Source organism: Talpa europaea, assembly GCF_964194135.1.
Source record: "Talpa europaea genome assembly, chromosome: 10".
Classification (NCBI taxonomy): Eukaryota; Metazoa; Chordata; class Mammalia; order Eulipotyphla; family Talpidae; genus Talpa; species Talpa europaea.
In genome coordinates, this window is record NC_140077.1 from 117,379,226 (window position 1) to 117,441,123 (window position 61,898).

General features: G+C 60.4%; 3 protein-coding genes across 6 annotated transcripts; 1 reads left to right on the plus strand and 2 right to left on the minus strand.

Annotated features, from left to right (window-relative positions):
* Nucleotides 1-2,738: 2,738 nt before the first annotated feature.
* MFSD8 (major facilitator superfamily domain containing 8) lies at nucleotides 2,739-13,194 on the plus strand (the record flags this gene model as incomplete). Of its 4 annotated transcripts, none has more annotated exons than XM_084246005.1 (11): nucleotides 2,739-2,772; nucleotides 4,318-4,361; nucleotides 4,755-4,995; nucleotides 5,635-5,752; nucleotides 6,688-6,894; nucleotides 7,492-7,547; nucleotides 10,339-10,441; nucleotides 11,014-11,148; nucleotides 11,762-11,865; nucleotides 11,939-12,186; nucleotides 12,715-13,194. In XM_084246005.1, the coding sequence occupies 11 exons, from the start codon at nucleotides 2,754-2,756 to the stop codon at nucleotides 12,928-12,930; spliced, it is 1,491 nt and encodes a 496-aa protein (XP_084102131.1). In that variant the 3' UTR covers nucleotides 12,931-13,194. The 4 variants fall into 4 exon arrangements, with proteins under 4 accessions (XP_084102131.1, XP_084102132.1, XP_084102129.1 ...); XM_084246003.1 differs by having other exon boundaries at nucleotides 2,754-2,772; nucleotides 5,635-5,748; nucleotides 6,750-6,894; XM_084246004.1 differs by lacking the exon at nucleotides 6,688-6,894 and having other exon boundaries at nucleotides 2,754-2,772; nucleotides 5,635-5,748; nucleotides 7,494-7,547.
* Nucleotides 13,195-18,122: 4,928 nt separating this feature from the next.
* Nucleotides 18,123-32,580, minus strand: PLK4 (polo like kinase 4; the record flags this gene model as incomplete). Its single annotated transcript, XM_084245610.1, has 17 exons — nucleotides 18,123-18,225; nucleotides 19,288-19,394; nucleotides 20,017-20,157; nucleotides 20,346-20,594; nucleotides 20,786-20,933; nucleotides 21,073-21,164; nucleotides 21,255-21,388; nucleotides 22,089-22,238; nucleotides 22,557-22,659; nucleotides 23,298-23,402; nucleotides 24,106-24,260; nucleotides 26,211-26,311; nucleotides 27,219-28,245; nucleotides 30,321-30,435; nucleotides 30,517-30,612; nucleotides 31,828-31,923; nucleotides 32,551-32,580. 17 exons carry the CDS (start codon nucleotides 32,578-32,580, stop codon nucleotides 18,123-18,125), a joined length of 2,952 nt encoding a protein of 983 aa, XP_084101736.1.
* A 4,765-nt stretch (nucleotides 32,581-37,345) lies between these two features.
* HSPA4L (heat shock protein family A (Hsp70) member 4 like) lies at nucleotides 37,346-56,916 on the minus strand (the record flags this gene model as incomplete). The annotated part of the gene is made up of 20 exons (XM_084245611.1): nucleotides 37,346-37,534; nucleotides 38,791-38,952; nucleotides 39,315-39,434; nucleotides 39,748-39,855; nucleotides 40,088-40,213; nucleotides 40,679-40,816; nucleotides 41,241-41,336; nucleotides 41,835-41,909; nucleotides 42,925-43,124; nucleotides 44,123-44,256; nucleotides 45,946-46,052; nucleotides 46,477-46,628; nucleotides 47,071-47,147; nucleotides 47,244-47,488; nucleotides 49,279-49,412; nucleotides 49,684-49,783; nucleotides 50,513-50,635; nucleotides 51,770-51,910; nucleotides 53,139-53,196; nucleotides 56,810-56,916. 20 exons carry the CDS (start codon nucleotides 56,914-56,916, stop codon nucleotides 37,346-37,348), a joined length of 2,592 nt encoding a protein of 863 aa, XP_084101737.1.
* Nucleotides 56,917-61,898: the final 4,982 nt, after the last annotated feature.

The window sequence follows — 61,898 nt, forward strand, 5'->3', positions numbered from 1 at the left end:
GCGCGGGGCGCGGGGCGCGGGCCCGGGAGTCGCCTGGCGCCCTGGGCGGAGCCCGGGACCCTCGGGCGCCCAGGCTCGTCCCCGCGGGGGGTCCCGGGCGCGCGGCGGCTGTGCCCGGCGGCGGCCCGCGCGGCCCGAGGCCGTCAGGAGCGGGGCGCGGGCGCGAGGCCGGCGGTCCGCGCGCTCCGAGCCGCGCGCAGGCGGGGGCGAGCAGAGGGGCGGCTCCCGCCTCGGGGCGCAGGCGGGGCTCCAGGAACCGAGTCCCGCGGGCGTCGCGCGTCGGTCGCGGCGGCACCGATCACCGTGACACGCGGGCGTGTCCGAGCAACGGCGGGCGCGGTTGCTGCCTGGCCGGCCGGACCCGTTGTCCGGCCCTGCCGGGCGAGTCAGGCAGTACCCGGGGAGGACGCAGGGGCCAGGGGGGCCGGGCGCGCGAGGAGTGGAGACAAGGCGGCGCGGTTGCTCGTCTCATTCCTTCAGGATGTGCGCGGGGCTGTGTAGGCTCAGAAGACAGGGTCCCTCGTCATCCCGAGCAAGGCGAGGCCCCCAGTACAAACCGCCACACGAGCAGGCAGGGCCAGGGTTTGATCCTCGCAACAGGACACTTGAAACTGAGCTGGGGCTGCCATTCAGTAGCTGCTTCAGGCAAGAGCCCGGACGTTCAGGTCGGGGCCCCTGCACCCCATGAGTGGCCTGCATTGCTCGGTTCTATTTTATGGGCAGTTAGACCCATTACTGGGCTCCGCTGTGGCTGGCCGTCTGCGATCAGACCAGAGTGGGGTGGGGGTCCTAAGCCCTCTTTGGAATGCAGGCTGTTTGGTCTTGAGTAAGCAAAACTGCAAATACTGCGATGGCGGTGACACACAAGATGGAGGAAGAGTGGCTGAGTCTCACAGCCGTCTGATGGGACGTGTCCCCGGAACATTCCCAGCTCGGTCTTGCTTCCCAGCGCCCTGGCGCCGGCACCTTTGCTCCCTTTGCCCTCCCTGAATGTGGCGTCTTAGCTGGCGCCCACCCTCCATGCCGAGAGCTTGACTGCGGCTTTCTCTCCTCTTGGGTTTTGCCTGACGTGGGTGATCCAGTTCAGCCCAGAGGGTTCTGTGTTCCGCATAGTTTGAAAGCCACGCGTTGGTCAGGCGCGCTGCCTTGGAGGCCGTGTATTTGCAATGAAAGGTTGAGGCATAAAACCCTTGGCTTGACAGCGGCACTGAGGAGAATGTCGAGCAGAGAACAAATACCAGAACCAAGCGGCCGTCGTGGGCCCTAAAGCCCAGCGTGGTGGTGGAAGGCGCGCCCCTTCTCGAGCTCCGCCGACTCGGGACAGCAGCCTCTGGAAGCCAAGTCTCAGCCGCCACTCGGCTCAGCCGCGCGGTAAACAAACGTGATGGGCGCAGTGGCTTGAAGCGCCTGCTCGCCAGCAAGTGGAGAGATACATTTTTTTTTTACCAAAGTTGCAGTTTCTGAAGGAAAAGGTATTTTTTTTAAAAAGTCAAATCCATAGAAACGTTTAAAGACACCACACAGTGAATACCATGTGCCCTGACACCGTCCCAGCGCCCACAGCCCCTACCCCGAAACAAAGCCACCCTGGAGCCGACCGCATGGCTGTCCTCCCAGCAACTGGTGCAGTCCTCATTCCAAGCGGCACGTGCGTCTGTTCTTAAGTTTTCCCAGTGGTTCCGGAGACGTGCTCGATGACTCAGCACAGAATTTTAAAGTCCTCCAGCAAAAGCCCTTCCCTGGCGTCTCCCTCTCCCGCCCAGCTTGCATGTTCTGCTCAGCGTCTAGCCCCTGGATTCGTGGGCTGAGACCTTCTGAGTAGGTGGTGGCCACCCCCCAGCCACAAGGGCTGTGGACGCTGCGGGGACACCCGCTCCAGTGCAGAGGCCCAAGGAGCAGGTGCGGGCTAAGGAGGGCGCTGCGGCTCCTTTCCCGCGGGGGCGCAGGCGCTGGGCCCTCCCTCTGGGCCTTGTCATGGAGGCTCTGCGCTCATCAGCCTTTCGGCCCGTCCCCGAGGAGAGATTTTTGACCAAGTTCCAAATGAAGCTGAAGCCACTCAAACATCTTTTCAGACTCCAGCTACTTCTTTTCTTGCTCCCTAACTTGGATAAGTTCGAGCAGCATAGTTATTCACAAATTTTCAGACTTAGGTAATTAAATGTTTTTGAAAAAATACATATTTTTCAAATGTGTAGCGTCTTATGCATACGATCCTAACCCAGTGCCGACACTGATTCCAGCATCCAGAGCCGTGGCCCGAATGGGGCATAATTATCCGTATTCTGTATTTCAAGTTTCAGCGCAGGGACGCAAAGTGCAGACTCTGGGCTCGGCTGCTCCGGGGCGCGCTGCAGGCGGGAAGGGCTGGCTCTGCGAGGGGCGGGCTCGGCCAGGACCGAGCGCGCCTGTCACATCATCCAGTAAAGGGTCTTTCTCTTCTTCCTTCCCTGCCTATCCCTCCCGGTCACCTCACACTTGGAAAAAGATGTCCCCCAGGCCCCGGGTCTGCACCCAGGATCCATGCAAGTTCCCAGAACTGACGCTCAGTCGTGGGTGACCTCGGAAAGGCCAGTGTGTGTGAGGCCTCTCTGGGCCATCGTCTGGGTGGCTTCAGGACGGGAAGCTGTGGCTCAGGGTCATGGGCACGTGAAGTGAACCCCGCTGTTTTCCTTCTGCCTAGAGAGTGGGGCATGGTCGAGACCCCGGAGCACTTCAGGAGCCGGTGGCGGTCCATCAGGGTCTTGTACCTGACCATGTTCCTCAGCAGTGTAGGTAAGTGCTGGAAATCGTGCAGGATTTTGAACCTTCGGATCACATGTATTTTGAAGTCATTTATTTTTTTTAATTATTTTTTGGTCAGTGTTGAGTTTACCTGCCTGGTTGTGTCATCAGTCTCCAGAACTTTTTAATGTTGCAAAACTGAAGCTCTGTCCCCAGGAAACAAGAGCTCCTGCTTCCTGCTCCCCGGTGCCCGCAGCCACCCTCTCGCTTTCCGTTTCTGCAGATTTGACTCTTGTAGAGGCTCCGTTTAAATCGTCACACGATCCTTTCCTTTCTGTGACGGTTTATTCCCTGGGCACGATGTCCTCCAGGTTCGCCACATGGTCGCGTGTCAGACTTCCATTCTGAAGGCCGAGTGATGTTCTCTTGTGCATGTTGTAGGAAAGAAAACCTTTCCCTGCCTTTTTAGTTTCATAGCTAGGGCTGCAAAATTCACACAAGACAACGAACAGGAGAAAAACACGTTTATTTGATGTGAACGTGTTTATGTGGCACACAGCTGCGGAAGAACACGGTGGCTCCCCCAGGGTGGGGTCCCCCTTGCGGGGGCTCCCCACAGTGGAGTCTGGGGGACTGTGGCTGCAGGATGCCGGAGGCCCGGCGGCCGTGGCGTCGGCGAGGCCTAGTGAAATTCTGTTTCGAGTCGGCCTGCCGGAAGGAGGGGAGGCTTGAAGCAGGTGTCGTCGTGGCTGGACCGCGAAAGCGCTGCGCTAAGCAGGAAGCCAGACACAGAAGACCCCGCGTAATTCGGTTCTGTCCATGTCGTCCAGAACAGGAGCATCTGTGGGGACAGGGAGTAGGTTCGGGGCTGTTTAGGGCCGGCTTGGAGGCGCGCGGAGTCCAGGCTGGGACTGCAACGCTCTGGAGGCGCCGACGGTGCCGCCTGTGCCTGATCACGCCGAAGGCCATGAACTGTGCACTTCAGGTGGATCCCAGTTATAGCTTAGGGTTGTGTTTTGTTTTTTTTTTTAAATAAGTGACAGAATCCGGGTAGGCTGTGCCGCAGTCAGCGCTGACGAGTGGCTTGGCGCGCACTTGGCAGTGGGCAAGAGGCCAGCCGGCCAGCAGGGAGCAGACACTGCCTCGTGCGGTCCAGCCGCCCCAGAGGCCCTGCATCTGGTCAGCTGCTGCCCCCCGGGGGTCCTCTCCTCCCGAGTCTTCCCCGTGGTCCGTTTCCTTTCCCGACCAATGGGTGAGAAGCCTCTGCCACCACAGGGCCCCTTCCCGTTCGTTCTGCACGCAGAGCTTAACGAAACTGCCAGTCAGTTCCGTCGCGTGTGGGCCTGTGAGTGCGAAGTTGCTCCCTGCTTTTTGTATTCATTGATGTCAGGGACAATAGCTACACGTTCTTTCCTAGCCTTTAGTATTTATTGTCTTTTTGTTAAAGAAAACCTGTTGCTTAATAAGTTAGGCGCTTGTGAACATCAAGCTGTAGGCGCAGGTGGTTACTTTCAAGCCAGGCTGTGGGTGAATACGTGTGTCTGTGCTTACCCCGAAGTGGTGGCGAGTGTGAGTAACCAGTCTGCCTTTTCGCAGGGTTTTCCATCGTGATCATGTCCATATGGCCGTATCTCCAGAAGGTTTGTGCCCCCGTGCGTCCTTCCGAGGTAGCTGTAACCGTGACCCTTGTGTGCCGAGTGTCCCGGGGAGCCTCTCGGCCGTGCTGTGACTGCAGCTTTACTGGAGTAACTTGAGATGCTTCCTGAAAAGAGTCTTATAAGCAAAGCACTTCACTTTGCAGAGCAGAACAGTATGCTAGAGAAACGCCTGCCATGGCAGCAAATAGGGCCACACCCCCCAGTCCTGCACAGTGGATGCAGGGCTGCTGCCCGGGACCGGGGCCTGGCAGGAAGGAAGCAGCCCTGTAGCCCGAGTCCCCAGCTACCTTTCTCAAGGGAGCTTGTGCCCGGCTGCCAGCCCCTCAAGCTGGCCCTTCCCTTCCCCGCCCCCCAAGCCGGCCCCTCTCTCTGCAGATTGACCGGACAGCCGACGCGGGCTTCCTGGGCTGGGTGATTGCTTCCTTCAGTCTTGGCCAGATGGTGGCTTCGCCTCTATTTGGTCTGTGGTCGAATCACAGGCCGAGGAGAGAGCCTCTCACGGTCTCCATCATCATCGCGGTGGCGGCCAACTGCCTCTACGCCTACGTGCACCTGCCCACGTCGCACAACAAGTACTACATGCTGGCGGCCCGCGCGCTGGTGGGCTTCGGCGCAGGTAAGGGGGCTGTGCCCGCCCGAAGGCCCCTGGCCCTCAGCCTCACGCCCACAGCTCCATGCATGGCTCACGCCTGCTACCAAACCCACGCCGTCGCCCGGCCTCTCCCGTGAGGCTCGCCCCCTGCGGCCCTCCTGTCCCCCGTCCCCCCTTCAGGGTCAGGCCAAGCACTGCCTCTCCATGTGAACTCAGGCTCCCACGGCCCTCCGCGCGCCCAGCGTGTCTCTGGCGCTTGGTACAGGTTTTCATCCTTTACACCCCCTGCAGCAAACCTTTTGTAGTTAGAGACGGTTTATGTCTTTTTAAAACGTTCTGTGACTCCTGGAAGAGTCTCTTGGGAGAACTCGGGACACGTTTTGAATGATGAGCGGGCTTCTGTCTACTCTGCAGAGCAAGCACGCACACCGGTTAAAAACAGCCCTGGCAGTCGAGGCGCTGGCCTCTCAGTGCCTTCTCAGGCCCAACGCGCGGGTCCTTCACTGTCCACGTCGGGGAAGTCCCTCTCGACGCCGCACATGCTAATGAGCCGTGCATGTCGTGGAGGAAGTGGTGACGCTGCTCCGACTCTCCCGTTGTAAGCCCAGGTTCACGTTCTCCACCCGAGGGCGCCTCCTTTCACTCTGGGCTACTGTCTCTTAGGCAACGTCGCCGTGGTCCGCTCCTACATTGCCGGCGCCACTTCCCTGCAGGAACGGACCAGCTCCATGGCCAACACCAGCGCGTGCCAGGCGCTGGGCTTCATCCTGGGCCCAGGTGGGTGCTCCTGCCATCGCCCGACTGGGGGACGTGTGAGGCTCAGGTGCTGAGTGAAGTCCGAGCATGAAGCGTCAGAGCTGAAGGGAAAGGGAGAGGAGGCCAGGCTTTGCCCTGGCCGGAGCCACCGGTCTGAGGCAGCTCTGCGTCCTCAGCGGGTGTGCGCCGGGCGGGGCTGACTGACTGCACTCGCCTGCCCAGCAGCGGCCTCCGGCCTCCTCCCCCACGGCCAACAGCTCTGGACACCCAGACAGCGCGGTCTAGGCCAAGGTGCTCAGGAAGCACCCGGGCTGCGAGCAGCACTGGGAAGACAGATTCACTTAGACGTTCTGTACGGATGAGTGAGCAAGGGTCTGAGGCGATTAGGCCCCATGTCCCAGGGCAACCATTGACCAGCGCAGAGGCCTGTGGGTGCCCGGTGCTGCTCTTCCGGGCAGCGCGGCGGCAGCTGGGCCCTCCCCAGGACATGTGCGGCACTGGCAGGGCCAGGCGGCGGGGGGCGGGGACCAGGAGAGCAGAGCAGCGGCTCCCGGCCTGACCCGTGCGCAGACCCTGTGACTGTCCTGCGTCGCCGGCGCGGGCTGTGGCTCTTCCTTTCTTACATCGAAATTGATGAAAGTTTTAAAATTTATTTCTGGAAGAAGTCGCATGATTTAAATTTCCTGGGAGATGTTTTGTCGAAAAGCAGGCCCTGCCAGGGCCTGAGCCTGCCTGTGGGCCGTGCGCGCCGGTGCTCTGAGACCGTTCTTCCGTCGCCGTCTCCCTCAGATGCTAATTCCTCGCTGGGTGCTGGTCACGCCATCGCAGGAAGCCTCAGTACCGTGGCTGTGGGTGCAGGATGCATGGCCATGCTTTGAACAGAACCAGTGAATTTTCTTGGTTTTCCCAAACCAGTTTTCTTGATGTGGGGTGTGGACGGTGACTCCAGTTACTGCTCAGTGTCTGCCCCAGTTGTCTGCGCCTCCCGAGCGGCTCACCCTTGTACCTTTCGTCTTGTCCAGTTTTTCAGACTTGCTTCGCGCTCATCGGAGAGAGAGGCGTGACCTGGGATGCCATCAAGCTGCAGATAAACATGTATACAGCCCCGGTTTTGCTCAGTGCCTTCCTGGGAGTTATAAATATTATTCTGATCCTTACTGTATTAAGGTAACCAGATTGAGATGAAAAAGCCACGTTTTAGGTTGTGAAATTAACTAAGCATTATTATCTCCTTATTGGGGGATAGTGTTTTTCAAAGCCTTTATTTGGTTTTCACGCCTGTACATGTTCACGTAGTACCGGGCCGAGCAGTGGCCATCTGAGAATTGAGAGCAGGTACAAGGTCTTTGAAGACTGAGGTTAGTCCGGATGCACTGGCTGGCGTGTAGCAGAGGGTGGCAGCGGGCAACACCGAGCAGATGCATCAGTGCCAACCGGACACGCATAGGTTACTGGCGGTGAACGTCTCTCGCTGCCTGCGTGCTAGAAGGACTTGATAAAGCCATGGGAGTTTTGTTGCTTTGTCCTTCTCTGGGGCGCTTCATCGGCGGGCGGAGCGCGTAGTCGCTGGAACGTCAAGTGCTGAATAAGGTGCATCATGTGCTTTTTACTGAACTGAGGGTTTTTTTGTTTCATCTTATTACTTAGAAACCAGTAAAAGAAACTATGTCAGAATGTGAAAGGATGGAAGATGAGGGATAAATTTAAGTCATTTATTTATTACAGTAAACCTTTTGTGGCTACGTTTGTGTTTTTCTTTTCAAGAGAGCACCGAGTGGATGAATCAGGACGACAGTATAAGAGCATTAACTCTGAAGAAGGTACCGCTGGCCTGTTTGGCTACATCACTCTCTCTTACCCCGTGTTCCCAATGTCCGTGGTGTCCGCCACGAGGACAGTGCAGTGGGCGGAGGGAAGATCTTCAGAGCTGAAAGTTCTCCGGGTTGATTCTTTCTGGAAGGCGTGTCAGCAGGTCGGAGCGCAGGGCCCAGAGGTTCAAGCCGCCGCTAGAAACCGCTTCATGGGGTTTCTAAAGAGCCGGCATCCTGAGCCCTGCAGCTCCTGGGGCTGATCTCGCTGGCTTTGCTGCCAGATGTGCCTTTGTGTTTCAAGAAGTTCTTTGTTCCCTTAATCATGGGAATCGGGGTGGTTTCTCTGCTCAGTTTCCGTTCCTTTGGCAAATGTGCATTTCCCCCCTGTGACCTTCCTCCGACTCAGCAGCTGCCTGGTGGGGGGGGCCCCCCCGCTCACCAAGCGGGTGACCAGGTTCTAGCCCACGTCCCCCCGCCCCCTGCCCCAGCGCCCCCCCAGCCGAAGGACACCTCAGTCCTCTCACCCCCCCACCCCCCCACCCCGGTCTGTAAAGCCGTGGGACACGCTCGGTGTTATTCACCAAGTACTTCCCTAGCTGTTGTATTTCATTTTCACAAGAGAAGTGGACGGTCAAGTTGGGGGGGGGGATGGCGGGGGCGTGAGGGCAGAGCCACAACGGGACCCAGGTGTGCTGTCCAGGCCTGACCAGCAGCAGCCGCAGCTGAGCGGGTGGGCAGGTGTTCTGAGGGGAGGAGGAAGATTCTTGACAGAATGGGCAGGGAGCAGGGAGTAGTGGCGGGAGCTGCTGGTGTCTGCAGCTGTTGCTTCCAGAGGGTGAGAGAGAGGAGAATTTAGGAGGGACATTGGCGAGGAGGTGCTTTGTTTCCCGCCTGGACGGAGCTGGTGAAACTGCTGCACGGAACAGCCGGAACGTCCCAGAGGCCCTGGTGACGCTGGTGCTGGAGCCACAGACGTGGGCGTCGCGGGGGGAAACAGAGGGACGGGGCGGGCTGGGTGGACCGCAGGGCAGGGTGGGATGGCTCTTCAAAACGCAAGACCGAGCAGCGAGGACGTGCGGGCGGCGGGTGGAGGATACCATCCTGGGGGGTAGAGGGGGGTGCTGACCGAAAGGGCCTGTGTGAAGGGGGTGAGAAGGGCAAGGTGGGGGTTGGGGGGAGAAGGAGGGGGGATGACCCCACACCAGCGCTCAGGGCGGCTGTGCTGGGAGCCTGGAGCCCTAGGTGCAGGCCCTGACTCTGACCCGGCCAGGAAGGCTGCCAGGACGCACGCACGATGCCGGGTGCGGTTGAATCCTTCAATAGAAATACGTCCCACCCAGTTAAATTGGATTTTAGATAAACAAAAAATTGTTCTTTAATGTAAATATGACCTAAACAGTTCATGAAATACACGTGAATTTAGTGCTGCGTGTCGTATACATAGAGTTACTGTTCATCTCAAATTCGAATTTAACTGGGTTTCTGGCATTTCGTTCACTAAATCTTGCAAAGTCTGGTGAGACCCCGGACTCCCCACTGTGACAAGCTGCGCCGAGCGGGGCTGCTGGCCTGGGCGCCGCCCTCGGAGGGCACACAGACCCCGTGCCCCACGGCCAGGGGTGTGGTGCATGGTCGAGGGCTGGGGGGCAGGCGGGCGGCTGTGCCAGGCACACGGTGGGGCACCTCTGTGTCGTCAGGCTCTGGCGCAGGTGCTGATTTAGAAAGGACAGGTCTGTGTTTTCCTGAAGATTTCTGGGTGCTTCAAAGAAATTTCTATGAAATTTAAGTTTCAGCAAAGAGATGAAACGTGTCAGGACTTTTCCTGTTAAAGATGTTACCGGGGACGGGATCCTAATTTTGGTCACAGATAGGGGAACGGGGTGTTCCGGAGGGTTAGGGTCCGGGTCCTCAGGCCCTGATGACTGGGCGCGTTTCTGGCCCGTCCGGTTCAGGTCGGCCTCTCTCAGCCGGCCCTGGGCGGAGGCGGAGCAGTGAGCCCTGGCTTCCAGGCGTGGAGGGTTGAGTGTGTCTGCGTGGACAGGCCCTGAGCCCACCCTGCAAGAGCAGCTGGGACTAGAAAGGGCCCAGCCCGGTGCTGCCTGTCCAGGTGCGGAGCCGCGGCCCTTCCCGCTGGAGGGAGGGCGCAACGTGGGGCCCAGAGCGCCTGCAGGCCTCAGCACCCCAGGGAAGTAGGGCTCGGACCCCAAGACCCCCCCAGGGCACAGTGAGCGTGCTGGGCCCCAGCTGGCCAACCTGCGCGTGTGTGGCTGCGCGCTCTTCAGTGGGGTCCCGGCTCACTGCGCGAGTGTGGCTCCGGGCCTGCGCTCAGCGTCCGTCAGGCGCTCGCGCCTCCGCTCTGGAAGGCCAGCAGCGCCCGCCGGGCCTCTGTAACGTGTTTCCTTGCCAGGTGGAAATGATAGTGTAGACTTTTAAAAGGGGTTTAAAAATTGGTAATAACAAGGATATTTAATCCTAACTTGAAATTCAAATTATGTATCACTGAAGTGAATCGTAGGGCTGGGAACAGATGCATAAACAGCTGCGAATGTAATATTTGGGTAGAAAAACCTGCGACTGAGGTTTAAAGCAAATGTCTCCGGTTGTGTCACCAGGCAGAGTCTGGCCCATCCACGCTCCTCTGTCCGGGCGGGAGAACGTCCCGCGGTCACGGAACCGGGGCCGAGTTTACTCTGAGAGGCCGTTGGGAGTTGCCAAGGGCCGAGCGGTCAGTGTCTCCGTGACGCCGCGTCTCAGGGGCGGCGGGGCGTGTGGGTGACGTGCCTGTCCTGCTCCCGCGCAGGTGCCGACGTGGCCAGTGCCCGCGGGGGCCCTGACCATCTCGCCGTCGTGGCCACCAACGTCCTGTTCTTCGTGGTTCTCTTCATATTCGCCCTCTTCGAGACGTGAGTCTCCTCCTCCGCCTCTCGGAACTCCCAGAGCCCTTTTCCTAGAAGGGGCGGCAGGTGGGTGTTCTCGCAGCTTCCTGGGAAGCCTGTTTCCTTGTCGGCGTGGAGCCTGTGAACCTGATGCCTTCCGGCTCGAGGGTGGTCACGCCGCTGTCGTCCGTGGCCTTCCTCACTCCCGTGTGCAGGAGTCGCCGCGCGGCCTCCCCCTTCCTCGGAGCCTGCTGGCAAATGCAGCCGTAAAGCCTTTGGGCCGCGGCTCCCTGCTGTGCCCGCGGGGCTCGGTGTGCACACGGCCCCAGCAGGGGCTCTGCGGAGGCCGGAGAGGGCACGGGGGCAGCGGCTGCCGGAGCCGCTGGTGTGTGGGTGACCGTGTCCCCTCCCACCTGTGTCCTGCCCGTCTCCCGTCTAAAGCCCAAAGGGACGTGCGGAAGAAATCAGTCCAGCAGAGCTTGTGACGTGACGCGCAGGCCGTCGCGGCTGTCACTGCTGGGTCACACAGCTCCTGCTTCACCCTAAGTCAGGACGGCGCGACTCGCACAGGGATAATAAAAGAGGACCCCCCTCCCCAGCATCCTCACCCCGCTGACGATGGACATGTTCGCCTGGACGCGGGAGCAGGCCGTGCTGTATGACGGGATCACGCTGGCCGCCCTGGGCGTCGAGGCAGTGATCGTGTTCCTGGGGGTCAGATTTCTTTCCAAAAAGTGAGTGATGCGTCTTGGGCTTCAGTTCAAGCCTGTTTTTTAACGTGAACGCTCAAGCCCGTTTAAAGCGAAACTTGAAAGAACTAACGTTGGGAATGAACCGGGCCGGTGAAATCTTTAAAGCTCTTCTCAGGTGCGTTCGGCTGAGCCCAGGCCCTGGTCTGCTCTGCCTCGCCGTCGGCCCCCGAGCCCGCTCCAGGCGCGCCTGTGTGCTCGCGCCGTGCGCTCCCCACCGATGCCCGCGCGGTTTTCAGGGGTCCGGGTTCCACTTAGTGGGAGACTGTGGTCAGCGTCCGTATCGGCTGACACGTCACTGCAGGGTCAAGACAGTTTCTTTTTTTTTGTTTGTTTGTTTTTTTGTTTTTTTTTTTATTTTTTTTATTTATTTATTTTTTAAATGTCTGAGGCCTCAGAGACACATTCATCACAGGTCTCAGACTGCGTCCCCATCACCTATTTTTCTATGCATGGAAATGCCCTTCCTGTTTACAGTCTTCCCAGATTTCTCAGTCAGCCTCTCAAGACAGTTTCTTTATGGTCGGTCTTCCGGCCCGTAGCTGACCCGCGGCTTTGCCGTGTGAGGCTCCCCATGGGACCCCTGCTTCTGTTCCAGGGTGGGCGAGCGCGCGATCCTGCTGGGCGGACTGGCCACCGTCTGGGCCGGCTTCTTCGTCTTGTTGCCCTGGGGGCATCGGCTCCCCCGGATCCAGTGGCAAGGTACCAGCCCCGTTCTGTGAGCTGGCGCCGCATGCGCCCGGCGGCAGGTGACACCGCACTCCGTGTCTCACAGATTTGCATAACAACACTGTCCCCAACACCACGTTCGGGGAGGTTGTCCTCCCTCTCTGGAAGGCTCCCAGGGAAGACCACAGCGAGGAGCCCACGGGGTGCCCGATCCAGCAGGCCTGGTGCCTCTACACCCCCGCGGTCCACCTGGCCCAGTTCCTGGCCTCGGTGCTGCTCGTGGGGATGGGCTACCCGGCCTGCAATGTGATGTCCTACTCGCTGTACTCCAAGATCCTGGGACCAGAGCCGCAGGTGAGTGGTCACCCGGCCGCGGCCCCAGGGAGTGCCCCTGACGCGCACTTCTTTGCTGCCCCCACCCCCCCCATGTTACAAAGGCTGTTGGTTTTCTGGGCGAGGCGGCCAGTCGGCCATGCTGGGCTCCGGCCTTCTCGGCCACTGAACGTGCTGAGTGTCAGTCTCATGCTGGCTAACTGGGGTGCACCTGGCTAGCGAGGGGACATGCTGGCTAGTGGGGGGTCACGCTGGCTAGCTGGGGCAGAGCCACACGGGGACGCCCGGAACCTGCATGGCCTGCTGTGAGCGCCAGGCGTCTGCCCGAGGCCACTGCTGCTTTACGCTGCGCTCAGGGTCCGCAGACGCTAGGTCTGTCCCATGCCCCCCTTGATTACTAACGCCGACACGCATGTTTATTCTGCATCGTTTGCTGTATTTATAGGGGGGCATTTCCGTCTCATTTTTTTAAAAGACCGGAGCATGGCCCGTGAGCCTGCCCTCAGTGGCCTGGCCCAAGCGGCCCGCTGACCCATCTGTTGCCCGCAGGGCGTGTACATGGGCTGGCTGACGGCCGCCGGCAGCGGGGCGCGGATCCTGGGGCCCGTGTTCATCAGCCAGGCCTACACCGCCTGGGGCCCGCGCTGGGCCTTCAGCCTCGTGTGTGCCGTGGTGGCGCTGGCCCTCGCGCTGCTGGCCGCCGTCTACCGCAGGCTCGTGGCCTTCTCCGCCAGGCGGGGGGCGCCGCAGGAGCCGCCCAGCTGAGGTGCCCCCGCACACACGCAGCTGTCAGGCCTGGCCGCACCTGAGCACCAGCGCGGGCCCGCCAAGGACCAGCAGGACGAACAGAGAGCACCCCAGGACTTCCTCCCTGAGGAGAGTGACCCCACTCCTGTAACGGGGTGCGGGAGGGTCAGGGGTGAGGGGGCCCCGAGCCCAGCAGCCCCTCCTCGCAGGCGGACACGGGTGGGCGGTACGGCCTTTCTAGGGGTCTGCACCGTGCTCGCCTGGCTGGAGGCTGCTTTTGTTTAAAGACACCCCCTTGCCTTTTATTTTAATTTGCAATTTATGATCATGTTTCCTCATGAAATGGAAAGTTCCCATCAGCCCCCTCGGCCCAGCGCCAGCCCTGACTCCAGCCCGGTGCCCCCAAGACCCGGGGCCCCAGGCAGTGCGAGTACCAGGACCGGGGCCGAGATGACTACGCGGGTTTGCTGCTCTCGGCCCCTCTCCTGGGGGGTCGCCGACCTCGCTTGCAGGTGCCAGGAAGGGTCCACCCCGACACCCGCGGCCGCTGCTCGTTACCGCGGTCCGCGGTTTTTGGTCCTTCGACGCGGGAGGCAAACCAGCGCGAGGAGCCGCCGCCCAGGAGGGAGGCCCGCCCGGGCTGTGCCCGCTTGGCCGTCGGGACCGCTCCGCCAGGCCAGGCCGGGCCTCGCTCCCGGGGCTGTGCGCCCCACCCACCCGCCGCGGTCCCGGGGCGCCCCGGCCTTGCGGGGCCAGCGGGCTGCCCTGTGCGACGCTCCGAGCCTCCCGGGCGTTTCCCACTGGAAGTTGTGAACACTAATCCGAGTAAACGGCCTCCCCGCGCTGCACGCGTTTCTCGGGCTTGTTTGGCGGAGGAAACGGAAGCCGGCGTGGGGCCAGGGTGTCCGAGGCCCCTCTCCCGGCGCCGTCTCCCCGGCTTTGCTGACCCACAACCACCAGGACCCTGAGGGCGGGCCGGGCCAGTCCCCCCGGCTCGGGAGGGCACCCCAGGAGCCTGTCCTCCGCGGGGACCGGCCCTTGCTGTCAACACAGCTCGTGAGCCCAGCCTTTGCCCATCCGCCCCGCTCGCCCCCCAGGCCTCAAGGACGGGCAGAGCCCTCCCGTCCGCTCCCCTCAGTGCACTCGCCTTGTCTTGGGGTGCGAGGGCCTCCCTGGAGCTGCGATGCCAGCCCCTCCTGCTCGTCCTCGACACGCCCTCTCCGGGGCCACAGGGAGCCCGTGCGGCCCCCTCAGACCCCGGCGTCCGCGTGGATAAACACCCCAAGGTGGGGGGTCCCGTTCTGAGGGGCCGCAGTGTCGCCCAGTGGCGCGGCCACAGCCCCACTGCAGGCCCCCGGGGCCGTCCCCTCCCCGGCTCTCCCACAGCGGCTGCAGCAGCAGGTGTGCAGGGCCCCTGAGGGCCAGGGCGCCCCCACCCCAAGCCTGCTGGCAGAGCCCCCCAGCCTCAGCCCCTCCCTGTGCTTCCGGCCTGACCCGGGCAATATCCAGGGGCCACCCCAGGTCCAGGGAGCTTTCTGGGGTGGTGCCGACTTAGGAGACGAGCCACCCCCGGAGCAACAGGGCCGAGGGCCGCAGGGACGGGGAGCGTAGGGCAGGGCAGGGGTTGGCCACGGCCCCCCCCCCGGCAGCGGAGGAAGCTCCCGGCCTCCCACCCACGCGGTGACCAGCGCCCCGGCCTCCCCTTACCTTCACGAGCGCAGCAGGGGTCCCGGGAGCATCGCTGGTCAGAGGAGCCCCTCGCCAGCCAGCGCAGGGCCAGATCCGGCCTGCGAGCCCTGGGCGCAGCCACACGAGGGCCTGCGAGTCGCCTCATCGCCCCGGTCCCGGGGAGGATCCTGGGCTCCCTGGAGACGTGGCCGGGGCCAGGCGTGGGCAGGGTCGGCCGGACGTCGGGGCAGAGCCAGGCGTGTTCAGCCCGCTGACCGCAGCCTTGCGCAGAGGACGCGGCCCAGGCCGGCTCCGGGTGGGAGGGCGCAGGGGGACGCCGGGCACAGCAGCGTCTGCTCCTGAGGGTCCGGTGGACGCGGTGGTCGCCTCTGGAGGTGGCTCTGCCCTGGAGCCGGGAGGGCACGGTCCCGCAGCCTTTCACCCCTGCAGCCTCGGGTGCCGCGGAAGCTGCTCTCTGGGTCCCGCCGTGAAGTCGGCGGGGATGAGACTCGCTCGCTCCAGGGAGCCACGGGCCAGGTGGCCGATCCCCCGAGCAGGACACGCTGTCGGCAGCTGCGGGGGGGCCCTGGAGGGCCCTGGGGGGGCCGTTACGTCTGAACGCAAATGACCCAGGTCCTTTAAGTAAACGGCGTGTGAAGGGAGGCGGCCCAGGAGCTTGTGAGGACAGAACGGGGGGCGCCAAGTCTCCCCTGGGTGCTCCTGAGGCAGCGGAGAAGCGGGAGGCCGACTCGGTCTGTGGATGGACGTGGCCGCTGAGGCAGCAGAGCCGGGCTCTGCGGGGTGTCCCCTGGCCGTGGGCCGTGGGCGGGGCTGCGCTGCAGGAGGCCGGAGGGGAAGGAGGACCCGAGGACCAGCCCCTCCCTGCAGGCTCCCACCCCCAGGCCTCCCGGGAGGGGCAGAGCTGGCGGGCGCAGGGGGCACAGTGCCCCTGGATTCCTGGTGAGCCGCGGGGCAGCCCCGACCCGGGACTCGGTGGATCCTCCAGCGCAGCCCCTACCTCCAGACCCGCTGAGGCCCGGTGAGCTCAGGCCCTGACCTGCCGGCTCTGCGTGAGCTGATCGGGCTCTGGTGTTTGCCACTAAAACCCCTGATGAGGCGGGGGGCGGGGGGGGGCTGCTGAGTGGGAGGCGGAGCTGGCGCGGGAGCGGCAGCGGGAAGGAACGAAGATGTTGGCAGGGCCAGGCAGGGCCAGGGCCAGGCAGGGCCAGGGCCAGGCCGGCAGCGTCACCGTCTGTCCTCGCGGAAGAGCAGCTCATTTTGGGGCCTTGGGTAGCTCCTTGCGGCCTTGAACGCTGGAGCGGGGGACAGACCAGCCTCCTCCCCGCGCACGCGGCTGTCGGGCCAGGTGTCCCCGCGCTCAGGCAGGCGCTGGCCATGGACGCTAATGGCCAGGGGCAGGAAAAGCCTGGCTTGCGCCTCATTCCCCTACCGGCACCGACTCGGAGCTCTTGAAAAGCGCCAGAGGACCAGAGAAGACAGGCCCCCGCCAAGAGGCGCTTCCCGGGAACAAATACCCGCGGACGCGGGGCGCTGGGGGCAGCTGGGGCCAATGAGGCAAACTGGCCCGAGGGCCGGCAGCACGGCCGGCAGCCGGGACGCAGGTGGGGGCCGGCAGCGCCGTCTCCCCGCTGCGGGAGCAGACGCCGGGCGCGGCGTGTGGGAAGCACGTCCCGAGAGAGGCCGGGTCCACAGCCCAGGGCGGGGCGCCCGGATGCGGCAGGGGGTCCCCGCAGCCAGCCGTGGCGCGGGATCTCTGGGAGGGGGCGGCGCGGTGGAGGGGAGCAGCCCCTGCTGTCTTGGAGGTTTTCCCCTAAGGCAGCGAGAGGAAAACGTGCAACATAAATTGCAGCGTTAATAAGCAGTGACAACCTACTAGGAAAATGGACGAAAGATATGCGTGGACAACGCGCAAAATCCCTAGCGTGAAGCCGGGGACGTGTGCTCAACATTCTAACGGGGTGCGCTGCTCACGGGCGCCCCAGGCCGGCGGCAGCAACACGCAGCGCCGCGGAGGCCCAGGAGCCGCCGGCTCGGCGCAGACAGCCCTGGGACGTTGAGGCAGCGAAGGGCGTCAGCCTTGGAAGCGTGGCCAGGAACGCCTTGATTGCGTTTTAATTTTCTGACTGTATTGTTGTTCTCGGAGGAGTCACATCAACTTTATCCTGGGTGATGACCCACGCGCTGAACGTGTCCCTTCCAGCAGATGCCAGTCACTCTCCTACCCAGACTGTCCTGCGCGGGGAAACTTAGCAGTTTTATTTTTTGTTTTACTAATCTCTCCGTGAAGGGAAAGCATTTTCATGTCTTTCTACAAGTTTTTTTTTTTTAAGATTTTATTTTTACGTAAATGAACTGGGGTGCAGGCCATTTATGCGGGGGTTAAAGGACTCCCCAGAGACAGTGGGGAGCAGAACAGGCGGATCCACTGAAACCCACTGCTGAGGGGAGCGGCGGGGACAGCGAGGTCTGCTGCGCCGTGTGGGTAGCTCCCTGGCTGGGGATTGTACTCAGGGCTCAGCATGACAGCCTGAGACTCGGCCCCTAGGCCACCGGGAGGTCTTTAAAAAATCTTTTCAATGTACTTTTTTCTTACTTCATTGCATTTTCATGTCTTAGTTGTGCGTTTCTCCCGTTAGAATGTTGAACGCACGTCCCTGGCTTCACTCTAGGGACTTTGCGCGTTGTCCACTCCTATCTTTTGTCCATTTTCCTATTAGGTTGTCATTGCTTATTAACGCTGCAATTTATGTTGCAAGTTATTTTTCGTCTCCCTGCCTTAGGGGAAAACCTCCAAGACAATGTAAAACCATCTCGAGACCAGCTGCCCCTACCTGCTCACTGGAAGGCGCCAGAATGTCCCCGGAGTGGCCCTTCTGCTCCACCGCCCCGGGCTCTCCAGTTCACCTCAGCGCCGTCTGGTTCTCGTGTCAAAATGCTTGCTACTAAAATACAGTTATTTTCAAATAAGGGTAGAAAAACATGTATTTATTATTTGCGAAATTGATTTTAAAAACTGAACTGACTCCACCTAAACAGGCAACAGAATTTGAAAACAACTTTGCGGGCAGCTTGTCTTAAATAAGTCACAGAGATGAACTGGCTTATCATTGTATTTATTATTTTTTATAAAATGCATTCGCAGAGGTGTTTCATTAGAAATTGGTGCTACAAAAATAAATATAAAACAAATGTACACGTTTACATTGATACTTGGAACACAAATACACACTATTTACACGTGCGCAGATTCCAGCAGGTCGTGCCCATGATTCTGCCCCTGGCCGTCTGGCACGGGTGGGCAGCAGCCGCAGGGTCCAGCGCGCCGGCCCGGGGCCACGCCATCTGCGTGGCTCACATGTCAGTCTCCTTGTTCTCACATCAGAAAACATTCATTATGGGACAGACTAACAGTCTCTTACAGAAAGGCTTTCTGAGGAAGTTACACTGAATAAAGAGAGTCACTTTACTTGAAAGCCAACAGAAAAGCTATTTATTCAACTTATGTCTAAAAAGAGCTTTAATTAATGAAAAGTAGCCGCTGGATTAGAAAACATCACAAGGATGGAAGACAGGCACTGTAATTTCTGTCTGATGTATTCTGGCAATTTTTCATTCTCTCCATACCTAAGAGAAGCAAAGGAAAAAGAGACAGACCAGTCACCAGGGCTCCCGCTCCGTGACCCCCAAAGGCAGGAAGCGCCTCGGAGCACAAATGTCTGCGGAGCAGACGCGCAGGCCACGTGCGCACACCCCGGCTGCGTCACCCCGGAAGGCCAGGTTCTAAGTGTATTTAAATTTAAAAAAAAAAGAAAAAAAAAAAAAGAGCAATAAGCCCCAACTGGCTTTAGAATTTCTACAGCAAACTGGAACCGCAAAGGCTGCCGTGGAAGGTCCCGATCTAGGAAAACACTAAGCTAAACAGGGGAACGTGTTTCTATTTCAGCGTCAACAATGTGCACGCGGCCCTGGCCAGGTGTGCCCGGACGCCGGGCTTCAGAACGGCAGCTGTGCCCGCCACCACCCGGGCCCTTCTCCCGAGCCTCTGACCCAGGAGCGCTGGGACGGACCTGCACGCGCCGCAGGAGGGCAGCAGGTCCAGCCGAGCGCCTGCACAGGGCACAGGAATGCCCGCCGGCCCCAGCCCAGCTCACCCCCCCGCCCCCCACCCAGCTCAGCTCAGTGCTAGTCCAGCCCCAGCCCGGCCCCAGCGAGCTTCGTGAGTCAGGATCTGAAGTGCGCAAACCAACGCGGACGTCCCGGCACGCGCTCTCACACGGGCCGGGCGCACACGCAGCAAGTCAGCCCAACACCAACCTCTCAGAGATGAGGGCGTGGAAGTGGCTTTTGAGGGAAAATAACTCGGTTAAGAGACTGTTTCCGTGTTGGTCCTGCAAACCGAACAGGTCATGACTCCAAAGCAGCAGCCCTACTTCTGAAAGGCCCCACCCGGCTGGGCCACGGGTGCAGGGGGCTACAAGGAGCCTCAGCGCCTCGCGAGCCCAGGCGGGCGCCTGCACTGTCCGGTCACGTGACGTGCACGGACAGGACTCAGCGCGTTAACAGGGGCCGTGACGGCGTTTACTGTCACCAGCGATGAAAACAGAAACTTGATTATTTACCTCAACAAACAGCAAAAGCAAAGCGAGCGCAGAGGGCTGAGCGCGAGCCAGCACCGTGAGGACGCACCTGGTCGTCTGGCCGCCGGGGGACGTGTAGCTGATGGAGGACACGCCCGCCTGCACCACCAGCTGGGACCCGTCGTTAAACTGGACCCACACGGCTCCGCTGGTCAGCTGGGGAGTGAGCACCACCGAGGTCAGCCGCAGGGAGAGAGGGCCGGGCCCGCCAGGCTTTCCTGTGCTTAGACGTTCCCCACCCGCCCCCCCCCCCCCCCCGAGGGCCAGCCCCGGGCTGTGTGGACAGGCAGGCGCTGTGCTGTCGGGCTCGCTCTGCACGCGCCCTGTCCCCATTCCCCCCCGCTGGTACATCCGGCGCGGTCCCCGTTGCGGCTGCGTTCACAGCGTTTCTGGCCACGAAGAACTTAAGGAGCCAGAGCCAGCTCTCCCCTCACTGCGCTTCCCTCTCCCGCCCAGGCCTCAGTCTCCCTCCCCCCGGGCTTGGCATCTGAGCACAGCGACAAGGGCCCAGGAGTCTGCTCCAGGTACCCCCTACCCCACCCCCACCTTCGAGGGCAGGCCTGTGACCGGCGAACACAGGCCTCGGGCCCAGCGGCGGGCGTCACTGGCAACGCTGAATTCCCCAACTGGACACAAGCCAACCCTGGATGGCTCCAGCGCCACACTGCGCGTGAAAAGGCACAGGGACGCTGCGGACAGGCTCTTTCAGGGCTAGTTTTCGGCAGGATCGCCGTGGAAGCGAATTCTGAGGAAATCCACTTCCTTAACGAACGCTCACCTGCGTAGCCCAACCGACGTTTTTCACAAAAACAGACTTCAGGGGCTGCGCCGACGGAGGGAGACTCTCCTGCAGGCTGCCAGGGGAGACGTCTGCTGCGGGCGCGGCGGCCGCCAAGCCAGGGCCCTCCCGTGGGCCCACCTGCACACGGCGGGAGCGGACGTTATCCACAGCGTTTGTAAACATCCATCCTTGGCTCGGGTTACACAAGTGACGGGATTTCCACTAACTTAATTTTATGGTAACGAAACTGAACATTTGAAACACAACCACATTATGGAATGAGAACGGCAGAGGCCAGGGAGAAAACACGCGGTGGCTCTTCTCACCTGGTGAGGTCGCCCCGAGCCCTCCCTCCCAGGCGCACTTTCCAAGCTGCCTTTCTGGGGCGTGTGCGTGAGCGTGAGCGCGGGCACCCACGCCTCCTTTCCTCCGACCCTGCAGCCTTTGCTGCTGCTGCCTCCCTGGGGCCGAGGGGCCCCCGACCCCCGGGTCTGCCGGGCCCGGGCCGCCGGCGAGGTGTGCGTGACTCGAGACAGTGACGGTGGCCGCTCCGCTCTGCGCGTGTCGGGCCGACCCTGCCAAGAGGAGGACGAGGGGGCCCAGCCGCAGAGGGGCGGGAAGGCGTCGTCAGGTGACCAGGTGTGGAGCCAGAGCCGCGTCCAGGCCTCGGAGGCTTCGGGGCTGAGGCCGGGGGCGGGCAGGGTCCCGCCACAGGAGGCCAGTCAGGCAGCCCCCCGGGGCTGGGCGCTGAGGCCACTTTACTCACAGGAGGGCTGAGGGCCCTCTGCGGAGGGGCAGCGCTGGGCCCCCCGCTCCCCGCCAGTCCACTCCACGGCGGCCTGTCCCTCGCGGTGGGGTTTGGGTCTCCCGGGGCAGGAGGTGAGGCCTTGGGTGAAGCGGTGCCACCCGGCTTTCTGAAGGAGAAAGAAAGGTCCAAAAATAGTCCCTCTTAAAGGTTTTAACGTACAGACAACTAAAGGGCGGTCGTGCCCTCGACGGCGGCGGGTGCCTGTCACCCCTCCTCCGCGGGCGGGCCGAGCCCCAGCCACTGACCTGCCTATGATGATGGGGAAGAAGGGCGAGCTCCCGCTTCTGCGCTCCTCCTCTGCGATCACGGACTCCAGGCCCACACAGACCCGATGGCTCTGTGCCACAAGGAGACGGCCCACGTCACTGCGCCCGCCCGAGCACGCCCGCCCCCCACGGCCGCACCACGCCCGCCGGCAGGGACGCACCTCGAGAGCGTGGTGCAGGTACACCTTCACCTCCTCCTGCAGGCGCTGGGCCTCGCTGTCACCTTTTAAGGTGTAGGATTTCCCGGTCCTTTCAATTACCTGAATTAAATCTTGGCTTTTGTGTATCTTTGCGCCTTAAAAATAAGCAAAAGATAGTTTATCATTCCTGTAACATTCTGAGATTTACTCATTATCACGCCCGCTCACTCCGCTCCCAAGACCCAGGGATCCCTGGCCTCGACTACGGCCCATTCAGGAACGACAGGCTGTTTCTTCCTTTTTTTTTTTTCTGTAGAAGCGGGGCCCAAGTCTGAGATGTCTGAGGTACTTTAAAGATCACTGCTCGCACCACGGGCGTGACGGGAAGGGGCAGTGGCCACACCGTGCTAGGCGCGTGTGTGGAGCCTGGACAGGAGGCGCCGCTGAGGCCAGCGGCCAAACACCCATTCTAAGAAGAGATTTAGAAAGTAAAGGTCTCTGGTTCGGTCATCTCCTTTGCACCTTTCTACCTCCCGTAATTTGGTATACGCCCCTTTGAGGGTGGGATAAACACTGGGTGCCATTTATTTCCTGTGATGTTCGCACGCCCGGCAGGAGTTCCGGAAGGGGCGCTAGGCCGGGCGAGGGAATCAGTACATGTATCAGAGGGCAAACCGCTAACTAGAAAGTTCAGTAAGTTTAGGTTAACAAGATGAGGTAGATGACATGAGTGCTGTATGATTCACACCTGTATGTCTATACAAACACATCTTAAAAGCTTGTGGCACTGAGCTATATGCAACCACTAAATTTCAGACAAAAGGAAGAAGATTCACATCTCGGAGCTGTACACACCGTCATAAAACCAGACCTCAAAGTCGGCACCCGGGGAATTCTCCATCAAAACGCATTTAGCGTATCTTGTGAAATAGGTTATTTTGGGAGACTTAGATCTCACAAGCTGTACAAATCTAGAAGCATACTGATATTTTCGCCAGTACTTTTCTAGGAGAGGAAAAGAAAAAAAAATCCTTAATATCAGGGAACAAAATATTGAGATAGATATATTTTTAATATTTGCATGTTACACACACACACACACACGAGAGAGAGAGTGAGAGAGAGAATGTTCCAGAGTCACTTCTTAGGCAAACAGAATGTGGAGAGACGGCAGACACCGCATCAGCGAGGCAGCGCCTCGCCAGGTGCAAGTACAACACGGCGGGGCCCCCACGGAGCCCGGGGCCCCCACCCGTGCCGTCTGCCGGGCAGCCCGCTCAGCAAGACCCGCCGCCCCAGGGAGCCGCGGCGGAGCCTACGCACCTGGCAAGCGGTCGAAGCTGTACCTGCTGACGCTGGCGGCGGGCGGGGGCGGTCTGTCTGTGAGCGGGGCGCCTCTCCCGTCGTCCGGGTAATACACGGCGATCTGGGGAGAGATCATGGGCTCTGACCACGCGCCATGGCTCGTCACCGACACGGTGAAAGCGCTCATGTGGACTAGCAAATGTGTTTCATTGAAAATGCTAAATATGCCGGGCGTGGTGGCGCGCGCCTGTAGTCCCAGCTACTCGGGAGGCAGAGGCAGGAGGATCGCTTGAGTCCAGGAGTTCTGGGCTGCAGTGCGCTATGCCGATCGGGTGTCCGCACTAAGTTCGGCATCAATATGGTGACCTCCCGGGAGCGGGGGACCACCAGGTTGCCTAAGGAGGGGTGAACCGGCCCAGGTCGGAAACGGAGCAGGTCAAAACTCCCGTGCTGATCAGTAAAAAATTTTTTTTTTTAAAAAAAAAAAAAAAAAATGAAAATGCTAAATATTTTCTAAAAGCAGTTTTTTGTTTCTTAAACTTTCAAGTGAACATTTTGTTGCCAGTTACATAATTATTTCTTAACCCACACGCAATTACGCAAAGATACATAGCATGCTATTTTGGTTTTTGAAATCCAGAGCCACGATCATGAGAAAAATGGATTTGAAAAACGTCAGGCTGTCACCAGAGAAGGCGCAGGAGCGCCACATGCTTAAGAGAAGGGCGAAGTTCAGGGTCAGGAAGCCAGGCCGCTCACCGTGTTTCCATCCCGAGATATCTGCAGAACTTCTTTCACGTACTCCTGAGACGCGTGCTCCCTGAGAAGCTCCACGCACACCTCCTCCGAGTCAAGGATGCTCACCTGGAAAGACACAACAGCCGCCGTCAACACCGCGCCTTGGCCGGCGCGGCCCCGAGCAGCACACGGCGCAGACAGAACCTAACCATGGCAGAGACGACACTGAGGGCACAGCCGGGCCCTGCTGCAGCCCAGGGCACAGCCGGGCGGCTCAGGCCGAGCAGGCGGGGCCGGCAGGGCGGGGCGTGAGGCGGCCACACAAAGGCCAGGCTGGGTGACGCGGGAACAAGACAAACAGGATGAAGGCTGAAAAAAAAAACCAAAAACCACTCCCATTCGTGTGATGTTCTAAAACTCTAAACTTCCTTTGTCAATAGTCCTTTTTTAAATAGTTTCAGATGTTAAAAAAAAGTTCTATTTTCTGATTTACCTTTTGGGAACTGGATTAAACGGCAGACAATAAAACAGAAGCAAATGGTATTAAACACGATTAACTTAGTGACTTGCGTGAATGAAAAAACACCTACCATAGTACATACTGGATTATTTTTACATGTTTTTATTGTCAACAACATTGAAAACTCAGAGTATCATGCCACTATTCTTATCCCCCCCCCCATAAACATCCAGTCTCTTTTCTCTTAAATAAGTTTCTCACGTAACACCTCTAAGTATAGGGGCACTTTAGAGAACTAACAAACGTCCGGGCAGTAAGTAGCACAAACCCCAGCTGCAGGGCCAGTCCCCAGGCGGGCATCGCACGTACCACAGCCTTCCGGGTCTTTTGTCTGATGGGCTTTAACCGGCACGCGGTCAGTGGCGGCGTGAGGCTCCGTAAGCTGCGGGGCTGGCGACCCGGCGGGGGCTCCGCGCCTCTGGGCTGTCTTTGTTCAGAAAGAGGATCGAAGGCAAAAGCAGGCTCTGGCTGCGCGACCTCAGGTCTCCTGTGAAGCGCGGCGACCGGCTGCTCGGTGGGACACCTGACGTCAGACACGTCAGGGCTCTTCTTGGCCCTGGCCTCCGTCCAGGCGTTTCCTGCCGGGCCCTGCCAAGGCGCACAGCCCCGGAGAGGCCCGTGCGGGCCTGCGCTGCTGTGCTCAGCAGTCTCTCCCGCAGTTGCTGGAACACCGCAGAGCAGAGCGAGGCAGCACACAAGAAAGCAAGTGGAGCCGTTACATTGTGTTCATGAGGAACAAAGGAAAAGTAGTAAAACAAAGAAAAAGGATCTCCTAATTTTTTTAAGAAAACAAGCAGTTTAAGATAGGACTAAATCAAAGTGACTTAAAAAGGAAATTTTAAGCCATACTGCAAAGGAATACCTTGAGTATTAAGGAAAAAAGGAAAGGAAAACATGAATGTGAAATTCATTTTTTCAATTAAGGCCAAAGCCGGTCACCCAGGACACCTCTTTCTCAGCAAGCAACCGGCCGGTGTGCCAGCAGGCAGGTGTGACGGGAATTCCCAGCGCCCCTTCTCCATGAGATGGAGCTTACTCTCTTTAAGGACCACCCGCTCCATGCGTACTCACAAAACATGCCAAAGGGGGAAAAAGCAGCATCACATACGAAACAGCTTTAACTTACTAGTAACTAATGTCATCAATGTATTTGCACCCACTGTTACAAATATTTTCATGATGAAATTTACCCACTGATTTGATTTTAGAATTCACAAGGGAACTCTTTTTTTAATGTCCATAAAGTGATCAGACCATGTGAAAACCCTGCAAGGCAATTTTTTTTTTTTTTTTTTTTTTTGTGGGCCCCTCGCCGGCGGCTGGGGATTGAACCGGCGCTGCAGAGGCTGCGGGCAGCCTCGCAACCCAGCGCTCAACCGCTGCGCCACCAGGGGAGGCCCTGCAAGGCAATTTTTAATATGCTAGCCTCTAAAAATTTGTCCAATTTTTTCCCCTTAAATGACCTTTTAATGTTTTTGACTCATTAATGCTTTTAATTCTTTTGGCCCATTACGACAGAAAATATTTCGCGTCAAACAATGTACTTTAAGACTGCAGCAGCCCTACAAGATTATGAAGATCGTTTCCCCATGTCCATGTTACCCAATAAAAGTATCTGAAAACACAACGGGACCAGCAGGATCAGGTGCAGGGCAGCTTTATAGGGTTAAAAAAAAAAAACCAGACTTGAATTATCTAGTATACATGAAGATTCTCTTTTGGGCTCCTGAAAACAACATACATTAACAAAAGAAAAAAAGGGGACCGCCCCCAGGCGCCGTCAAACTCTGCTTAAGTTACGGCCCTGGGCCCTCAGGCTGGGTAAGGTGATACGAGGTCCTCCTCCCCGTATGTTTCTTTCTTACTCTCTTCTTTAAATCTTTAATTTCATTTCCACCGTCTGTGAAATCCGCCATGCCCCTTAATGAGAAACGCTCACCCGCCCCACTCAGCATCTGTAATTAACACCCCCTGAGTGACAGCTGCTCACCCCGGGGGCTGGCTCCTGGCCTTCGCACTGGGGTGCACCCCAGGGCCCGCCGGGAAGCCCAAGCTCACATCAGTGCCCCTCTCCTGATGCTGTTGTGGGTACTGACAGCAGATGTCAGCGCAGATGGGTCAGAGGGCTCTGAGCCCTGCAGGGCGGGGTGCGGGGGGTGGCTCTGGCCTACTGCGGCAGCGTCGGCCAACAGGTGCAGCTTCTGTGAGGTGGGGCTAATAGCAGCCCCTTATTTCATGAGGATTTAGTGAGCTGTCTTCACTAACCATTAAAGACAGTGGATAACAGTGACCCCTCAAAGTGAGTCAACAGCTGTTACTATGGCCAAGTACTGAAAATGCATTGTTTCCTTAAGAATACCCCGATAAAGTGTGAAAGTCATTCGTTTTTACTAAAGACTTCATCAGAAACTCACCATTTACTTGCAGATTCCCAAACCACTGTTGCATCACATCAGCCTGAGATGTCTGGGCTGGGAACGGAAAAGGATTTTTTCCTGGACAAAGCTGATTGGTGCTAAACAAAGAAAAAAAAGTTTCTGTAAGCTAAAAAAAAATAATTACTAGGTAATACCGTTCCAAGGTATTACCAAGGTAAATCATTCCGAGGTAAAGTCATTTGAAAAAGGAGGTATCTGGGGCCTCCCGGGTGACGCAGCGGATTGAGCACAGCGCAGTGAAGCTGTCCGCAGCAGACTCTGCAGCGCGGGTTTGATTCCCAGCAGGCCAGGGAGATTCCCACATGGCACGGCAGACCTCTGCTGTCTCCCCTGCTCCCCTCAGCAGTGCTTTCGTCTGCCTGTTCTGTTCCCCGCTCTGTCTCTGGTGAATCCTCTTGCCCTCCTGGGCCTCTGGCCTGTACCCCAGCTATTGTATAAATAAAAAATAAATCTTTAAAAAAAAAAGAAAGAAAGAAAGAGAAAAAGGAGGTATCTGCTGGTCTGGCTAACACTGCAGAGTGACTGAAGAAACCACCACCTGCACAGTGAGCAGCCCGACGCGGCAGCGCCAGGGCATAGGACAGTGGCTCTGCCTCTTGCAGCTTAAGTGCAAAAATCTAAGATCAGAAAAAATACAAACTACAATGACTAGACACTGGCTTATGAGCAGCAGTCAGGAGTATGATCACTGAGGTCCACCTTCCCTTTATCTGCGTGCGCACGTGTGCACGTGCATGTGTGTTAATTATGATTTTGCTACACAATACCTTGGCACTAGAGGCCTGCTTCAGATAAAATAAAAAAGTGAAACCAGTAATACCCAATCATTATACACATCCATTCATTTTAAGAAATTTGGAACCTCAATTCAGAACTTCATACTCTTCCTACCCAGTACAGAAATCCCAACTAAGGAGGACCCAGCTTCATATTTGTGCCTTTGATGTATATCATACAGTAAAACGCCCCCGCCAAGATTCTTACAGTGCTTGCTTGTCATCAGGTCTCTCCAAACACCCGGGGCCGCCGGACGTCCTGGCTTTAAGGAAGTGAAAGACACCGCCGTGGTCGCTGGCAGGAGCGTATCTTTCCGCATCGTCACTCACTCCCGACTGACTGGGTCTGGAGAGCGTCTCTGCTGAGTGACAGCGCTCCATTGGGGAGGTTTTCGCTCGAGATGGACGACTGGAGGTGCCAGACCTGTCGGAGGAGTGGGCTCTGCGGAGGTAGCGAGAGTGTGGCCTCTCCTCGGCATCCTGGGCCCTCCGCCCCCGCCTACTGCTACTGGCTTCTTGCTCTTGAATTCCCCACTGAGTATAAAAACTGCTCCCCTCTCCTAAAGAAGAAAAATCACTTGAATTTTTATTCTTTGGAAATATAGTCATTTTATTTGGGAGTGGCTGACCAATCAAAAGTCTTCTTCTGTCAGAGAAACTACCACTTACACTGGTACTGGAAGAAGCCGTCATTGCAGTTGAAATTGTGGCATGTCCACTATCAATGGAGTCTTCCACGGTTCTTAAATCTTTACTTTTAGTCGAAGAATTCCGGGACATAAAGGGGTGATCAAACACCGAAGACAGACTTAAACGATCTGCTGGATTTCTACGAAGTAACTGGTGGATGAGGTCCTTGGCTTCTCTTGACAAAAAAGTTGGCATTTCATAATCTGCCAACACCACTTTATTCAATGTGTTCTTGACTGTGTCCGTGTCAAAGGGTGGCCTCCCGATGAGCAGCGTGTAGAACATGCAGCCCAAGGACCAAACGTCAGACTCGAGCCCATGTGCGCTCCGAGTGGCGATCTCCGGGGAGATGTAGTTGGGGGTCCCGCACAGCGTGTAGTGCTTCTCGTGCGGCATCTGCAGCTGCGTGGCCAGCCCGAAGTCGGCGATCTTGACATTCATGCTGCGGGTGAGCAGCAGGTTGGACAGCGTGAGGTCCCGGTGCAATATGCCGTGGGAGTGGAGGTACAGCAGCCCGGTGGTGATCTGGTGCATGAAGTGTCGCGCTGTTAGAGGGAAAAACTGAAACTTACAATCTGGAAAATCCGGAAGATTGGCATGTAGAACACATCGTGAAACTGCAGGAGGCGTGCCAGAGCACCCCGCGAGAACGCGGCTCGTGACCAGGACGCCAGCCTGAGAATGCCGTCAACACTCCCCCATCTTCATCCTTCCCCAGAGCTCAGTCTGTATGCAGTTAATTTTATTAGCGACAGGGAGCAACTAGGGAAACCAGGGAGAGCAGAAGTCCATGGCAATTGAGAAAGTATTTGCAACTGCAATATAGTCAGCTGTAAAAAAAAGCTCAGGTTCCTTTGATGTCCTCCCAAATCCTCTCCACAAGGAACCACCATGAACGGTTTGTGCATGTTCTCTGAGGCTTTCCTTCCACATCTAAGACTATAGAAGAACATTCTAATACTTTTTAAATATAAAAATACACAGTTTCATTACTATTCCCCCAACCCACAATATTTGTTGGAGATATTTATATGTCAGCATACACAGATTCTCATTTTATTTAATTGCAACTGAGAAACATTTGGGTCATTTTTGGCATTTTAAGGTTACAAAATATATAACCAATAAACATTCTCATACATGCTTGGTTTCCTGTGCATATGTATTATGGGGTGCTTCTCTATGGTAAATTCAAGAAATACAACCACTTGGATAAATTTAACATTTTTATACTTAGCCACACTATCCTCCAAAAGGCTGTATTTTCATGCATGTCTGGTTAATATTAGGTAATCTCAATCTAATGAGTCAAAGATAGAGCTCTTTGTCATTTTGATGATTCCTAGTGAGTTTGAGGATCTTTCCTATGATTGTTGGCTGTCTGTACTTTCTCTTCTGCGGACCATCTGCTTATAGGTCCTGTTCATTTTTTATTATCTTTTTTTAAGGCATGCCTAAAGATTTTTAAATATTAGTCATACATTTTATAAAATCTTTCCTAAATCTTTCAAATTTGTTGATGATTTTTTTTATAATACACATTCTTAGGTTAAATTAAGTAAACCTGGTAATTCTTTTCCTTCACGGCAGGGTCTACCTTATTTAAGGCTTGCTGTTTCATAGTGTTACCAAAAATGCAGTGATCACCAATATGTGCAACGTTTTTATTTTCAATTTGAGTCATTACCATAACTTTTGAGCATTTCCATAACTCTCCATATGATCAAACTTTTCCAAAAGGGTTATACAGACTCCCATGTACAGAAGTCAATCAGCAACCACCCATCCTGGCGTATATGCCATCACAGAGCAGGGTAAGGCCTTTTGCACATGTTTGTATGATGATGATGGGCATTATGATTTGATTCTGAGCTGAACTGTAGAAAGTTACTTATGAGAAACTGGGAAGTTGAAAGTGATTACGTAAATGATTGTAGGGAATGATTTCATGTCTTTCTGATTATGAGATTTAGAAGTTGCCCTTTAAAGACACACAGCAGATCACAGAGCACCCCTTTTCATCAGTGCAGGTTTGTTATAACATTGATTGGAAAAAAAAAAAAGGATCCTGGCCAATGCTGAACAAAAAGATGATGTCGGGCCTCCCCTGGTGGTGCAGCAGTTGAGCGCTGGGCTGTGAAGCTGCCCGGTGAGGGTCCCACATGGCGCGCAGACCTCTCCTGCCACGCCCACTGCTCCCCTCAGCAGTGTCCTCCATCTGTCTGCCTGTTCTGCTCCCCGCTCTGGCTCTGGTGATTTCTCTCACCATCCCGTGCTTCTGACTGTACCCAGTGCTTGTATAAATAAATAAATAAATAAATCTTAAAAAAAAAAAAGATGATGTCATCTGAAGATCTGGTTTCTAGACATTGTTTCACTTAAAGTTGCTTTCTAAGAACCTACCAATGACATTGACTGAGGCCTTACTTCTGCAATGCACTGGAGTTACAGGAACTTATAACTTTGTAATTTGGGGGAGAGGATCTCCTTTTCTAATCCAAAGTAATAATTAAAGAGTTTCCAAAATATCCTACAATAGCATATTCTTCAAAACTACATGCTGACTAGTAAAATTTATACCTTCCAAAAAAAAAAAAAAACAAAAACAAAACCAACCCACCTTCGTTTTCTGAGAATGGTTTCTTTCTATTCTTTAGGTATCTGTTCATCTCTCCATTATGGCACATTTCTAATACCAGGTACACGTAATTGCTATCCTCAAAGTAGTTATAGAGCTGAAATGTAAAAGGACATAATAAATTGTAACATACAGACATTCACTGCCCTTAAGCGCAGGTAAAAAATTTGTGTCTTACCTCCAAAATAGAAGGATGTTTCAATTGACAATGTATTTTCACCTCGTTCTGGACTCTCTGAACCATCCCAGCTTTGTACATGGCTTTCTTATCTATCTACAAATAACAGGAGGTTTAAATGTCGATGGTAAACTTTCAAATGCCACATCAAACGTTTTCTTTGGGAAGAGACAGTATACTTTAAAATATCCTTTCATCTACTTAGGAGCGCCTTCTGCTGTCTACTTTCTCCATGCACCCTACAGAGTGCTAGGCAGAGTGGACCTTCAGTAAGTTTGCCCAATGCATTCTAACACCATCTCCCAACTTAAAGAATTTAACAGGACAAGTATCATGTCTGTAATAAAAACCACAAAAATTTAGCTAAGTTTTAAAATGACACTTCTCTTACCTTTCCCTACTGATTTAGATAAGTGATTCTTTATTTTTTTTTATTTTTATTTTTATTTTTTTTTTTATTTATTTATTTTTTTTTATTTATTTTTTTTTTTTATAGAGGCATGCTTTATTTATTTAGTTTGTTTGTTTGTTTGTTTTTTTTTTTATACATGCACTGGGTACAGTCAGAAGCGCGGGAGGGTGAGAGAATTCACCAGAGCCAGAGCAGGGAGCAGAACAGGCAGAAGGACCGAAGTACACTGCTGAGGGGAGCAGCGGGCGGCAGGAGAGGTCTGCGCACCATGTGGGACCCTCCTCCGGTGGCCGGGGAGCAGCCGGGGATCGAACCGGCGCCGCAGAGGCCGCGGGCAGCTTCGCAACCCAGCGCTCAACCACTGCGCCACCGGGGAGGCCCTAGATAAGTGATTCTTAATTAGCTTAGGTTACTCCTTAGACTGACTTCCAACAGCCAAGAACAGGATGTTAGATGGTAGAGTGGAATACAGAACTACACACACTTGTATTTTCACTATTATAAGAACAACTTGCTGTTTGATTTCTACCAGTTAGTCCAATATGTGTAATTAGAACAGATACAAAGTCTAATAATAAAGATGAAAACTCTAACTGGGCCAAGGATCTCCTAAGATATCCTCAGGTTTAACTTAATTAGAAAAGAATCATAGGATCAGTGGATAATTTAATATCTTAACACCTTGCCTCACTGCCCTTCAAAAGGCTGTTTTCATGCACATGCCCTTTACATCAGGCGGTGTCAACAGGCAAGTCTCAGGGCTTGGGACTGCGGTGATGGGGGCTCCACTGCACACCCCGGGAAAAGCCCTGGTGGGGGAGGTGTCCCTGACATTTCCAGAAGCCGCTTCCTCTAGTCCCCTCAAAGCCCGCGGGAGGCGCGGGCTGGTATGTTCTTACCATTTTGATGGCAACTTCCAGACCAGTGTGGATGGACTCGGCTCTGTAGACACCAGCAAACGATCCTTTCCCAAGTAGATTCCCAACTTTAAAATCCTTAAAAGTTAAAAATCAAAGAAGATGGTGGTGACTTGCTGGGACAGAGGAAGAAAGCTAGGACGGGGCTGGACAGGGCCGACAGGATGGACGGAAGGAAGGGGGGTGCATCCAAAAGCCAGGCCGGTCGCGCACCTCGATCCGGCAGGTGTCCGGGGCCGGGAGCATGCTGACGCGCGCGGGGTCCCCGAGCTGGCAGGCGGGGTGCGGGCAGACACCCCAACGCCCCGGGCGCTCCAGTCTGTGCGGGCTCGGGCGCGCCCCGCCCCAGCGCCCCCTGCGAGCCGGCCGGCCGCTCCCGCCGCGGCTCCCGCCGGAGTAACCGCCACCGGGCCAGGGGCGGACGCGGGCGGCGCGGCGGGCCCGGCGGGAGGGCGGCGGGGCGCGCCCGGGACAGGCGCCCGCCGCGGCCCCAGGGGAGGGGCGCCCCCGCCGCGCCCCGCCCCGCCCGGCCCCGCCCCGGGCCGCGCCCCGCCCCGCCCCGCCCCGCCCCGCAGGGCGACTCCCCCCGGCTCGCCCCCCGCCCGCCCGCCCGGGCCCTCCCGCCCCGGGGTCCTCCCCCAAGGGCCCCGGGGCCGCCCCCGGGACCCCTGCCGCCCCTCCCGGCCCGCGCGCGCCGCCGCCCACCTCGATCTTCTCCCCGATGCACGTCGCCATGGCCGCCGGCGCGGCGCGGCCCCTTCGCGGCAGCGCTCCGAGCAGCAGCCGGCGTCGGCGCCCATCGGCCCGCGCTAGGCCGCCGCGCCCGGCGACGACCGCGCCGCCGCCGCAGGGGCGCCCGGGCACCCGCCGAGGCCGGGCCGGCGCCGCCGCGCTCCCATTTTGAAAATCGCCCGCCGGGGGCGCCCGCCCTGACGTCACGCGGGGACGCTCTGCGCAGGCGCGGCCGCACTTCCGGCCACCTGACCGGAAGTGCCGCGGCGCCCGCGCCGCTCTCGCCTGGCAGGCCGGGTCCGGCGGCGCCGCGGCGGGGAAGGTCGGCCGGGCCCGCGGGCCTCGGGGACGGCGCCTCCCGCCGGGCGCCCGCCCCGCCCCGCCCCGCCCCGCCGCGGGGTCTCGCGGGGTCCGGGGCGCCGAGGACAGGCGCCGTCTCGGGGCGCTGCGGCCCCCCCGAGCAGCCCCCCCCGAGCAGCCCCCGGAAGCCGCCGCCGCGCCTCCCCCGCAGGCCCCGCGCCCGCCGCCGCCCCGGGAGGAAGGCCCGCGCCGGGGCTCCGGGCGGCCGGGGGCGGGGGCGGGGGCGCGGCGCGCAGGCCCGCGGGAGCAGCGGCCTGGGGTTCGGCCCCGCCGCCCCGACCGCGGGGCGCCGGGAGGGCGGGGCGCGGCCCCGGGCGGGGCGGGGCGGGGCGCGGGCGGCCCGGCCTGTGGTCAGGGCGCCCGGAGCTGCGCGCCCGGCCGGGGAGGCCGCGGCGGCCCCGGGGTCGGCGGGCCCGGGGTGTCCTGCCCGCGGGAGGGCGGCGGCGGCGGCGCCTGCTCGGGGCGCGGCGCGGGTCGGGAGCCCCGGAGGGCGCGGCGCTCGCCACGGGACGGGCCCTCGGGGGCCCGCGGTGGGCGCGGCCGGGCCGGGCGGGCGCCCTGGCGTCGGGCCGCGCGGCTCCGGGGCGGCGGTGACCGCGAGTCGGACCCCCCGGCCCGGCCGGCCGAGGCGCAGGAGCCGGGGGCGGCGAGCGCCGCCGCCCTGACGACGGGGCTGAGGTTGTTCCCCAGACGCCGCCGACACCGCCCGCGCCTCAACCACCGCGAGGGTGAAAGGCGGGCGTGCCCGAGGCGAACGCGCGCCGGCGGGGCGGGCGCGCAGGGTCCGCGGCGGTGCCCGAGGCGCAGCCTCCCAGCCGCGCCCGCGCCGGGCCCGGCGCCATCCCCGCGTCCTGTGATGCGCTTCGGAGTGAGCCGAAGAGTCACGATTCAGGTTTTACGTCTCGGACTTGAAATCTCCAGGCGCTCGGCACCCCGGGGCGGGGGGGGCACCCCGGGGCGGGGGGGGGCACCCCGGGGCGGGCCGGCGGCGGCGGGGGAGCCGGCACCGGGGGCGGCGGGCGCGGGCCGGGGCGGGCGCTGCAGCTCTCCCGGGCGGCCCGCGACATCCTTCGGGCGCCGGGCGGGCAAGAAAAGCAGAACTTAGGAAGAACCTGGGCGTGTTTGACCTTAAGGCTGCTTGGAAGAGCACTCCCTTCAGCGCATTTTAAATTAGAAGGTGAAAGTAAAACAGCTTTTTTTTTTTTTTGGCTTGTTTTGGTTAATAAGAATCTTGGTCTTCGATCTACATTAAAATTTTGTCACGTTTCATCAAAAGGAGGGACTGTGCTTCCTAGGAATTATTTTAAAATCACACTTTGGGTTCAATGAGACAGTAATAAAGTTTTTCTTCTTTGATTCAAAAAGCCCGTCTTCTGCCCCTGAGTGCCTTAGTTGCTAAGTGACGGTGGATTTGAGCGCACAGGACGGTTACCCAGCCCAGACTTGGCAAACAGCCCTCGGTCTGTCTTGGAAAGCCGTCGGGGGCGCCCAGAGTCCTCAGATTCTGCGTGTCCGTATGTCAGCTCCATTAGCTTTGCTTCTCATTAAGTTTTACAGATTCAAATACCATAAAACCAAATTCCAATTTTCAACTCAAAATAACACTCACTTGAGAACTGAACTTTTTTCTTGTAAGAGTCTGAAAGATGAAATTATATTTTTCTAGTCATTTAAGAATCACGTCTAACTCTAACTATGTAACACGTAAAGTCACTGCCGAGGCTTGCTTCGCTGTGGATTAACAATTGCCAACTGTTAAAAGCCAAACCAAACCCCAATGGGTAATGTCTACAGGCTTATTACTGCACTTCAAATTTTTGGAAGTGCCTGCATGGTCACATTATATGTTGGGTTATTTATAATCTGATCGCTGCATTCAAAGGTCTACTGCCTTAAAATGTGGGTAACATTTTTCAAAGTAGTTGACGGTGTGCTCACTTGGATAGAATGTTTTGACACTTTTCCATTGTACCGACTGCTGAGCTCCAAGATTCGCTTTAAATAATAACTTCTGTCTGGGAAATAATCATAAATACAGTAAAGACTAAGAAAAAAGCTGAATAAAGTTTTCTTCTTTAGTGAAAGTCTGAATACCTTTTAAAATGGACGAGCTGTCACTCCAACAGCCTGATGCTGGTGTGCTGTTTCTAGCTGTTTTAAAACTTAAGAATTGTACATACTGATGAGGAATTAAACATCACAAGCTCTCTTTTGTCATATTATTTAGCAATCTTTGTTTTTATTATCACAGTATAACTGGCCATCAAGATGTGGTTTCTGAAACCAATTTATACTTTTACAGTCAAACTGCACACACATTTTAACCCCCCTCGGTATTTCCTTAACCTAGTTATTTGCTTATTGCATAGGAAAACATTCTGTCTTGCTACTATCTTTTAAAATAACTTTTCTAAAATAGTGTTTTTACTTTCAAAAAACAAAACAAAACAAAGTCTTGTCTAGTGCTCCGTATTTAGTGCAGATTCAAATTAAGCTGCATCCCATCTTCCGGCCACAACTGCATTCAGTTAATGTTTTCACCGGAGGGCCAGGCTGCAAGACCACAGGGCTCTGGCGCTTACGCAGCTGTCACAGGCGGGAGGAAAAGGGCGCACATTCTCTTGGGACGCGCTAGCGTCTGGCTGAAGCGCTCCACGGCTGACGGGCCAGGACACAAAGCTGCGCACAGTGTCTTGGGAGCCGGAGCTGTGGGGACGCGCCAGACACCCGAAGCGCGGCTGGGCTGACGAGCAGGCCCTGAAGTGCGGCTCCCTGCCAGGCGGGGGGTTCTTTCAGCCCGGGAGGCACGACTGCGGGCACCCCGTCCTTTGATGCGCCTCCAAGAGCGAGTCTACACGTTCAACATACAGATGAGGAGTGCTACATGCTTTTCAGGAAGGTATTTTTATCCGTCATTGATGGTCAGAACTGCTTCGCTCTAAGAGTCGTAAGACAAGGCTAGTTCCAAGACTACGAGACGGAAATATCCTGGGTCTCTCTGACTTCCAGGGCCCAAAGGGCCAGCTCCTGCCGAGAAGGTGAGCAGGAGCCCCGCAAGCGCCGCTCCGCAGCCCTGGCCGCCCACCACATGGTAGAGACAAACTCTCTCAGAGACCGGCTGAGAGAAACGCGACTACCCCGGGAGATACTCAACTCTCAAATTTTGCCATTTAAGAAAAGTCCGTGTCAATTCTTCTCAGCATAAAGGTCTCGCTTTGGGGAGAAGTGAGCCTGAATTTTAACTGAGGTCTGGCCCATGGGGGCACTGAGAGACAGAGGGGGCGTCGCTGCCTCCTGGGGGGCCTGCCGCCTGGCCCCCCCCCCCCGCCCCCACAACAGCGCCGGCATCTGCACAGCGCTGACGGGCGAGCGCCAGCTGGGGATGCGCAAGGAGGCCCTGGAGATGCCTCAGGTCACGCGTCCTTGTCCCCCAGACGAGCAGCACCGGAGAGGGGCGGACTCTACACTGCGGTCAGGGCGGGCGCCACGCGGTGGGCAGCTGCCTGGGGCGGGGGCAGCGGCCGGGGAGCCGCACGGTGCAGCGCACAGGCCGGCTCGCCCTACTCTGCGCCAAGCCACGGCGACACTGGTCGGGCCCGAGACAACGCCTCAGCGGCGCGAGGCCGCAGTGTGCCTGGGCGAGTCTGAGCAGCCGCCGCACCCCTGCGCGGAGCCTGCTCCGGGGCACCTCCTGCTCACAGCGGGCACGGCCCGCGCGGCCGTCCTCAGCACAAGCGGGCCTCAAGCCTCCAGTGAAAGACCCGGAGCGCCTCAGACAACATCCATCCTCGTCCCCGATGGAACCAGCCGGCCTCGGGCGCCTGAGCTACCAGCGCGGGGCTCCCTTCAGCGTGAGTCCGTCACCTGCGGACGACAGCGAAGCGCTGCGTCCTCGTGGCGCCCCAGTGAGACGGACCAGCGTGGCGAGGAGCCGCTTACTTGCTTTAATATTTAAATTAGAACAATACAATAACTAGAAAAAGGTCAGTGCCTCGGTGGCCGTAAACCACATCCACTTCATTATGTGTTTCTCAAAATAATGATGCAAGTGCAGCGACGCCTGTGAGCAGCAGGGCGCCCCCGCCTCCCTGGCCGCGTGGAGCGCGGAGGCCTCTCCGGGAGGGGCTCTAGGGAGGCAGGTTGTCGCCGGCTACGGGCCAGTCTTGCGCGCGTGACAGGAAAGACTGGGAAAGCGGAAACTGACGCGTCAATCTAGACTCGGCTACAGCTTCACGCAAGCAGCGGTGGAAAGGAACGAGGTGCAGCACTCGGCACGGGACACTTTTCAGGACTCCTCCAAAAAACACGACAAAAAGTGGTTACGAACAACGGAGCACGTGTTGCCTGGGCAGATGCCAAGCAGCGCGGAGCGCGTGGTGACGTGGCTGTCGGGAGGCGCGGGGCGCCGCTAGTCCACTTCCATCTCGCCCGAGGCCTTCGGGTGCGGGGCGTCCCTCGCCGCGTCGCCTCTGCTCTCCGCGCCGCCCTGCCCGCCCGCCGGCCCGTTGTGCTCGGGGTCAGCTCTCGCTTTGTCCTCCGCGACCTCCACGTGCGGCTTGGGCTTGTAAACGACGGGGTTGCAGAAGTTATCCAGTTCCTAGAAACACCAAAGACACGGGTTACATGGAAACTGGTAGGCAACACGCCTCCACTCAGGCGGCGCCCCCGGGGTGGGGGCCAGCTCAGCGAGATGACCGCCAGTGCCCTCCGGGAGGCCGCTGACCTCTGTGACAGCCGCCTGCCCACTCTTTGTTCTGTGTGTGGATCTTCCTAAAATGTGTTCCTTCGGGGGTCACACTTCACAGGGTCATTTATAACCTCGTTCTTTAACTTGTGCCTCAGGCGCTATGACGAGTGTCGGATAACACCTATTCAGCACTGACGGGGAAACAACTTTAAGTGGAATTACATGCACATCTCCACCAACAACCGAATTCTTACAAAATAGCCGCCTTTACTAGAAAGCGAAAGACCAAGCCACGAAACAAAATGCAACCTGAGAACTGAAAAGAAACACAATGTAGATTCTAGTATCTTTGCCTTTTGGTTTTCACAGTCAAAACAGAGAACACTCGTAGATGCTTCTGCAACCTGAAGATCTTCCGAGACCAGGCATAGGCTGGGATGGGGGCAGAGACAGCACCCCGGGGTGTTTCAGAGCAAAAGTCACCCACGGGTCGTGCGCAGCGGTGTCCCTGCGTGTGTGGCCACCACCGGGCCAAGCCCCTGCAGCTCTGACGCTGGGTTGAAGGATGCAGTGTCCCGGAGAAGCCACAATTGTCCCCCCAAGCTGCGTGGGGGACATCCGTCCCTGCACGCCAGGGCAGTGGGCACGGACCAGCGGGCATCTCTCAGGGACGGAGGCGGGGCCTCCCCTCACGCTCACCAGACACGCGCGCCCCCTCCCGCGCCTACTCTGTCCACCTGGATGCTGACCTTCGTCACAGCCTGTCCCTGGTCTCCACGGCGTTCTCTCTGACCCGTGACATCTTTGTTAGTAACGTCTTTAAGCTGAGAAGTTCCTCTTAGAAACACAAGCTGGCCGTGGCATCTCACACATTTCAAACTCCGTCCAGGGCAGCCCCAGAGGCAGACGCGCCCGCGAAGACGCAGCCCTCTCAGTCAGAGTCGAAAGCCAGCGACACCAAGGCGGAGCCGGAGCCCTGCCCAATCTCTGCGTCACCCTGGAAGCCCAGAGCCCCCGCGTGCCAGTCACACCCAGACGAGGCGCTGTTCCAGCAGGTGGCCTAGTTTCTACTTTTCTAGTTTCTTCTGCGAGTTGCTGATTCCTCAAACAATGGCCCCCCTCAGTGTTTCGCGCCGGAGCCCGCGACAGAGCACACAGCTCCTCACCTTGGCCTTGGCAGTGATCTCTGCCACCCGCACTGCGGGGTCCTGAGTGGGGCCCAGCTTGTTCTGCGCGTTCATCCTGCTGTTCAGCCAGCTCATGGCCTCGCCCACGTGCTTCTCCACTCTGTCCACGTCGGCGGGGTCCAGGTGATCGTATCGTTCGTCCTGTTCAAAGAGACACTCCTGAAGGGACAGCTGACAGCCGCGCGCCTCAGTCTGGTGATGATCTGCAGGAAATGCTGGGACACGCTGATCCTGCTGTTCCCAAAGCACGCGGGACGGAGGACACGGGGCAGGGACAGAGGTCGGGGTGGCTTCCGAGACATTGGGTTGGAAAAGAACGACGAGCAGAGGACATTCAGGGCCGAAGTACAAGCCAAGCAAGAGCCATAGGGAAGTGAGGCCACGGGTGCCGGGCAGCCACTGACAAGGAGCCGTGCGCCCCAGCCCCGCCCCCCACCCCAGCCCCGCCCCCCACCCCAGCCCCGGTGCCCCCTCTGCCCCCTGGCCCCGGCCCCAACTCGCACCTTGGCCCGAAAAGCCTCGATCACCTTCATGACCAGCTGGATCTTTCTGCCCAGGTCGTTGAGCGCCTTCGGCCGCTCCTCGTGCTCCTCAAAGCGTGTCTGGATGGGCTGCCTGTGTCTCTGAGGGGTGGGGGGAGGCTCGTCAGGGGGCGTAACTGGCCCGCAGGCTCAGGTGACCACACTGCCCGTCCAGAGCATCTGCAGAGGCATGGGGTACACAGCCGGCACCCCTCCCTGCAGAGGGGCCACCCGCAGGTAACAGCCTCCCCCTGGAACTTGATTTGTTTATAATTTGTAATTTCAAGGACAGGTGGTGCCGCCCACCCCCACCTGCTTCAGAGTGGGCAGGTCAGGGCACCTGCCAGTCGCTTCTCACCTGCATACCAGGGACAGGCCAAGCTCCCCAGGGCCCCGGGCGGGCTGCACGACTCACCTTGAGTTCCTGAAGCTTGTCCACGTAAATCTGTTTAGGCTGATCCTCCCCTTCTTCGTACAGCCAATTCTCGGTGTCGTCCAGGATGGCGGACAGCTTCTTCAGCTCCTTGTCAGACGTTTAAAAGACATTGTCAGAAATACTCTCCTTAGAAATAAAAACCATCAGAGAAGACAATATTTAAGAATAAAAGATGACATTTCAGATGTTTTTGAACTTTTACTCATACACCTGTGTTCGCCACACTCCGGATTCCTCCGTGTGCTGGAGCCACAGCAGTGACCACAGTCACGGCCGCGGGTCAACAGTTCTAAGCACACAGGGCGGCGCTGACACTTACTTCCTGAGTGACGAATTTCTCGTACACGGAGCCCAGCCTGTCCCGCAGGTCGTACACGTACTCCTCCACGGCGTTCTTGGAGTCGTTTCTCTCCTTCTCCAGCTTATCTTGCATGATCATCTTCCCCTATTCGACGAGTTTCAGGTCATTTGCGCCGCAGAAAGCGCGGCAGGGAAACAAAGACAAGGCGCACGGCAGGCCGGCGCCCGCTCGGCTTAGAAGCAAAGAAACGGACACCGGCGGCGGCGAGGAGGGCGAGCGTCGGAAACCCCCGTCACTGCTGCCGGGCACGTCAAACACCGCAGCTCTCGGCAGAACCAGCTTGGTGGTTTCCCCGAAAGCTCAGCAAAGATCAACGCGACCGAGGGTGTCGCCCGGACGGGGCTGCGCTGTCAGGCGAGGGGGGTGAGGCCGCGGGACAGCAGCAGACGCTCGGCCCGCTCCCATAAGCAGGCCGTGCCATTATCTAGTGAGGAACCCCGGAGGGTACAGGCCGCTTCCCCCAACCGCGGGGGGGATTGGGCACCCCTGACTTCTGCCGAATTTCACGACATGCCAGCACGACTCCTGCATCACCGCAGGTTCCCGTACCTCGTTTTCAATGTAGCTGTTGAGGAGCTCCTGGCCCAGCTGCCGACACAGGCTGCTCTGGATGGGCAGGTCGATGCTCTTGACTTTCCCCTTCTTGGTGGCCTGGTTTGATCGGTCTGGCTTGTCGGAGGGAGCTGACTGCACAGGACATTTGAGAGAGGCGTGAATTTCTAAAGCTGGCGCAGAAACAGGCCTCAGATGAAAGAAAGACCACACGCCAAACCACCACCGCCGACGCAGGCGTCGAGGGCCGCACCTGGGGCCGCGCCGCACACGCCTGCTTCCTCCACCCGCTCACTCCACCTCTTACTTCAGAGACTGCATCGTTTTTAATGAGAAAAAAGTTCATGAAAAACCCTTTTCCTACCAAACAGATAATTCATGCCATTAGGGCTCATTGACAAAAAATCCAGTTTTTAAAACAAATCACTGAAGGGCACCGATCCTGGCTACAGGCTCCCCCTCGGCGCCAGACCGACGGCCGAGCGCACCAGGAATGCACGGCGAAGCCCTAACTGGAAACGCCGTCCTCTGAAAGACAAGCACAGAAGGGCGCCAGAACCTTCGTGCGGGTCCCCGCGTGGTCCAGCTCCTCCTCGGGGGCGGGCTCCGCCTGGCCCTTCCGGTGGCCGTCCTCCTGCTCCGCCTGCGTCCTGCCCTGGGGAGAGTCAGGTGCGCAATGACGTGCCGCGTCCCTCCTCGCCACGCATTTATTCTTAATAAATAGCATCTTAGAGGCCAAGCCTGTTTTGAAACGCGAAGACAGTAAAGTAGGAGCTTGGAAATAAACACACAGATCATCATCTCAGTGAAATGAGCCGCCCGAAGTCCCGGGAGTAAGTCACGGGCGATGCACTCCCTGGAGCCAGAGCCGCGCAGGAAGCGGAAATTGTGCTCTTGCCAGATTCACAACCCAAGAGCTACAAGCGAGAACCCCAATACTCAATTGGCATGAAAATGCTTTTACAAGGAACTTACTGTGAGAAAGTGATGTGGAAAACAGACGGTATTTATGTGTTATATAAACTCAACTATATTTTCTAAACAGTACTCGGGACATACGGACACGGTCAAAGCAGACGTCTCGTCAGCCCTCCAGCATTCAGAAAAGACCTAAAAGATTTTACAGCCAGGAAGGCGGCCCGCACAGACTCACTGGGTCCTCCCGCCTCTTGCTCTCCTCCGGAACCCCCTCCGAGAGGCAGAGCTGGGGGCCTAGGAGCGCCTGGGGCTGAGGGACCCGCAGAACCCTGAAGGCAACACAGACAGACGCCGCTTCTGTGCCAGAGGGAAACGCGCGCGAGCATCTACACACGTTCCGCGCAGTTAAACACGTCACTCTTCTGATACGTCAGCCGTTCCCAAGCCGGCAGGGGAGGGGGCCGGGCCGGGCCGGGCCGGGGCGGGCAGGCAGGCAGGCTCGGGTGGCCAGCGCTGTTTTCAGGCAGCTCTGAGAAAAATGCTGCCAGTTAAATGGGCAAAAAGCTTTATCACTTTCAATTTTCAGTTTCCTGAAAACACTCTCCTGTTGTGTATAAACTCTCCTGTTGTGCTCGCACCGTGCGTGAACATCCTCACATTCAGAATTCAACGCTTCTCAATCATTCCTGCGACTCTCAGCGCCGGCACTTTCCTACCCAACACTGTTCTCTGTGCCATGACTCCAGCAATTGCTTAAAAATTGCCCGTGTGGCCGCAGCCTTTTCTTCCAAGCCCGGACGCCTGTTCTCAAGCGCCTGCACTCGCCGGGCTCCTGCGCCTGCTTGGGCCTCCCTCGGGGCGCTCGCTCAGCTGTCCCCACAGCAGGGCTAGAAGACCCCCCAGCTGCAGGCTCAGTGACAGGCAGAGACTGCAGCCCGTCAAAGTGCTGTCAGAGGCTCCACGACCCGGTGGCATGCTCGAGGGTCAACTTCTCTGACTTTGAACTCGACATGGGACGAGACCGGGCGAGACCCGTCACCCTAGACCGACTGCTCTGCACACGGAGCGCTCACCAGCCCAACACACTAACACCCGCTTCCAGGGGGAACGAGGCCTCGAGCAAAGACGTTCGGGCACACGCCTGCTCACGTGCGCACGACGCTGACAAAGCCCCGGCCGGAGGAGCCGTCCCCAGGGCGGCATGTGCGCCCGTCTCCCGGGGCAGATCCTCAGGGGAAGCTCAGGGGTCACTGTTTTGGGTGTCAGGCAGCGGCTGTCACGACTCTGGGCGTGGGGCGGGGGGACCGAGGGGGGACGGCACCCACCACGTCTTCTCTGCTCTCGTTCTTCAGCGAAGCGTCTGTCTCCATGGGCACGTCGCTGTGGCCCCCCTCCATGCTCTGCTTCTCGATTGCCGCGGCGCTGGCCACGCTGAAGACACCGTGGATGTCCACGCGCACCTTGACCTTCACTTTGGAGCTGTCGCCATCAGACTGTGGAAAAACATTCTGAATAGTGAAGCTCCCTGAGGAAAGAGGAGCTTCCGTTAGTGCAGGGCCTCCGCCACCTCCGCAGGCCGCGCAACCCCGCCGGCGCCGTTGGGGCTGCAGGAGGTCGTGGCTGGCGGCAGGTGTGGCCTCAGGCCACCCCTCCTCACACCTTCCAAGCCCGGCACTAAGACTCAGAAAAGCGAAGCAACATGCCCTAAATCATCAGTGCTGCGGGAGGAGCTGGGATTTCAACCAAGAACACTGGACTAAAGGCAACAGAACTTTGAAGGACTTTAAAGTATTTCCCCAAAGCCCAGATAGCAAAATTCAATTTCTGAGGTTGAAAACCAAATTCTAGTCATCCTGGTAATTTATAAGTAAAGCAAGTTTAAAACTTCTGGATTTTTCCTACAGCAAAATTGCTAAGTTATAGTTACTGAACTCACACACATCATATTAAATTAAATTTTAAGAAGTCTAGATTGTGCTTCTCAAAAAAAAAAAAAATCTCAAATATAAAACGAGCAGGAGTGGCAGAAGCACTGCGCAGTAGGAAGCCTTGCTCCCCTCGCCGTGGGCTAACACCCCCATGCTGGGCGGCTCGGAGCCGGGTCTCAAGGACAAAGTTTCGCATCTTCTCAGCTACCACGAGCCCTGCTCTCCCGACTGTCACGTCGCTGTCCCCAGAGCCACTCCAGCTGCTGCCGGCACCCGGGGCCTGACCCAGCACGCAGCCGGCACCTCCTCACCTTTGCAGTCAGTGTTTCCATAAAAAAAAAAAAAAATCCTCGAGCAAACTTTCCGGGCCAAGGACAGGACATTTTAAACATGGAAATTTAAGTGAATTAAAAATACTCAAAGCTGTTACTCTAGAAATAAATGCTGAGCGCTAAATAGACCGAGTTTAGAAATAAACATGAACGTCTTTCTTCAAAAACTCCATGCTGGCTTAGCCGGGACATTCTCTTATGTTTCCTTGATTCAAGTGTTCACATTATTTACCAAGGGCAAAACTGTATGCGTGTTCTCTCACCAATGTGTGGGTCGGGATAAGGCACTTCATGTAAATTAGTATAAAACGCTTCTAGTTCAAACGGTTCCTTCTTGTGGAAAGTAATGACCTTTGAGAACGGGGCGGGATGGTTCTTCGAGAACACTTCACATTCCCTGAAACACAACGGGAGGCGCAGTGAGCGGCCGCAGACAGAACCCACCTCCCCGCAGCGCAGGAGCACGCCGGCCAGGCCTCTGGCACACGGGGAGAAGAACCCACTGCTTTAGTTAGAAACATACATCTGACAGGTTTCTGGCTCGAAGTTCTGCCCTTCAAAGAGAAAAATTCCTTGACAATAGGTATATTTTAAGGCCAACCCACAAGGATTATTTTTTATTCATGTCTGAGGACCAAACCTGTTCGTTTCCAACATACTTGTCACACGTGACCCTTCTTTTTCCAGGTCTCTTAAAAGAAGTTTTTTTTTTTTAATTTGGAAATACTGTCCAACTTACAGGAACAAAATAAAAAGAGCAGGACAGGGCCCCTGCACCCCCCGACAGCCCTGCCACGAGCCCTCGCCGGCGCCCGCCCCCGCCCCAGAGGTCGGCCGGTGCGTTTCCCGGCGTGTCCCAGCAGGGGCGGCCTCAGCACCACAGCACAGCCGCTCCCGCGGCCCTGCCCACCTCTCAGCGGATGGGGTGCTGCCCCATGTGGCCTCCGCTCCAGGACAGGACTTTACAAGACCTACAACTCGTACTGCGACAGAGCTGGCTCACAGAGGCCACCACGCTGCCGTGTCACCATGTGAGGTGAAAACCTCACAGTCGAGGACCCTCCGAGCTGCGCTGTCCAGCGTGGGCCTGGGACACGCCGCCTCACGTTTTCCTCGAGATCTCCGATTCCCTTAACTGATGTTAAACACAGTGTTTCCTGACTCAAAATGGGCGTTGCCACATGCTCCTTGGACACTCTGCCAGCCAGTCAGGTCAGGCTCACCATGCCAGTTTTTGAAATTTGTGCAAAAATTCAATTTCTCGGGGGTACGATGTATCCCTTCTGCGAGTAGTCAGACAGAGCCCTGGACACACAGACTAACCTCGGCTACGAGGCCCGCTAGGCCGGGCCGGCAGGCCGCGGGACAGGAGCGTGGATGCTAATAACGGCAAGAGAACGCAGCTCAGACGGGTCCGAGACACGGACGCAGCAACAAAGGGGTGTTTTGTTTTCTCGCTATTAGAACATTAAATTTGAAAGTACAGGAGAAAATGACCTGAAACAGGTGACCTCGTGCAACGTCAACAGGACCACAAATCGATAAACTTTTCAGTGGCTCCCGGGTCATCTCACGTAAGAACAATTCCCAGCCCTCAGCTCCATTCCCCGCCCACACCGTAATGCTCCAAGCACAGCCCCGCAGGGCAGGCGCCCAGGCCCCCCGCGCTGACGCGAGTGAGGAAGCACGACACAGACCTGGAGCTACACAGACCAGCGTGCATGTGTCAAACACGCACGCGTTTGCATTTTTGGTTCTTCAAAGAGAAAGACCGACCCCCCCCCCCCCCACACACACACACACACACACGCGCCGCTGTCCCCAACGGCCCGTCCTGGCGGATCCGGGCTTTGGACCTTCGATGCTGTGATTTGCATCGGAGGACGTTTTACTTATATAACAAAACGCTAATTAACAGCACATCACCATGGTACACAGGTTATATTCCAGTTTTATGTTTCTTTTTTTCAAACGTTTTATTTAAAAGCCCTTGAGAATTGTTAGTGTCAATTCCTCCAATCTAGAATAGAAAAGCAGGTGTGCTTGTTCACGACCCCCTCCGGCCAAGGTGGTGAAAGTAACTCACCCAGCTCCATCTTCCAAAGAGGTCTTCCACCTTAGAGTGATCGAATACGGAACAAGGTCTGTTATGGAAAATTCACGCACTTTAAATGCTGGTGAGAGAATCGCACACTGAAAATAGAAGATACACCACACGTCTCAGCAAACAAAACCTACCCAAATGACCCTGGTTGAACCACTTAATAATACTGACATTTAAAAATTACTGCTTCTGGGTAACAGCTAGTTAAAAGCGAGAAAGTAACTCTCCCTGTAATCTTTCGAAAACTTGTAAAAAATATTTAAAAATTGTAAATAAAAACTTCAAATGCGAATAACTGAGAGAATTTATAAATGTTTCACTATAGCTACATGTTATCCTGCGGTAATTTAAAAACAGAAAAGGAAAGACACAAGGCTTCATTGCCGGGAATAACTTCAACTCCCTTTTCGCCTACTGACAAGTGGGGGCCCCAGAGCACTCACGCCCCTGTCGGCCTCTCGCCCTATTTCTGGCAAGATACACATTCTAGGGACACAGAGGCTCCCGCCACACCTGCAGCGCGCAGCCCCTGGCGACGGCCTCGTCGGCGTTCAGCGTGGTGCTTATGTCCTTGAGGAAGAACCTGGAGATCTGCTCCTTCACTGCGGGGATCCGTGTGGCGCCCCCCACAATCTCAATGCTGCTGATGTCTTCCCGCTGCAAGTCTGGCGAGCACAAAGTTCTCCACTGAGGACTGCAAGACAGGCTTTATGTCCGCAGCAGACCCCAGGAAGGGCCGCTTTAAAACACGCACTTTACTTGCTCAATAGAAGACACAGTGAAAAGAAGATGGAAACAAATTTTATAAAAAAAGGCAAAATTTAAGTAGCAGCAGCTGCGCCTAGCCTACACCTGGGACAGACGAGCCCCCAGGGCTTTGAAGGGACGCTCCAGAGACCTGCGATCCTCAAGCTCCCCAGCAGCTGTGCTCAGCGGCTCAACCAAAGCCTTGGGAGAAGCGACCGTGCCCCACCTCCGCCCCCCTTCCACCTGCGCGCGTCTCCGCGGTCACGTACGAACACTCGCAAACACGGGCCGCAGCCCCCCGGCCAGCCCCGGCGCCCCGCCCTCACGAGCCACCACCTCCGGCGGCCGAGCCCCACTCACTCGACTGCTCCATGACGGCCTTCAGCGGGGGCTCCACCCTGGCCAGGAGGGACGCACACAGCTGCTCGAACTGGGCCCTGAGAGGAGAGCAGAGAAGGCCCGTCACTCGGGACAGAGCAGCAAACACACCTAAAACAACTCGGAAACACAGACACAGCCCGGGCGCGCGGCACCTGTTCATCTTGCTGGACACGTCCAGGTCGTTCATGAAGCACTCAATGTTGAGCGGCAGGTCCGAGGCGTTGGCGCTCATCAGCTTTTTCAGCTTCTCGCACTCCTGATACAGGCGCAGCAGGGCACGCGAGTTTTCCTTCACGCTGATCTTGTACTTGGCCTGGAACTCGTCGCAGAAGTAGTCCACCAGCGCCTCGTCGAAGTTCCTGCCTCCCAAATAGGGGTCAAAGGTCGTGGCCAAGACCTGTCCAATCGTAAGGTCGGAACTGAATTTTCAGAAACAGAGGCTTTCCAAAAGCCCAACTTTTAACATTGAAAATCAAAGCCAACGAACGGGTCAGAGTCACGGGGCGCTAAATTTTGGAGCCACTTGCAGCAGCACATCCACCCACTCGGGATTATTTGCTGTAGGTGACAGATTCTGATACCGTGACTCAAAGCAGAATCTCATTTTGAAACAGCTAAGTCCGGACCATCAAAGCTCTGCCTCTCAGACCCTCCGGTCCAGAGCCCCACACGCGGGCCCACACCCACGCGGCAGAAACCAGCGCCCCAGGCATGCAACGCCAGCCCAACAGCTTGAGCCAGCGACCTGGAAGCGCGCGCCAGTCAGTCGGCCGGCTGGGAGGGCAGGATTAGACCTTCTGACTGTGGTTAAAAAAAAGACTTTTCAGAAGAACACAGAAGGGGCCTCCCTGGTGGCACAAAGGGTTGAGCACCCCACTATGAAGCAATTCACAGCCTCTGCAGCACAAGTTTGATCCCCAGCCGGCCAGGGAGCAACCCACATGGCAGAGAGACCTCTCCTTTCTTGCCCGCTGCTCCCCTCAGCAGTGTGTCTCAGTGGATCTGCCTGTTCTGCTCCCCACTCTGTCTGGTGAATCCTCTCACCCCCCCCCCCGCCCCGCACCTCTGGCCTGTGCCCCAGCTCCTGTATGCATCAATAAATAAATCTGGAAAAAAAAAAAAAACCTACTGTTAAAAAAAAAAAGAGAACACGGAAGAACACAAAAGAATATGCGGGAGCCCAAAAAAGGAGAGCAGAACGTGGCGGCGACGCCAGGACACCTCAGCTTGCTGAGAGACAGCCCGTGGCCAAGCACACAGGGGCAGCTGCCCACGGCCCGGGGCCCTGGGGTGGACGTCACACTGGACACCCCCTGCAGAGCTGAGCTGGTGGCCGGGGCCGGGGACAGTGGTGCTGGCCGGGGCCTGAGTGTCTGAGGCGCCCCCGCAGGCCACACAGGGAACGGCGACAGCCCTGCCAGGGTCGGGCCTGCCCTAACCAATGGCCACGTCCAGCCCGTAGGTGACCAGCGCCAACGTCCATCCCCCGGGGAGGAAGGCCAGAGTTTCCTCGGGCTCTCGAAGGGGTCCAGGACATCAAAGTCACAGACAGCTTGAAGGATCTACCGGGGAAGGAAGGAAAATGTCCTTTTCTGATTAAACGAAAATTCAAGACTAAAGAGCAAGGGTGAAACCAACTTATGGAAAACGACTCTATGTTCAGAACGCGATGTCTCCCTTCAACTCCCCGGCGACGAGGGTGTCGTCACCAACACAGCACGAGGCCTCCGAAGTGCTGGGCGCCAGCGCCTCACCCTCCGCCAGCCCAGGCACGCGTGTGACGGGCGAGGAGCCGCCGTCACGGTGCGCACACGCCCACCACGCTCTGGGGGGCCGGCGCCGGCAGCCGGGCAGGCACTCAGGGTGCGGCCCGTCCTGCAGACCCTGCTCCCACGCATGCTGGGGGAGGCGGCGCGCGCTCCCGGGGACTGACTCGGCACCTCGGGGACAGCAGCAGCTCCCACACGAGGGCACTCCCCAGTGGCGCGCCAGCACCGCATTCCAGCGGCTCACTTGCTCGGCCCGGTTCCCAGTGGGGCGCCGGGATGGCCCCAGGCGGGGACCCTCAGGATGGGGAGGGCGGGGGAGGGGAGGGTCCAGGTCACAGTCTTCCGTGCAGACCACGGTCTGACCGCACACCCTCCTGTGTCGCTAACCCGAAGCGCGGCAGAGCGCTGACCGACTTACTCTGAGCTTCCCCTTGTTGAAAGCACACACGGAGACCTGGTAGGCAGAATGGCCCATGTCGATAAAGACCACGTTCCTCGGCCTCTCATCTAAGGAGGGCAGGTCCTGCTTGTAGATCCCATAGGCCAGCGCGACTGCAAGGACAGGCAGGCAGGTGAGCGCCGGCACGGCGGGCACTCGGGAGCGAGCGAGAAGCCACCCAGAGCCACGCTGCAGTGCAGACGCAGCGGAGCCGCCGCCATTGTCAGGCCAAAGCACGTGGTGTCTTACTTCCCCTCCCCGCCAACCCCCCATATTCGCACTTCTCAGGCGAGGGCAGCCAGCACATCGGGCTGAGCCGCCGGGCACTGGCCAGGAGAGGACTGGGCGGCATTTTCCTGGCGGAGGCTGGGGGCGGGCGCTCACCGGCCGTGGTTTCGTTCATCAGCCTCAGACAGTTCAGCCCCGCGACCTGGGCTGCGGCCATCACGGACCTGCGCTCGGCGTCGGTGAAGAAGCTCGGGATCTGGGGTGGGAACAAGCGAGCACGGCGGTCTGGGTCTGAGGGCAGCTTCGCCCAGACACGCATAGTGGGCCAGTGCAGGGCAGCTGCGCTAGAACGTGCAGCTTAAGGCCAAGCAGCAGCATTGGGGGGCGGGGGGAGTCCCGGTCCTGCTGGGCGGCTCTGCCCCAGCACCGCTGGCCCTGGCACCTGCCGGAGCAGGGGGCAGGGGAGCGCGTGGCTCCCCAAGTGCGCAGCTGCAGCAGGAGGGGTGCGGACCGCTGGGGTCAGTAGTCCAGGCCAGGCCACAAGCATCGTGTCTGTCCCAAATTTTTTTTTCCCCAAAGATTATTTATTTATACAAGAACTGGGTACAGGCGGAGAACGCGGTGCGGGCTGGCGTTCCTGGGTCCACACCCGTGGGAGTTCCCACGAGGAACGTCTGACTCATCGTTTAAGAACAGGCCTTTCTTTCTGATCCAGAACACACACAGTTGTGAGTTCCCCACTGGGAACTTTCAACCTTGGTCATAAAATGAAGGTCCCGGGGGCGGGACACCAAGTGTCACCGAGGGGCCAGGGCGCAGCCGGCCCGCCCTCCGACGCCGCACACGCCGGCTTCAGCAGCCCTTCGCAGGAGGCCCAACCCTGACTTCACCCAACGCGGTGACCTTTGTAAACCGTGAAGCCGGGCCTGGCTGCACGCCCGCTGAGGGCAGAGAGGAAAGACCCGTGGCGGGAACGGCCACCTACGGAGATGACACAGTCGGCCACCGGCTTCTTCAGGGCGTTCTCTGAGGTCTCCTTGAGCTTGGCCAGCAGCATCCCAGTGACCTGCTCGATGGCAAACGGCCTCTCCTCCTCGAGGTACCGCACCTGTGGCACAAGGGAGGCATTTTCGGGGGGCCGCCGCCTTGGCCGCCCCAGGAACCCTGCCTGGGATGGAGCAGGCCCCAGCTGGGCCCCCGCCCTCGTCAGGGCCAGAGCAGGCTCCAGGCGCGGCCGCCTGCCCAGCAGCAGGCGCGCTCACTCGCTGCCCAGGCGAGCACCAGGGACTCGGAGCGAAAGTCTTTCTTTCAGAAGTTAGGGCCCTTCCTGGGTTTCAAGTGAGCGCCCAGTGATATAATTTTGGGGGAAGGAAACAAGATCAGGGGAGAAAAAGGCAAATCTTCTGAGAATGCAGCTGGCCCACACTGCCCGGTGTCCCCAGGGGCAGCTGAGTGAACACGAGGGGCTCACAGGCCATTTCAACACCGTGCTGAGGCCAGTGGCCACTCCCCGGGCTGGGGCCCGCGGCTCAGGACGTGACGCATCTGACCGAGGACACGGGCTGTGGTTGGGCCGGGGCAGCGCCCACCCCAGGCGGACATACTGGGGAGAAGAATACGTGTCCCCCGGCCCCAGGAGCAGGTCCTGGACTCGGTGGCACTCAACCCCGGAGGAGCTTCAGGGGCATCCGTCTCCAGGGGCGCTTGCGCGCGTGCGTGCCCACACGCACCTGAACGACTTTGATCATTCTAAGATGGACTTTGAGACAGATCTGAAATGGATACTCATCTATTTCTGATACACGCTGAGTCACGATCAGGCGTGATACGGAGCCGCTGCTCGTAAGCACGCGGAGAAGGGCAGGTGCACAGAACGGGGGCGGAGAGTCCAACGCTGCGGCCTCAGCCCGAGCAGCGGCCGCGGGCCTGGCTGGTGCGCGCGCACAAATAGGTGACGCAACCATGGAGGGAAGCCCCAGCGCACGTCCCGGGACACGGAGCTAAAACCCCAGCCCATCCCTTGCCCGGAGCAAGAGCCGCACCAGGATGTCACCCCGTCCTTCCACACAGGGGACCTGCGTCGGGGTGGCTGGCAAACCCGGGGCCTGCTCTTTCCACATTGCATCTGCCTCCGCCTCTGGCCCTTAAAAGCGGGCAACCTTCAAGCTCTCCAGGTGGTCACTTTTCCTTGAACACACCGGCGACCGCCGGGCGAGCCGCCCCTCCCCGCGCCGCGGCTCACCTTCACGCCCGCGCTGCCGTTGGGCATCTTCTGCAGCTCGTAGGGGAGCCGGATCCGCTCCGTCTGCACGATGGGATCATCGAACGATCGTCCGTGCAGCTTCTTGAAGCCATGGAGGGTGTTTCTGACATTTGTGACTATCTGTTGGCAGGAAACGCCGCTGAGCTCTTCATGAGTGCAAAGAACACACGGCCCCAGCGCCGAGAGCCCCGCCCGCGCCCGCCGCGTCCCCTCGGCCTCCCGCTCTGACGCAGCACCGAGGCCGCCACCTTCCCAGGAGCGAGGCTCATGTTCCCACGCAACGCCGGGCACCGCGTCTCTTTGGTTTTGCTCCACAATCCTGTTCTAGCAAGTTCGTGTTGTTCTCTGATTTCTTTCCACCGTCATTCCTGTGCGTGTTACTGAAACTATGGCTTTTACCGTCCTGCTTCCTTTCCCCGTCACCATCTAATTCCTTGTGACATTTCTCGCCCACGAACCTCAGCGCTACCTGCGCAGCCGAGAGGCTCCGAGGCCGGGTGAGGGCCCTTCCCCGCGGCCTGCAGCTGTCAGGGTTTTAAAGCCGAGGCCTGCATGCTTTGGGAAAGCAGTATTTCTTGTAGCTACAACACGCTCAGACTGCGGAGCCGGACGGGGCTGGCGCCCTCGGGACCTCTAAAGCCGAGCAGCCCCTGCTCTTGACTAATGACACGGAAGCGGCAGGGACGGCCAATTCCCTCGTGGTCTCCAGCGCTTCAGGAAGCATCCCTTCACCGCCCGCTGTGCGCAGACGTGGTGTTTCCGGGACGCCCGGAAGCCCCACCAGGGAGGCGCTGTGAGGCGGCGAGCGCACCCTCTGGGGTGACTGCTGACATCAGGGCCCGCGCAGAGCCGGCCCGGGAGAGGAGGCCGACTCGCTCGCTCACAGGCCAGTGACAGCTGAAGAGAAAATCCCGGGGTGAAGGACTCGGCTATCCCCACAGAGTCAGGAGAACAGGCCCCCTGCAGAGCGACTTTGGGAAACACCAGCCTCTGCACTTATGAGGAAAAGCAGCAAGAAGAAAGTAACTTCGTAAAGAAAAGGGTCCGAGAAACACTGGGGTGTGGTTCAGAGCCCAGCCCGGGAAGGCAGAGCCCGCCCTCCGCTGTCCGAGGCCCAGCCGGAGCCGCCCTGGGGGCCGGGAGCTGCTCCTTCCTCTCCCCGGGCGCCGCTGGCCCCTGGACGAGACGGGAGGTCCCCACAGGAAGGGGCCCGGCAGGGGAAAGCCCAGGTCACGTGGCAGCGCCCCCCGACCAGGAACGTCCTCAGTCAATGCTTCACAAGCCGAAGCCAGCCGTGCAGCCTGACAGAGACCGCGGGACCTTCCCGCCGGGGCCGCCGGCCGCTCACCTGGCTCTTGGCCGCGTTCCCGATGGCGCGCGTCCTGGACCCCAGGGAGATGCAGGCCCTGCGGGGGGAGACACACGCTCGTCAGAACCCCGCTTCTCCTCGCACGGGATGAATTTACAAGAATCATATGTTGTTCTTAAAATGGGTCACTGATGACCAAGACTTGACAACTTTTAAGCTGGGAAATGTCAGAATTAAGTCACAGGGGCTGCCCGTGGCGACGGGGCCGGCCGGTCACTGTTCTCAAACTGGCCAGGCCTGGGGACTGCAACCATCGCCCACACTCAGTGAGGTCAGGCTGCCTCGTGGACACTCCTGGCTGAACCTGCCCCGGGGGCGATGGGGAAAGGTGACTGCTCTGGACGCAGGGCTGCCCTTGTCATTACTGCCGTCAGCAGAACTCTGCTTCTAACAGCAGGTGGGCAGCAGCCTTTGCACCAAGCTGCCACTTCAGACCATGAACGAGCGCTCCCGTGGCCTCCGCAGGCGCTACGGTGACTGCGCCCGGCAAGCGTTTGCGGGCACTGCCCGCGTGCTGGTTACCCGCACCGGCCTTGGCATCTACAGGAGAAACGAGCACAGAACACAGGATGGCGAACGCTACTGCCAGGACGACAGCCACCAGAGCGCACAGGGCTTGAGGACAGCCAGCAGCAGAGGCAGCCTCCACGTCAAGGCTCGGAAGGGAGCGCGCTGATCTGCGCCTGCGCTGGCGAACAGCACCATGTCCCTGACACGCAGGTGTGTCTGCCCTCAGCGCCAGCCCCGGGGAGACTCCTGGACGCCCAGCTCCTCCGCTGAGCCTCCGACGGGTGCTGTGGCATCCTCAGGAAAGACCCAACCTCACCCCTACAAGGAGGCCCTTCCTTGTCTTCGCCGCTGCCCCGCCCTGAGGCTTCCACCTCAGCTCACTGACTTGTCTCTGGAACGCACAAGCACGCTGCTGCCTCGGGGCCTTTGCACAGGCACCGCTCCCTTCCTGCGGCGCTTCCAATCCAGCCACATGGCCTGAGCCCTCCCCGCGTGCGCCGCTCAAATGCTGGCCCGTCGGGGGCACCTCCGTGGTCTCCACAGACCCCTGCTCCTCCCCAGCATAGCCATCTCCAGGGGCGATGCCTCGATGGCTGGTGCAGCAGGCGCTGCACGCCAGGGTGGAGCTCCCCAGGGCAGACGATGCACCCCCATATCCACACCCCCACCCCGTGCTGTCTGACATGGAAAGCACCAGCAGCGTGCGGTGTGCACAGTCAAATAACTCAACAAATGCTGCCCCTGAGCGTCTGCCCGGCAGCACATGGCCCAGAGAGGACTCAGAGCAGCGGCGCGGGGGCGGGGGCACCGTCCCGGGGGGCCTGGTTCTTGGGAAGGGGCTCCCTGCAGGCAGGACAGTGGCTCCTGAGTCCGGCCGTCTGCGAGCCCGAGGGGCCCAGCTGACAGACAGCGGCCGGGACCGTGCAGGCCTCGGGGGAGGGGCCGAAGCTGAAGTCCGTGCTGGTGGTCACGGCCCCCCCAAGCCTCTGAAGGCGGAGAGAACACACGCCGCCTCCCAGCAGCACCAACTGGCGAGGAAGGAGCCCGCGAGTGAGCTTTGTGGGGGCTGGACAGACACCACAGGGCCCGGGAAGGCTAGCAGAGGGTTCGGGCCGTCAGTCCAGCGGGCACGGCCGGCCGCACGGTCAGGGTGCGCTCACGGCGCAGAGACCTGGAGGGGGCAGGTGGCCCCGGTGCAGTGCAGAGTTTGGGGCGTCATCTTGGCCACGGTGTGAACTACTGGCAAGAGGGCCCCGAAAGATCAGTGACCGAAGTCGGGACGGGCAGCTGAGACAGGAGGAGACGAAGGCAAGACACGGGGGTGGGAGGGGGGCCAGGGCGCTGCTCCACCCCCCCGCGGGGTGTCCCAGCGGCAAGACCAGGCGCTGGCTCTGGCTGCTGTCACTCAGCGGAGCTGGGATGGGGAGGGGAAAGTGGGGGGGACCCAGAGTGGGGGGCCCCCATACAGGGCAGGTGGACCGAGGCACCTGGCAGGCACCCGCAGGGCGTGGGTGAGCTGAGACGTGAATGTGATGGGGCAGGAAGGACGGCACCGACCTCTAGCAGCGACCTGGTGAGACGGGAGAACAGGACGCAGCAGGATCGGGGTGCAGCCTCCCCGCTCCTGCAAAGAGCCCCGATTCCGCAGAGTCTGTGGGTGCAGCTTTGCGCTCCCGGCTGAATCTCAGGGCTCCCCTTCTCAGAGCCCCAGGTCCAAGGACACCGACTCGGCGGTCACCACACCCAGGTCCTGGGGACCCTGCACCGTCACTTCACAGGAGCAGCTGCGGAGGTGCCACCTCACTCGGTCAGGCCGGACCCGTCCGCGGCGACAGCCAGCGCGGGACGCCTGGCGACACCCAGCTCTGGCCCAGAGAACCCAACTCGCAGAGCGAGGCCTCTCAGCGCCCGCCCGGCTTCTGCTTTCTTTCCACAAGATTCTAGAGAGATGCCGCCGGGCCTGGGAGAACCTAAGCAGACACCCGTTCTCTCTCCAGCTCTTCCCTGTCTTAGTCCTCGCAAGGGGCTCACAGACACGGCAACAGGCAACGCCTTGACACGGCGACTCGGCGGACTCCCGGGCAAGGCCGCGCCCGCAGACGCCCTCGAGCCACCCCAGCGCGCGGTTCCGCTGCGGCGCAAGCTCCATCGTGTCTAAACCCCCAACGCAGCGCGGCGGCCCGACCCACAGGCGGCTCAGAGGCCCGGAGAGCCCGGGCTCCAGACCAAGGCGCGGGACTGTCCAGCGCTGCTCGGGGAAGACGAGCCCAGAAACCCACGGCCGGCGCGGGAGCAGCGCGCCTGTGGGGGGACGCCTGTCGGGCCAGAAAGCACGCAGGGCGGCGGGCGGGACCCCACCCCTGAGGGCCGCCCCTAGGTCCCTGAGCTGCTCCCCGTCTCCGGGAGGACGCGGGCCTGTCCCAGCAGCCCCGTCCAGCGCCCCGGCTTTCCGGGCTGGCGGCCGCGCGCTCCTGCCCGCCCTTCAGTCCCGCTGGGCCCCCGGCACACGCCGCGCCGCAGCGAACCGACGCCACAGGGGCGCGGCCGCCCGGCGCCCACCACGGGCAGCCCCTTGGCCGGCTGGGCTCGGGCGGCGGGGCTGGGAGCGGGGGAGCGGCCGCCCCAGCTGCCCCCGCTAGAGGCCCCGGGCGCGGGGGGGCCGCCGGGCGCTCAGGCTCTGCGGGCGGCGCTGGCGCGGACACGCCTTGGCAAGGGCCCCGCTGCCCACACGGCCCGGGGCGCAGAGCCGCAGCCCCGCCAGCGGGCCCAGGGGGGCCCAGGCCCCGGGGCAGCGCGGATGCGAGACGCGGGGCCGGGGCGCCTCGGGCGAGGCTCCAGCGCAGAGGGGCGGCCCCCGCGGCCCTCTCGGCCTCCCCAGGATGGCGCCCCCGCCCGGGCCCCAGGTCGCGAGTCCTCACGGCCACCCCGCGGGCCGCGCGGGGGACACGGGCTCCGAGAGAACGCGGGGCGGACTGCCGCACCCCCTTCCGCGCACAGACACCCCGAACTCCAGGAGACCCCAGGGCCCGCCCAGGCTTACGGGACGGAACCGAGCAGCCCACAGACCCCGCGCCGCCCGCAGCCCGGCCCGGGCGCCCCCGCGCCCCGGCCCCGCCCCGCCCCCGCGCCCCCGCACTCACGGGGTGCACCTGTCGCTGTACTCGTTGGCGACCGTCTCGATGCCGCCGCTGCGCGCCACGGCCACGTAGCAGGTGAGGAAGCCCAGGTCGATGCCCACCACCGACATGCCCGCGGGGGCCGGGGCGCCGCGCCGCGCCCGCGAGTCCTGGGGGTCGGAGAGTGGGCGCCGGCCGCCGGGACCCCCGCCGCCGCCGCCCGCCGCCCGGCGGTTACCCGCCCGCCGCCCGCGCGCGCAACGGCCGCCGAAGGATCTGGAAGCCGGCGGGGCGGGCGGGGCGGGGCGCGGGGCGCGGGGCGGGGCGCGGGGCGGGGCGCGGGGCGGGGCGCGGGGCGGGGCGGGGCGGGGCGCGGGGCGGGGCGGGGGGCGGGGCGGGGCGCGGGGCGCGGGGCGGGGCGCCGGGCGGGCGCGGGGCGGGCGCGGGGCGGGGCGCCGGGCGGGCGCGGGGCGGGGCGGGGCGCGGGGCGGGGCGCGGGGCGGGGCGCGGGGCGGGGCGCGGGGCGGGGCGGGGCGCGGGGCGGGGCGCGGGGCGGGGCGCCGGGCGGGCGCGGGGCGGGCGCGGGGCGGGGCGCCGGGCGGGCGCGGGGCGGGCGCGGGGCGGGGCGCCGGGCGGGCGCGGGGCGGGCGCGGGGCGGGGCGCGGGGCGGGGCGCGGGGCGGGGCGCGGGGCGGGCGCGGGGGGCGGGGCGGGGCGCGGGGCGGGGCGCCGGGCGGGCGCGGGGCGGGCGCGGGGCGGGCGCGGGGCGGGCGCGGGGCGGGGCGGGGCGGGGCGGGGGCGGGGCGGGGCGCGGGGTCGGCGCTGGCGCACTGCGGAGGGGGGCCCGGCCCGCGGCACCTCGGGGCGCTGGGGGGGGCGCGCGGCCGCCGCCGGGCTGCACTACGGCCCGTCGCCCGCGGCATCCGGCGCCCCCCGTCCCCCCCCGCAGCGCCCCCCCCGCGCCCGGCCTCGCCGCCCCGGGCCCGCGCACCGCCCACCCCAGCCCGCCCCCCGCGCGGCGCCCCCAGGCAGCGCCCCCCGCCCGCCCCGCGTGCCCCCCGCGCCCGCTCTGCGCGGTGGTGGCGCCCTTTGTGCGGGCCGCGCCCGGGGGAGGCGCCCTGCGCGCCCGGCCGTCCGGGAGGGGCCGCGGAGCCCATCCGAGGGTCCCCCCGCCCCACCTCCCCCGGCCCGAGCAGGAAACGCGGGGTGCGGGCGGTCTGAGCCTCCCCGCGCCCCGCCCGCCCGGCGCGTCCTCGTCCACTCACCGCGGCCCGCGCCCGCGCCCCGCGCCCCGCGCCCGGGTCCTCGCGGGGCTCCCGGTCCTCCTGGGGCTCCCGGCTGCCCGCGCTCTGGTCCTCCTGGGGGTCCCGGGTCCTCGCGCCCCGGTCCTCGCGGGGCTCCCGGGTGCCCGCGCCCCGGTCCTCCTGGGGGTCGCGGCTCCCAGTCGTGGTGGCCGCCAAGCGGACCCGGCCCCCCGCTTGGCCCGGCCGGCCGCTCCGGGCGCGCGTCCACCTCTTCAGGGAGCGCAGGCCGCTGACCACCACCAGGGCGGCCAGCGCCGCCGCCGCCAGCGTGGCCAGGGCCCTCGCGGCCGCCGCCACGAGCAGCAGCAGGTCCATGTCCTGCGGGGAACCCGCTCGGCTCGGTGCACGGCCCGCGGCGGGGCCTCTGTGTCCCGGGCCCGGCCCTCCCGCGGGGTGCGGGCTCCCCGGAACCCCGGCCGTGCCCGCCGGGCGGCCCGGGCTCCCCGCACCTCCGCTCGCGCCCGTGGGCCCCGACAGCCGAACACCTGCGGCGCCAGGGGCCACGGGGGCGCGCGGCGGGGTGCGGCGCCGGCGACTCCTCCCCGGCAGGCCACTCGCCCGCGCCCGGGTTCGGCGCAGCGCGGGGCAGCGGGGCAGCGGGCAGCGGGCAGCGGGCAGCGGGGCAGCGGGGCAGCGGGCAGCGGGGCAGCGGGCAGCGGGGCAGCGGGCAGCCGGGGCAGCGGGGCAGCGGGCAGCGGGGCAGCGGGGCAGCGGGCAGCGGGGCAGCGGGCAGCCGGGGCAGCGGGCAGCGGGCAGCGGGCAGCGGGCAGCCGGGGCAGCGGGGCAGCGGGCAGCGGGCAGCCGGGGCAGCGGGGCAGCGGGGCAGCGGGCAGCGGGGCAGCGGGGCAGCGGGCAGCGGGGCAGCGGGCAGCCGGGGCAGCGGGGCAGCGGGGCAGCGGGCAGCGGGGCAGCGGGGCAGCGGGCAGCGGGGCAGCGGGCAGCCGGGGCAGCGGGGCAGCGGGGCAGCGGGCAGCGGGGCAGCGGGGCAGCGGGCAGCGGGGCAGCGGGCAGCCGGGGCAGCGGGGCAGCGGGGCAGCGGGCAGCGGGGCAGCGGGGCAGCGGGCAGCGGGGCAGCGGGCAGCCGGGGCAGCGGGGCAGCGGGGCAGCGGGCAGCGGGGCAGCGGGGCAGCGGGGCAGCGGGGCAGCCGGGGCAGCGGGGCAGCGGGCAGCGGGGCAGCGGGCAGCGGGCAGCGGGCAGCGGGGCAGCGGGCAGCGGGCAGCCGGGGCAGCGGGGCAGCGGGCAGCGGGCAGCGGGCAGCGGGCAGCGCCGCGGGGCCGGGACGCAGCACTTACCCGGCGAGGCCGTGCTGGCGCCGGACAGCCGCGTCCCCCGCGCCGCGGACAGCCCCGCGCGGCCCCCGGGCGTGTCCCGCCCGCCGCTTGTGATGCAGGACGCCCCGGCGCCCGCTCTGCGGGGACCCCGCGCCCCGGCCGCCCCCTTCGCCAGGGGCTTCGTGCCTGAAACGCCGCGGCGCCCGGGCCCGCCCTGGGCCGCGTCCAGTTTCCCGAGGCGCAGACCCTCCGCGCGGCGCTGCCCGCGTTTCCCGTCTCACCTTTTCCTGACTGTTGGGACATCGGCTCCTGGAGTCCCCTGCAGGGGCGGCCTGAGAAGGCGGCGCAGGGCCCCCCGCGGGCGCCCCCCCTCTGCCCCGCCCCCGCGGCGCCCCCTCGCCCGTCGCGCCCCCGAGCCGGCTGTGGCTGTGCCGCCCGCGTCCTCGCGCCCCCGGGGCAGCCCGGCCACCCGCGCAGCCCGGGGCCGCCTTTTCTTCCCGCGCGTCGCGTGGCTTCAGTCGGGGCTGCTGGACATGAAGCGGCCCGACCGGGTTTGGCTGCTGGACGGGAAAATCCACGAGTCTATTATTTGATCCTGGTGGCTGGTAATGCCGAGCTTCAAAAATTCCCACTTCTACCTTTGATTTTTAAAATGTTTCATTTTCCACGGAAGGGAAGGCGCCCCGTGACTTGTTTCAGGGCGCGCTGCCGCGCACATGCCATCCAAGCGCGGTGTCCAGGTGTTCCCTAGACGTCCACCTGCGAGGGCCTGTGGCGTCTGCTCCTCCTCCTGACTCGTGCCCTGGCTGCAACGCCCTCGAGGTCCGTCGTGCTGCGCTCGGCGGGGCTGTCCTTCCGCCCAGGGCACCCCACCGCACCCCACCGCGCAGACCACAGCTCCCTCATGGGCTCCTCTGCCGAGGCGTGGGCCACCCGGGCGCTGGGCCTTTGGGAAGGATGCTGCGGAGCGGAGGGTGGTGGGCTCTTGGAATTGCTGTTTCCGGTTTCTCTGCCTTCCCCGCACCTGGTCCGGGAGGGCCCCCAGCCCGTCTCCTTCGCCCCCATCCACCGCCTCCAGAATTGCTGTTTCTGAAAAAATACTCAGAGGCGGGACGGCTGGACTCTCAATTGCCTGAGGAATCTCCCGTCTCCCATAACCCGCCCCGACCTGCAGCCCCGCAGCGGGCGGCTGCCACGCGCCCCTCCAGACCAGGGCCACCGTCCGCCCCTCCCGAAGTCCTCTCACGGGTGTCGGGAACTCCTTGGGGTCCTGACTGGCGTTCCCGGGGCGGCAAGGGGCGAACACCTTCTCCCGCCCCGGTCACCTGTCTCCTGAAGACCCGCCTGCTTAGATGCAGGGCCCGCCGCTTCAGGCTGCTGGCGAACTCTGAGCTCTTCACGCGTCCTGGGCGCGAGCCTCCTACCTGGAGTGTGACCTGCACACGCCTCCTCCCGGTCGGGCGGCCTTTTCGCCGTGACAAAGGCTCCTTCTGCATTTCCGGCTGATGTGGTCTCGTGTTTTCTCGTGCTTGTCTGGCTGGAGACGCCTGCAGAGAGGCCGCGCCAGGCCGCCGCCGGAGCTTCCCATCCAGGCCTCTGCCGGCGCCCGCATCCGCAGCCCGCGTTCAGGGGACGTGCTGGCGGCGGCGGAGGGCGGCGGGGACTGGCTTCCCTCTTCGTCCTGCAGCCGCTCGGCCTTCCCAGCGCCAGCCACCGAGCCCGTCCCTTACTCCAGCGGGCGCGCGGCTCGTTTCTCATGAGCGCCTTTTTCTAACCGCAGGTGCGTGCTGCTCCACCCCCGGGCGGTGACGCGTCCTGGCAGTTTGTCCACTTCTCTCGCTTGATTTCCACCTTCACACCATCATCAGAAAGCCCGCTGTTCGCATCCGTACAGCTCACTCAGACCACCTTTTGGTCTCACCGCGCCTCTATCCTCAACAGCGTCCCCTTTGCCCTGAAGAACAACGTCTGCATCTGCCGCCGTGAAAGGCCGCTCAGGCCAACACCGGTAACTTCTGCCACGCTGGTCTCTCGCCCTTAGGGCCTCGCCGCCGCGTCCCGCACTCAGCGCTCCCACGCTCCTTACGCCCGGGCGAGTGTTCTCGTCTCAACGTACTGAGCCCTTTTACTCCAGAGGGACGAGGCCGAGACCCTCGTGAGTACAGCGACCTCCCTTCTCCTACGGTTCCTGTGGCATCTCTCTCTGCCCTCGCGCTCTGCGTCTATTTAGAAGTGCTCCGGTCAGCAGCGTATTTGGGTTCTACTTTTAATCCATCCAGCCACTCTGCCTCGCGGGGAGCCGAGTTTACATCCAGGGCCACGTGGCCTCCCGACTGGCTGCGCCCGCTCTGCGCTGTTCCTTCTCTCCTGTGCCTCCATGTCCCCTCACAGGGGTGGTGTCCCACGGTGGCTGTTTCTTCCCCTTGTACACTTGGTGTGCCGTGCAGGGGTCCTCCCTGTACACCAGGACCAGGCCCTGTTGTGGGCACAGCCTGCCGCTGTCCCCCAATTTGGGCTGCAGGTCTCGGGTGCGGCCAG